Source organism: Sarcophilus harrisii, chromosome 2 (genome assembly GCF_902635505.1).
Source record: "Sarcophilus harrisii chromosome 2, mSarHar1.11, whole genome shotgun sequence".
NCBI classification, from domain to species: domain Eukaryota; kingdom Metazoa; phylum Chordata; class Mammalia; order Dasyuromorphia; family Dasyuridae; genus Sarcophilus; species Sarcophilus harrisii.
This window is the reverse complement of record NC_045427.1, coordinates 577,873,752-577,945,840: the sequence shown is the minus strand read 5'-3', so window position 1 is coordinate 577,945,840 and position 72,089 is coordinate 577,873,752.

Sequence of the window (72,089 nt, the reverse complement as noted above, 5' to 3'; positions counted from 1 at the left end):
GAAGCTCCTGCAATGGAAAAAAATGAAAGATCTTATCACAAATGCTAAATATATATATATATATATATATATATATATATATTTAGTTTAGAAATACTGCATACTTGCTGTTCATGTTATACCTCCAAAATAGAACATAAGCTTTCTAAGTAAGGAAAGTGTTTTACTTTTGTCTTAATATCTCTAGTGACTAGCCTCATACTTTGTACCTTTTAGGTGCTTATTAATGGGAAATAAATTAATCAGTTTCCTTTACCAATACAGACCCTTTTTCTATGTGAATTTGCAGGTTGTTTGTTCAAACTGAGGAAAATCCAGTGAAAATCTTAACTAAATTGCTTCAGTATTTGTCCTGACTTGTTTTATCTCTCTGGATTTTCTAGTTGGTCTACCATCCTTAACACATAGAGTGGGGAAAAAAGCAATTTTACGAAAGGGCCAAGAATGAATAAAAATAAAGTTAAATTTTCCCTTAAATGATGGAGGGGAGGTGCTTTAAATTCTAAGTCTCTTCCATTTCTCCTTATCCAGTTTGTGTCTTGGGACAGTTACCTATCTCTTGAGAGTGGTTACCTGAATGACTAGAAACTGATTCTCTTGAACATTTCAGTACCTTCTTTACCTCCTTTCAACAGAAAAGTGACACATTTGCATTTAATGGACTTAATTACCCCAAAGTTAAAATGAGTTCATTATCTAAAACAATGAAAAAAATTTCAAAAGTAATTGGGAGCAAACAAATAGTATGGTTATGGAATGTATATGAATAACAGACAGATTCCTAAACTTATCTAGATAAAATATCTCCTGGTACTTTATCATATTGTTGGAATTAGAGATTCTAACTATATAAACTACATTTAAAACTACAATAAAATTTAAAAAGAGAAAAAGGACATGCCTGATATCATAGAGCAATTGATTTGAGGGATGATGCAGTGTAAAGCATAGTGTAACTTTAAATATTAAAAAAGAATCCTGATTGTTTTGAAAGGCAAAAGACCTATGTTCAATCCTTTCCTCTTCAATTTAAGTCATGTAAGTCACTTAACCTAGAGGCAAGTTTAGTTTTACAATCTGTAAAATGAGGATCATGACCTAAATGGTAAAGTGCCTTGGACTGAAAGTCTTTAGACCATGTTCTGACATTGAATCTGACGCTAACTATGATTTGATACAAGTAAGAAATGTATAGTCCTCTGTTTCTGCATTAATGCAATTATCTAAACATTATGCAAATTACAATCTAATACAATGTGCTTAGATTAAAAGTTGGTTTTATTTTGTAACATATCAACTCTAATACAATGTGCTATTTGAACAAGACTGTCACTAAGGTAAGATCTTCTAGCTCCAACTTTCTAATAATCCATGAATATTTGTCCTGCTTCAAAGAGCTGTTATAGGTAACAAATGAAATAATCCAAATAAGAATTATATTATTATGTTATTGTTAAGGCTGAGATCTAATTGCTTTTAAAAATCACCTGTGTATATGTATGTATATATATATATATGTACGTATATGTATGTACATATGAAATTTAATTAGTCTTCCTAATTTCAAACAGTGATTTGCCATAATAATAAGTTAACAAGGATTTGTGTTTCAAATAACCAGTAAGATGAATGAGTAATCGCTTCCTATTAGCCACTTCAACTCTCCAGCCTTTCAAATAAAAAAGAAAAGAAATTGTGCTGAAAATGTAGAACATATTTAGATAAATTCAAAGGAGGAAAAAGCCAAATCTTGAAAAAGTAAAATCCTTATGAATTTTCATTAAAAAACCCCAGTCCTTGGAGTGACCACTTGGGACTTCCCCCAACAGCTTCCACAGACCTGAGGCTGAAGGATAAGCTAACTTGCAAGGATAATCATAAGCTAACTTACATCTAGAGACCATCCACTAAAATAGAGAAGGAGTCTGATGATTCTTAAATCCAGCCCAATTGGTTGTACACTGAAATATAATTGGGGGGGTGATATAGTTGGGGTCAGTCCTGCTCCTCTGGAGGTTACTCAAGACAAAGACTTAGGCTTGGGGAACACTGTAGTCCCCCCCATTAAATAACTAGAGCAGCTTTGCAACATAGTTTTAGAGGAGCCAAAAGGTGAGTAATGAAGGTATACACACAAAAAGAGCAAAACATCAAAATTTTCAAGAGAAAATGTTTCAGCATCAGAGATAAATTTTAAAAGAAGATACTAAAACCAGAAGGAAGAATATTAGAAACAATTCAATCCATGATAGAGAATCTCTCTAGAAAAATGAAAGTGAAAGAATATATAAATTATATACAAGATACAAAGAACTGATCTTAAGAACAAAACTGTAGGTGTTCCACAAGAACATAATTAAAAAAATTTAAATACCATAATTAAAAAAAAAAAACTCAGTACAACTACTTAGAATTTCTCAATTCAAAAGAACAAAACATTTGAGGGAATCCATAAATTGACTTAAAAATTTCATCCTTCAACTTCTAAGACAGATAGTAGTTAAATTTTACATTCTAACTGTCGAGCAATAAATTTTTCAAGTATCCAGGAGAAAGACCTTCAAATATGAATAAAAGAATATTTGAAAAATATAGAATTATTTCATAGCCATGAGAAATCAAAGAAGGGAAAAAGATAAATTATTCCAAAAAGCCATGGAGCCTATGTTGCAACTCAAATTCCTGCATATCTTGCAAATATGAGCCTACAATCAACAAAGATGGTGAACATTGCACAAAATAGTGGTGTGTTGCCCCTGAAAAGATGTCACTAACAAGTTAACCAAAAAAACTATTTGTTAACAGTTCCACTTTGGCCTTATGGAGCATTTCTGAAGGATGCAAGATAAATGCAGATGCCAAGGAATATAGAACTATGTGCAAATGGAACTGAGGCTCCACTTTGGTTTCTTCAATCATATCTTTTACTGTCTCTAGGTTCAGTCTTTCCATTCTTCCTATCACCAATACACTAAGTGATAAATCTTTCTCAGACTCAAATATGTGAGGACACCAGCCTGGAGAGCAGTAATATTTTATAGAGTAGTAACATTATTCCACCTAAATTTTTCCCAGTCCAAAACTGCAATGAAAGGATTCATAGAATGAAGAATATTTGCTATGTCTAGTTTATTGGCTTTTCTGGATTGAATCTCAAGCTCTTAAGCACATGTTGGTGGGGGATAATGACCTTTCCAACAAGATGTAATTATTTTTAGAACACTCTACTATTCAATTACCAAATACCTCCAAAATTGTTCCCAGTGATTGTTGTTGTTTGTGCTTCATTCTTGAAGAGGACCAAGACATCAGAGAGGTGATGCTATGACTTGCAAGTTAATTGGATTTAAGGGAGGGAGGGCTAGGCAGGTCACTGGTCTCACTTTCTCCTCCAGAGCCATCTGGATCCATTGGCAAGATATAGATCAGGATGACCGGAGATGGCCCTAAAATGTCAAAGTTAGAAGATACCTTGAAGACTATGTGTAAAACCTTTTGCAGAGAGAATGGAGAGGTATAAGTAGTGCTGGATTTGAGAACTGAGGACTTGAATTTAAAGCCCGTCTCCAGTACTTGCTTTCTGTGTTATCTCAGGTAAATTATTTAACCTTAGTGGGGTTCAATTTCCTCATTTGTTAAATGATACTGTTGGACCACATGATCTCTTAAGTTCTTTCAGCTCCAAACCTAAACCAATATGAGCCTAAAGTTACATAGACACACATTTATATATGTATGTATATGTGGAAATATATGCATAATTTTATATACCAACATACATATATGCATGTAATATATTTATGTTACTGCAGTCTGGTTTTCAGAGCCCTGACAATCTCGTTCCTGGTGGGACTGGCTCCCTTTTGTCTCCTAGTCTAGCTCCCAGACCATAGTCTTTGGATCTGGGATTGAAAGGGAGATCAAAGTCCATATAATCCAATCTACCTCCTTCTCATTTTACAGCTGAGGAAATTGAGGAAATTAAATTGCTCACCCAAGGTCACACAGGTGATATCCACATCAGAGGCAGATGCTAAGGTTTATAACTTGAATCCAGATTTTCTAGTTTCAGAACCAACATTTTCCCCCCCTCATATTAGATTATGTTTTCACCAACTGATAAAATTAGCTTGAAACTGTTAGGGCTTGCCAAGTCTCCTGAACTAGCAGGTTTGCTTATGTAAACTATTTCTTCTCAGCTCATTTTATTTTGCTTAACCTTTAGCTTTGCAATTACTGGACTGGGCACAAAGAAAAACCAGCTTGCCAGTGGCCCATGATACTTTGTAATTATCAGGAGATCTGTTTTTCTGAGATTTTCCTCCCGAGCACCAACAATACAGGCAGGAAGTTTATCTCTATTCAGGGAGTTTCCACCTTCATTTTCCCCCTTCCTTGTACTAAAGCATTTTCTCTCATTTGTTGTAAGAAGAATCAAACAAGTTAATGCCAACTAAGAATTAATGACTTCAAAAGCCACTCATGTAGCCAGTTTCTTGTTTTAATCAATCTTAATTCACAAACACTGCAGGATCCCCCAGAAGGGTAATAATGTACACACTCTCACACATCAATCTGCCAAAAAGAAATCGGTCAGATACATTTAGTGCCATGGTTGACATTATTCAGTCTCCTGAAGGATGACAGTGTGCTAAACAAGCTAAAGCTGAAAAAATCATTTGCAAAATCAGTGGGTGTTCCTAACTCAGCTCCCAGCTTGACTGGTGAGACCAAGCAGAAACTTGTAATGGAAGATTTTCACCACCATTAATGAGGCATCCATTAGTGGGCAAAATGGATGCAAAAATGACCATCCAAAAACTGCACCTTCACTGGAATATATCAGGAGAAAAATACCAAGCATCACTCCTCTAATGAGCTTTGTCTTTGTTCAAAGCTTTGCCCTGATTTGAAGCCTTCCCTCCCCTTTCTCCCTGACGTCTTTCTTGTTGCTGTGTTTGTCCTTCCTGACTAAACACTTGAGATCTCTTCTCCCTCCCTCCCTTTCCCTCTCTGTCTGTCTGTCTCTTTCTCCCTCTCTCTGTTTCTCTGTCTCTCTCTGTCTCTGTGTCTGTCTCTCTGTCTGTCTGTCTGTCTTCCTCTCTCCTTCTCTCTTTCTTTTCTTTCTCTCTCTCTCTCTCTCTCTCTCTCTCTCTCTCTCTCTCTCTCTCCTTGTACTACACTAATCTTTGTATATGTGACACCTTCACTGTCCCTTTCATTTAAAACCAAGTTCCTTGCAAGTAGAGACTGTCTTGTTTGTGTCTCAATCACATAGCATAATGTCTTGTTGTTGTTCCTAGCACAAGACATTCCATCTCCTAATCCTGGGCTTTTCGCTGATTGGTACAAATTCTTGGAAATTTCTCTCTCCTTATCGCTACCTTCTAGATGCTCTGGCTTCCTTCAAGTTCAAGTTAAAGTCAAAGTTTGCCTAAGTAACCTTTTCTATTCCCCTCCTTAATGTTAATGCTTTCCCTACATTATTCCAATTTTGCCATATATATGTATATACACAAATAGCTTGTGTGTATATATATATATATACATATACATATATACATGCATGTATATACACACATGCATACAGAGTTTGTATATAGTTGTTTGCATATTGCCTTCCCCATTAGACTATAAGCTCCTTGAAAGCAGAAACAGGCTTATGGTTTTTCTGTAAGCCCAGAGCTTAGCAGAGTGCCTGGCCCATAAAGGCTTGTTGCCTGAGTTGCATGTGTTAAGGTTTAATAAAAGTTTATTGGAAAGAATTGGAGAGAGAAAACTTAATAAAAGCATAAGGTTGGGACACACATATTCCCATAAGGTGATGGCCAGACACTTACTTAGAAGCTAGAAAATAGTGACATGATAGGTTAACAGTATACTACTGCAGACACAATCCTGGACTTAGAAGCTAATTAACTCAGTTAAAGCCATAAATTTGATGAAAGGTTGCTTTCTCCATAGAAATGTCTTCCTGGTCTAAGGACAATAGGTACTTAATGATCTTCTTACTAAGATTTTAAATATTTTAAGGTGATTAAACAAACTCATGCAAAAATAGGAACTAGGAACTCAGAGATGTTAAAATTCAAAAGAATTGATCAATAAATATTTATTAAACATTTAACACATGCTAGGCAGTGTACCAAGCATTAGAGATACAAAGACCAAAGTAAATTAGTTCCTGCCCTCAAGGAGCTTATGTAATGACAAGGGGAATAATATATAAACAGATAAAGATTATACATAAAAATAAATACTAAGTTATATGGGAACAAGGGAGTCATAAGGAGAATCAGGAAAGACTTCATGTAAATGGAGTTTAAACTGAGTTTTGAAGGTAACCAAGGATTCTGATAGGTAGAAATAAGAAAGAAATGGCTTCCATATATTGGCAATAGATAGTACAAAACCAGAAAATGAGAGGAAAAATCCAAGAGCTCATTGAGTGAATCTCCTTTACTTAACAGATTGGGAAAACTAAGGTTTATGGATGTTAAAGTACTCCCCTCTAGTCAGATAATAGTAAGAATACATTGTATTCATGGTTTTCCTCCAAATCTATTACTAGGCACAAAAAACTAGTCTGGCTAATTTCTGGATGATTGCATGATCTCAAAAAAGTTCAATTGGCTCTATTAAATTGGTTTTAAAGAGAAAACTTTAAAATATCTCATTAATAATTGGTGATATACAAGTGATCATCCTAAAATAAAACTTAAAAATCATAATTATTAAATGACATTTGAGCAGAGTAGCAGACCTGACAAAAACTTCATCGGCTACCTGAATGTTATATTCACTATCCTTGATTGTGGAGAACAAAGCCTTGGGTACATGAGAAACATACTGCTGCCTACAATGCTGGAAAATGAGCAGGAACCATAATCAAATTCAATTGTCATCTCTGTGCTATCACAAATCAACATATCCAGACTTCATCTTTCTTCTGATCTCTAGTTCATATCATTAGCTACCTGCTAGACACCTTTACCTGCATATCCAATAATCATCTGAAACTCCAGATGTCCAAAATAGAGCTCATCCCCTTTCCAATTTTCCCTTCTTCTTAACTTCCTTATTTCTTTCAAGAATACCACTATTCTTTCAATCATTCAGGTTCACTATCTGGATTTGAAGTCAGAAGATCTGACTAACTGTTCCTATGAAGGTCTGGTTAAAAAAAAAAAAATATATATATATATATACATATATATATATATTTATCTGCCTTCTTGAAAACCTAATCTAAGATATTTTAAATAGGAAAATAGAGATAAGAAAACTGCTTATATATTCAATATACCAGATATCATAGAAAACCTCTATAATAGCAGGATGGGCTCCTTTCTCTTCTTTTTCTACATTCTTGGTGACCTCATCAGCTCCCACAAATGTAATCATTAATTCTAGATCTATAGACCCAGCCCAGTCTTTCTCTCATATTCCAGTCCACATCATTAAACTTGTTGACTTTACTAGTAGACATTCAGAACTGGTTGTTCTCAAGGAAGTTAAATATCCAAAGTTAAAATATCCAAAACTCAACTCACTATCTTTATCAGTTAAACCCATTCTTTTCAAACTTCCCAATTTCTGTTTAGGGCATAACCATACCTTTATGTCTGGCAATCTTGCAATATTGAAATTCCCAATCAACTCATAATCTATTCATATATTATAATCTATATGAATAATCTATTGCTGGATAAAGACAGCCTTCATAGTATCTCTGGAATCTCTCATTTTCTCTCCATCATGAATACACAATCACTTTATCTGAGGCCGCATTTGAACTCAGCTCTCCCTGACTCCAGCCTAGTGATCCTATCCACTTTGTGAGCCACTTAGCTGCCAAGATGAGTGTGACCATCTAGCCCAGCCCATAGTAAAAAAGAAACCTCCTTTTAACAAATTTAGCTAATGGCTGGTCATCCAGCCTCTGCTTGAAGATATCCAGTGGGGAAGAACCCATTGCCTCACAAAGCAGCTCATTTCACACAGGAGAATCCTAACTATCTGGAGGATTTCCCTAACTTCAAGTCTAAGTAGCTCAATACTAGATAGGTAGAGCATTTACCTAGATCAGAAACAGATCAGTTCTTATGGATTTAAATGAGTTATCTTAGCAACTTAATTTTGTTATCTGAAATATCACTTTTACCATTCGGTTCTAGGTCTGAGACACTTTAATAAGTACAAGCAAATCTTTACCCTAATCATTCCTTAAGACACATTATAAATCATAATTCTAAAAGCTGTATTATTTTCATAGCAAATGATATGTATTATCTAAATTTTAAAGAGAGACAGAAAGGGGAGGAGAGATACAGACAGGCAGGAAGGAAGAAAGGGAGAAAGTAAGAAGAGAAACAGAGAGACAGAGAGATACAAACAGAGTGAGATTGTGTGTATGAGAGGATAAGACCTTTGAAGGTATGTTTTATGCCTTTGATTTATACTTTCTAATCTCTATCTTCCTTGAAATGAATGGCAGGGCCCCAATGTCAGGCGATTAAATTCTAAAGAATTGTCCCAGCAGTAGCTAGTAGAGGGCAGCTCTATTAATCTAAAAGGAAAATAAAGTCTTTATCTAACATTTTGGGAATTGAAAAGTGTTTGGGGTATAAGGCAGCCTGAGGAAAGAACACTGAATTTAGAGTCAGATGTCCTTGATTAGAATTCCAGGGCTGCCCCATCTGTGTGACTTTGGATAAGACAAGACTTTCTGTCTTGTAAAGTAAAAGGGCAGAGGTAGGGAAGGTGCAGAATAGAACAGAAGTTCTTACTGTTGGCTCCATGGATAGATTTCAGGGGTTCTATGGGACCTCTCTACCAAATTAACATTTCCTTCTATTATTTCAAAATGTTAGCCTGAGAAGGAGTCCATTTGCTTCAACAAAGGATTGCCAAAGGGTTCCATAACACAAAAAAGTTAGGAAATCCTGGACTAGATCATTTTAGGGATTTTTCTAGTTCTAAATCTATGATCCAAAGACATGCTGTCATAAAAATAAATCTCAGCTTCTTGAGGTTTTTAAATTATAATGTATTTTGCTAGTGTAATTCATGAGACAGAATATTTAGGCTTGAATTAGACAATACTGACTAAAGTACTTAAAAGCAACAATATTACTATTTACAAATTCTGTATTTTTTTGCTCCTGTTCCTTCAAAGTTTTGTATTGTGGACTGACTTACCCCTTTTCACCCCATTGTCCCATCTAATAATAGCTGCATTGCATCTAAACTCCATCATTTTTTCTTGTGCAGTATAATTGTGGAAATATGTATAGAAGAATTGTATATGTTTAACATATATTGGATTATTTGCCGTCTAAGGGAGGGAGGGGAGAAGGGAGGGAGAAAAATTTGCAATACAAGGTTTTACAAGGGTGAATGTTGAAAACTACCTATTCATAAGTTTTGAAAATAAAAAGGTTTATATAAAAAACTGTCCTTCATGTGAATTTAGTATTAAAAATCCTGTCTGTAACTTACTTATATTTCCCGAATTCAAGTAGACTGGACAATTTACTCTTTTGTGTTAACTTCACAACTTACTTATTGACCTACTTCAGTGTTGTCCCATCTCCCTAAACACCAGGAAAGAAGAAGGAATAGTAAATAAAACCTAAAGTCTCAGAAGTCAAGTACTTCCATAAGGTCAAATAAATGGAAAGGAAATCTTTTCATTCTGTAAACATTAGAAAAAAATTAATTCAAACATTTGAGTCACTTCCTTTTCCTTTTGATAATAATAATAATTTGATAATAATGATAATAAGAATTATCTAATTCTCATCTATTTCATTGGGTTTCAGTGGAAACCACCTTGCAATAAGTTCATATCCTGCTATCATTCCTTTAAATGCAATGTTGTACTGACTATTGCATAAGTAGGTCAGAGAAAGAATGGAATAGATTTTTTGTGAGAAAGGGGCCCAGCAATGTTAAAATGTTATAGCAGTGTAGGTTATTAATTAATTGCTAGATTTAACTGTTAGTGACTTCTTCTTATATCCCATCTCTTGACTTTATGCCCTTCAAGCATTTTGAGGAACCAATCACACCCACTCTAAGTTAGCTCTTCCTCAGGCTAAACTTCTCAAGTCCAGGTTCCTAGAAATTCATATCTGAATAAGAAAAGTGGTAATATGATTTGAAATTCAAATTGTAATAAGGTTTAAAATTCTCTAATTAAGGCACTATACCTATGTAGAATGGGAAATGGAATAGAGAAGACACTCGGGGTTCATTTTCAAGACTTTCAAAACTGCTAACCAGCTAGATGATGTGGCCTAATGAATCTATATTCAACCTTTTGGTCAAAAAGACTAGTTTTTGGATCAAGATTTAAGCCTTGCCTCTGACACACAAGATAAGTCACAACTTCTCATAGTCCACAGGTGACCCTCTCAGACTTTAAATTACATAAGAATTGTTGATCTCCTAGAGTAAATGGAGTTTATTACACACATGAAAGCACATATTTGTTCCCTGTCCCATCTCACAAACTATTATCATAGACAGATCAATTGTTTATCAGTCTGCACCAAACATTAAGTTTTACCCAGATTGTGCCACTGAGCTCTATTCATCTTGCATACGTATATATAATCATTAAACAATAATAATGATAATGATAATAACATTTATGAAGTACTTTAAGGTTTATAAAGTACTTTATCTCATTTTTGTTCTTACAACAATCCTTCGAGGTAGATACTATTATTATCCATTTAACAGCTGAGACTGAAACAAGTTAAATGATTACAGCCAGGGTTTTACAAGTAGTACATATAGAGGCAGGATTTGAACTCAGTTCTTTCATTCCAGGTATAGCTCTATCTACTAATATGGATGCCCTAATGGATAGCATCTTGGACTCAGAATCAGGAATCCTTAGGATAGGATCAGATCTCTGACACTTATAGCTGAGTGAATGTAGACAAGCATCAGCCTCAGTTTTTGCCTCTCTAAAATGGGAGCATTAGCAACCACAGAAGCTATTTCATGGGTTTTTGTAAAGTTCAAGTGAGATTATGTAGACAAAAATTATGTAGATTATAAATGCAAACTTTTCAATGTTGTAAATATTATTACCCTAGGATCAATAATTTTGTTGATGGTAGTGCTCTCTCCATGGATAGGGCTTCTCTCCCACCATCAACTCAGTTGATGGTTTTTGAGAGTTGCTCTGACCAAAATGAATGATAATGTGACCAACCTCATGTCCAGATCAGTCTCTTTAAACTTGGTCCTTGGACAATAGGAATTCAAACTATCACCATTCACCATCTCAGATTCTGAAGGGATCTCAGAGGCTCTCCAGTCTACTCCACACCTGCACAAGTTTCTCCTCTCGGATAGACTTGACAAACAATCATCAAACCTTTGTTTGGGGATCTCTCGAAGGGAGACCCATTTTTTTCTGAGGCAGCCCATCCCAAGGCAGCTTTAGGGCAATTCCAATTACAGAGAACTTTCCCTGATTCTAAGCCTAAATCTGTCTGGAGAGCTTCCACCCATAGTTATACACTCAAGAACAAAAAAAGCCAGAATCATAAAGCAGACTTTCCCTCAAATATCTGCCAATTGTCACTCATCATCTTCCCAAATTGACAGGATCTGTGTTTGTGTCTCATGATGTCAAAATCCTCTTTTAGGGTATTTGAGGGCTTTGGCAGGAAATCAGACATTGAACATTAGTGCATTTTTTTTCCAAATTGAATTTAAAGCCATCATTCTGAAATGAGTTTGTTCCCGAAACCTTTTCTGATCATTCCCTCCCTAAACTAGGCTGGGTTTTTTAAGGGAAAATGTAAATTCTGTTTTCTGTCATTGATGCTTTCAGTTTCATTGCAGCTCTCTTTTCTTTGTTATAATGTTGATATTTACTTACATTTTCATTTCAAATCATTACGTAGTTATTGTTTAGGGACTAGAAATCAAAATCTGTTCTTCTGCTTGCCCTTCAAACAGCTACTGTTTACTCATGTTGAAATGGTAGGAAGAAAAATGGCAAAACAATGTGATTTAATTTCCAAGCAATGAGTTTAGTGAGAAAGGATGAGTTTTTTTCATTAACCTCTTGCTTAATTACTGCAGCAAATGTGATTTAAAAAAAAACAAGTCCTAGTTATTTACTTATTTAAAACCTTTGAATCTCACCTATCATTTTGTACATGGAAGTACTCTTTTCTAATACACTATAAAAGACATTAAATTTGAAATCAGAGCACCCAGGCTTCATTCCCAGGCAAGCTGGCCCAGCCTGCCAGAGCTTACACTGGTCACATCTCTTCTCTGACTCCAGGCACTTCATTAGTAAAATGATGGAGTTAGTTTAGATGACCTCTAAACTTTTGATCCTTTACAGATGAAGGAACTAAGGATAGTTATAGTCCTAGTGGCTGAGGTGAGCACAAAATAGCACCATGGGCAATTGCAAAACAAGTGGGGAGGATTCAAGTATTTAGATGGTGCCCACTATGTGCTAGGCACTGTGCCTAGAGCTTTACAAATATCCTATCTCATTATTCCCACTCCATAGTTAAGGAAACTGAGGTAAACAGGGTTCAGTTACTTTCCCAGGATCACACAGCTATGAAGGTTTCAGATTGGATTTGAACTCATGTTTTCCTGACTTCAGACATAAAACCCTATCCACTGAAGAGAACCCAATGGGAGCAAAGCAGCAAATCATATGAGGTCTGTCACCCAGAACTGGAATGGTCTTCCTCTGTATTTCTGTCTTTTCAATACTGAGATCTCTTGAACATACAGTTGAAAGAAGGAAGGGAAAGGGAAAGAGAAAAAAAAAAAGAAAGGTAAAGTAAAATGGAGAAAGAAAAGAGGAGAAAATGAATGGGAAGGAAGGGAGGGAGGAAAAAGGATGGAAGGAGGAAGGAGAGAAGTAGGGAGGGAAGAGAGAGAGAAACTTTCTTAAGGTCACCCAAGGAGTTAGTACAAATGAAAGTAGAGCACAGAAATGCATGCTGCAAGCATAGGGCTTCTTTCCCTCCCTCATGTCTCACATTCTCTTAATAATCTAGATTTACTAAGTCATAGATCAAATCATTTCAGGCTCCTTTTGAATCTTTTTGTTGGGGATGGGGAAGAATGAAGATTGAAAGGATAATGAAATAATTTGCTTAAACAATCAGTCATTGTTTTCTTTGGATAGTATTATGATCATTCTGCTAGATTATATTCTGGAAAAGCAATAATTCAAGTTGATTTTATCGTCTTTAATAAAAACACTTAACTTCACTGGAGTTCTGGTGGAAATTGATTGCAGCATTAAGGCTATCTACTAATGTAGCGAATTGTGAATTCCCATATTGGGAAGGTTTCCTGGTGACAGACTGGTGTGTGAATCAAAGAAATATCCCTGCTCTTTTCTAGTATTGATTTCCAGCAGGTTGTTAGGGTCCTCCAGGACAGGCCGGAATGGATCAGTCTAGTCACAATTCTTTTTATTTTCAACAGCTGGGAAGAGAACTGTCTTTAATTTTAGAGTAGTTAGATTCAAATAATAATTTACTATCTCCTTAATATTAGACAACTTACTAGAATTCTCTGGCTGGGAAGACTGGCCTAGGAATTCCATGAGATTGCCTCAAGTTCTAGGTCCTGTATTATTGTTTTTTTCTGATGTAAGATTAAGGTTCAGAATTTGCATTCAACAGGTTCAGTCTTAAAGGGAGTGGATACAAGTTTATTACTGCTCAGAATCTTGATTTAAATAAGACACAAGGGAAAAGGAAACGCAAAGCATAAAAGAAACACACAATTACAAAAGCAGTGGCCACAATAAAGACACTATAACTAACAACATACATCATCACCACTCTAAAGAATCACTGACACCTGAATTCTATGGCTAGGAAGACTCATGGTCACAGCTATTGAGTCTCAATTGGGAACCATTGCTAGGCAAGCTGGTAGCAAGCTAGGCATTGCTACCCAAATCCTCAAAATCCCTTTCCAGTAAGGGGTTTTTATAGGCTGAGAACAAAGAAGTGACTATTCTAAATACTCTCATTTGATACATGACTCTTGAGATGGAGCAACCCCCTCAGGTACAGGATACTCCATCACAAGAAACCCATCAAGGAGAATATTTGTTTATTCCTTTAGGAGGATTATGTTTTTATTCCAGAAACTGGCCAGGTTTCTGGAGTAAACACAGGCTGCAATAAAGGATACTCATTAAATAAGGTAACCAAAGATTGACCAACCCTTCTCGTGTGCTTCCTAAGATTCTATCAGATAACTGCCATGTTCCAAGATTCTCAGCAAACAAATTTACACAAATTTACGCATGATCTCACTAGGATTCCTTACACCTGAAGACAAAGAGTACTTGACTTTTTTTAGAGTAAAAGTAATGATGCTGTGGCAGATAAACTACTTCAGGAGTATCAGATTCTATTCCAGGTGCCATATTTTAAGAATAAATTGATTAACTGGGAAGCATCCAAAATAGAGCAAAGCAGAATCAGGGAGGACCTCAAGATTATGCAATGCAAGAACTAACTGAAGGAATCCAGGAGAACAAAAGACTTTGGGCACACCTGCTACTTGCCTTTACCTTTAGAAAGATCTGTCACATAGAGGAAAGATTAGAAAAGCCTTTACATGGAAGCAATGGCCTAGCACAGTGCTTAGCACAATACCCAATATATGATAGGTGCTTGATAAGAATTACAGAATAGTAGATCTTCTAGCAAAGCTAATAAGATGATGAGCTGTGTAAAACAAGGCACAATGCCAAACTCTAAATTCTAGAGCTGTCCTCAGCCACGTTACAGTAATGTCTTCAAAAACTACAGAGAGGTGTAAAACTGCTCTGCCTGTAACCAAAAAACCCATGTCACCAGGGTATTCTAGTGCATGGGATTCCTCGCACTTCCCTGGAGGTCTGCTGTTGCCAGCAGTTCTGAAGCATCTTGGCCCCTCTGTATCTTTTCATCTTTCCTCCTCCCTATTTATTCTCAGCTCTCTGAACCCAAGCTCTCTCACTTCCAACTCCATCCAGGTCATTTTCTGATTTTTCATTTCTTCTTTTTCCTTTTTGATCATCTTATTCTGCTTGGATTTGGCACCAGTTTCTTGGATCTTGGCTTAAATTGTCATTGCTGAATAAGGAAAGGGACCATTCTTCAGGTTATTAAGGGTGCTGCAATGTGATAGTCTAATAAATGAGGCATTACAGCACATATTTTTCAGAGCAGCTTTCTTTCTCCATGGTTAGGTGCAATAGAAAATGTAATTTATCCTCAGAACACGTTGCTGAAGCAGATGGAAGATTTACAAATGATTATGAAACATCAATGACTGTTACACATGCACACACATGTTTATATTCCTTCAAAATCTATCTTTATGATAAAATATATATGAACACACATTTCTCTATGTGTATATATATTTATATATGCACACACACACGTGTGTGTGTGTGTGTGTGTGTGTGAGAGAGAGAGAGAGAGAGAGAGAGAGAGAGAGAGAGAGAGAGAAAGAGAGAAAAACATTAGCCTGACTTAGTTCACAAATCATTTGAAACTGTTCAAAAAAAAGGAGATGGGGGCAGCTAGGTGGTACAGTGGATAGAGCACCATTCCTGAAGTCAGGAGGATCTGAGTTCAAATCTGACCTCAGACACTTAACCCTTCTAGGTGTGTGACCCTGGGCAAGTCAGTTGACCCCAATTGCCTCAGGAAAACAAAAGTATATAAAAAAGGAAATGACATCTTTACCACCATATATATACACACATATATATACATATATGCATACATATATAATTATACATCTTATGTTTGTATACTATTATATAATATATTCTACATAATTTATATACATATATAATGAATATATGCATACAAACATATATACATATGGATAAAATGAATATACACATTTCTGTAGTCACTCTGATCCATGGCTAAAACATTTCAGGGCCAATGTTATGTAGTAATGAAAATCTTAGAAACAGAACAAAGATACTTATGCTTTCAAATTCTGGTTGCAACCAACACCAACTAACTGTGATGCTGGGCAAGCCACTTGACTATTCTGAATTCAGTTTGCTCATTTCTGAAATGTAGGTCATAATGCTCACACTATATTGTAATATGGTCCATAAATCAGAAATAAAAAGCCACAGATATATAAATGTAAATTGTTATTATTATTCTATTTCTGACAGTGGAAGAGGAATAGCTAAGAATTCTTTGCATCTGGGACAAATGGCTTGACATGAGCTATCAGCTGAGATGGGAAAAACAGAAAAAGCAGGGCCAAAAGGAGTTGACTGCAGTCCATCTTTTGATACCTTCCAATTTTACCAAAATATCCTTACTAAGCAGGTGCTAAGCTCTGTTTCTATGATGCTAAATGATGGAAAATGCCGGTAGAAGCCTCTAAAATTCTAAAAAGCCTCTAGTGCAAACCTCAATCAACCCACCCTAGTTATTGCCTGCAGAAAAAGGAGCCAAGGAATGATTTTTAGGAGAGTGTCCTTGTGCCCACAGATATAAACCACAACCTGTTAGAAGTTTAAGTAGACCTTGGACCTTGGAAATGAATGGGACCTTAAGGTCCCCCCTTCACATGCCAGATAATCATTCTTGTCTTTTCCTAATAACCAGCATCTATCAGGCATGAATATATATGCCTTTTAGAAGTTATGTCTATTTTCATCCTATACATTTAGTTGGGGTGACAAGTTCTAAAGCTTATTTTACCAATATGCAAAGTACTTCTTCCTCTGTATCTTTCAGTTTTCACAAGACACTCTCAGTATATTTCAGGATTTGGTGAAAAGTTACAAATTCACCTTTTCTACTTTCTTCTCAGTTTCAATAGAGTTTAATCATATCTCCAGCTTTTGTAGATCCAGACTGGAGAATTCAGTTGTAATACCATGGTGATAATTAAAATCAATTCAGATTATTGATACCAATAGAAACAATAATATCAACTCAGATTCTGTTTGCAAAATTTCTTTTAAAACCATTTAAAAGAAGTGAAAGGGACCTATATGTGCAAGAATATTTGTGGCAACTCTTTTTGTAGTGGCCAGAAACTGGAAACTGAGTGGATGCCCATCAGTTGGAGAATGGCTGAATAAATCGTGATATATGAATATTATGGAATATTATTATACTTTAAGAAATGACTAGCAGGATGATTTCAGAAAGGCCTGGAGAGACTTACATGAACTGATGCTGAGTGAAATGAGCAGGACTATGAGATCATTCTATACTTCAACAACAATACTATATAATGATCAATTTTGATGGACGTGGCCCTCTTCAACAATGAGATGAACCAAATCAATTCCAATAGAGCAGTAATGAATTGAACCAGCTACACCCAGTGAAAGACTCTGGGAAATGAATATGAACCACTACATAGAATTCCCAATCCCTCTACTTTTATCTGCTTGCATTTTTGATTTCTTTCACAGGTTAGTTGTACACTATTTCAAAGTTCAATTCTTTTTTGTATAGCAAAATAACTGCATGTACATTTATACATATATTGTATTTAACTTATATTTTAATATATTTAATATGTATTGGTCAACCTGCCATCTGGGGGAGGGGGTGGAGAGGAGGGGAAAATTGGAACAAAAGGTTTTGCTATTGTCAATGCTGAAAAATTACCCATGCATATATCTTGTAAATAAAAAGCTATAATTAAAAAATAAAAAAAAACATTTGAAGTGATTGTAGGTATAAGTATTATCACTATTTTACAAATGAGTGAATAAATTGGTCTAATCAATAAACATTTATTAAATACCTCAATGTGAACATAAAAAGAGGCAAAAGACAGTCTCTATACTTGAGAAGCTTATAGTCTAATGAAGAAATCATACAGCTAACAAATTCAAGAATTCAAATACCTCTTTTTTGATTCCAAATTAATCAGCAGCATTTAATTAGCTCACCAGGTCCCTTGCTACCCTCAAGGAATAGCAAGACAGAAAGAAAACTAGCCCTGCCTTCAGGAAGCTTCCTTCTTTCAGAGGAAGTAACAGATACATATACACAATATATTCAAAGCAAGGACAAATAAATTGGGGAATTCTCCTTATAATAACAATTAAAGGAATATCTGATATTTTAAAGCTATTTTGTTCCTTCTCTTAGGAAAGTAGTTAAAAGCTATGATTCTGTGAATTATAAGTTTAAAAAGTGAATATTTCACTCATGCATAATTAAATAACCCATGAAAAGCACTTTGCAAACTTTAAAAAAAAATTTACACAACAGTATTTTGTTTTTTTCCAATTACAGGTAAAGATAGTTTTCAATATTTGTTTTTGTAAGACTTTGAGTTCTATATTTTTCTTTCTCTTTCTTCCTTTCCCCCTCCCTAAGACAGCAAGCGATCTGATATAGGCTATACACATTCAATCATGTTAAATATGTTTCCATATTAGTCATTTTGTGAAAAAACAATCAGAATAAAAGGGGAAAACCATGAAAAAAAAACAAAAAATGAAAATAATATATCTCAATCCACCTTCAGATCCCACAGTTCTTTATCTGGATGTAGATGACATTTTCCATCATCAATCTTTTAGGATTGTCTTGTATCACTGCGTTTCTTAGACATATATGATCATTGCACAGTATTGCTGTTCAATCTTCAGGTTCTGCTCATTTCTCTCTGTTTCGGTTCATATAAGTCTTTCCTGGTTTTTCAGACATCTACCGGCTCAACCTTTCTTATACAACAATAATGTTACATTATATTCATGCTATAACTTGTTCAACCATTTCCCAATTTATATGCATCCCTTCAATTCTTTGTCATCACAGAGTACCTTTCAAACTTTAAAGCACAATATAAATGCTAGCTACTGCTTCTATAGCCTCTGCTGCTGGTTATTGCTTCACTGCTGCTGTTATTTCTGCTGGTTATTATTGCCATTGCTATTGTTACTTCTGTTTGTTGCTGCTGCTACTGCTGGCTGTTGTTGCTAATGCTGGAGAAAGTAAATTATAACCCTTAATCCAAGCTAAAGAAGCCATTTTTAAAACTTGTGAAAGACTAGGTTCTGCCCTAAAGATGGAGCACTTAGTTACCTTGCCAGGCTTCCCTGATTCACAATAGTCAGTCCTGCCATTTTTCCCATGGGACCTAAATGCAGCCTCCTACACTCAGAATTTTTCAGTTTTTCTCTGCGACCATTACCATTGCCTTCTGCATTGCTACTGCTTCATGGGATTGCCTCTGAGGTTCCATACTGCTTCGGGTACCAGCAAGGATGGTAGGGCAGCTAGCATCTTGGAAAAAGATCTCATAGTTGCCCCATGGAGAATAATGATATATAAGCTATGGGGTCTCTCAAAGCAGCAGTTAGCTAGCCATGAGAGTTTAAACAGAGAAAGAAAGTGAAAGGCTTTGGTGGAAGATTCTAAGACTCAAGTCAGAAACCTATACACTGTCAGGCTTGCTTAGCCATTCCTGATAATATTATAGTTATGATTTTTGCTAAGGTCCTGTCTACTTATTTGCAATTGGAGGGCAGGGAGTCATAGTAATAACTCCCTGACTAGTCTGACTTAATTCCTAAATCATGTGACTGGAATAAGGCACAGCCTTTTTTTCTAATAAGGCAGGCTTGATTTTAAAACTGTAAACTTGCTGTTTAAAAAGAAGGTGATATCTTTCCTAACCTTTAGAGCCTGGAATGCAGAAGGTACAATGTTGCCTCTGACATTCTGGCCAGCTGAGGAACTAGTATAAATTTTAATATTGCAATTCAAGCCAGTTAGGTCAGGCATTGGGTAAGTGCAGGGGAAACAAAGAATGGCAAAAATTCATCCCTGCTCTCAAAGAGCAAAGGGAGAGGCAACACAAACAGAATACCTATAAGCTAATTTAGAAATAAGAGGAAGGCACTAAGATTGAGGAGGACTGGAAAAGGCTTCTTTAAAAAGGAAAGGTTTTACAATTGATCAGAAAAATGCAAAATTAAGATAACTCTGAGATACCACTACACACCTGTCAGATTGGCTAAGATGACAGGAAAAGATAATGACAAATGTTGGAGGGGATGAAGGAAAACTGGGACACTAATGCATTGTTGGTGGAGTTGTGAATGGATCCAACCATGCTGTAGAATAATTTGGAACTATGCTCAAAAAGTTGTCAAACTGTGCATACCCTTTGATCCGGCAGTGCTACTATTGGGCACATATATGCCAAAGAGATATTAAAGAAGGGAAATGTGCAAAAATGTTTGTGGCAGCCCTTTTCATAGTGACTAGAAACTGGAAATTGAATGGATGCCCATCAATTGGAGAATGGCTGAGTAAATTGTGGTATATGAATGTTATGGAATATTATTGTTCTGTAAGAAATGACCAGCAGGATGAATACAGAGAGGCTTGGAGAGATTTACATGAATTGATGCTAAGTGAAATGAGCAGAACCAGGAGATCATTATACACTTCAACAACAATACTGTATGAGGATGTATTCTGATGGAAGTGGATATTTTCGACAATGAGAAGATCCAATTCAGTTCCAACTGATCAGTGATGAACAGAACCAGCTACACCCAGAGAAAGAACACTGGGAAATGAATGTGGACTGCTTGCATTTTTGTTTTTCTTCCCAGGTTATTTTTATCTTCTTTATAAATCCGATTTTTCATGTTCAACAAAAGAACTGTATAAATATGTACACATATATTGTATTTAAGATATACTTTAATATGCTTAACATGTAGGAGACTGCCTGCTATCTAGTGGAGGGGATGGAGGAAAGGAAGAGAAAAGATGGAACAGAAGTGATTGCAAGGGTCAATATTGAAAAAAATTACCCATACATATGTTCTGTCAATAAAAAGCTATAATTTTTAAAAAAAGGAAAGATTTTTATCTGAGATTTAAAGAAAGACTAGAATTCCAAAAGAAAGAGCAGGAAAAGAGTTCCAGACCCAGGGGACAGCCCATCAAAGTGCTCAGAGAAGAGAGAGGGAACATGATGTGAGAAAAATGGAAAGGATCCCACTCTAAGTAGAAAGCAGTTGAGAAGACTGAAAAGGTAGAAAGGGAGCAGACTATGAAAGGTTTTAAAAGCCAAACAAAAGATTTTCTATTTGGCCCTGAAGGAAGACTTAGTTGAACACCAAGGAGATGACTTTAGGAAGATCAATATGACAGCAGAGTGGAGGATAGATTGGAGCAGAGAGAGCTTGTAGGAAGGAAGACCTTCTAATAAGTGATTGCAAGAGTCCAGACATAAAGCAGTGCCCATACCAGAGTGAGGGGAGAGTCGGGGAGAAGGGAGCTTATAGAAGAGATGTTATTGAAGTAGAAGTTCCAGGACTTGCCAATAGTGCATATGGAAGATGAGACAGGGAGAAAGTGACAAGCATGACATCTAAATCTTGAGTCTGGGAGATATGGGAGGGTAATTGTGCTATCAGCAGTAATAGAGAAGTCAGAAAGAAGGGTGGGTTTGGGGAAAATGTCAAGCTAAATTTACGATGTCAATGAGACACCCAGTTCAAGAGGTCCAATAAGCAGTTGGAGATGTGAGAGCAGATTTCAGGAGAGAGTAAAGACTAAACAAATGGATCTGGGAATTATTAGCATGGAAATGACTTTTAGTTGGATGAATCCATGAATTATGAATCCAAGAAACTTAGGATAAATCACCAAGCAAAACACCATAAAGGAAAAAGGGAACAGGACTCTGAACAAGACCTTGGGGGATATTCACAATTATTGGGAACAACCTGGATGAGGATACAACAAAGAATACTGAAAAGGAGCAGTTAGAGAGAAAAAGAACCAGTAGAAAGCAAAGTCATGAAAACTTAGAAAAGGGCGTATCAAGGACAAGAAGAAGATGATGAACAATGAAATAGTCTGCAGAGAGGCCAAGAAGGAAGCATATTTGAGAAAAGGCCATTAGATTTGGCAATTAAGAGATAATTAGTACCTTTGGAAAGAGGAGTTTCAGGAATGATCTGATTAAGGGCAATATGTCCTCCAAAAGGTCTCTCTCTTACTCCTCCTTTTCTCCCAAATGTTGAGAGAAGCAAAAGGCAACATGATTCTCCTTCTTCTGTATTGTAGGATAGGGCTTCAAAGAATCAGCATCACTCCTCATCTTTTCTAATAAGCTTCACTTGGCCATCCGGAGCAAACAGAAGTCTTTTTCATGTTGTTGTTTCTCTCTGCTAGGAGCTAGGATCTCCATGTGTTCCACAATCATACAAGTCCAATGTCAAGGCCCAATGGGGACCAGAAAAGACAGACTAATTGCATTTTGTTTATAGGAATACTTATGCATTCTATATTTCCATGGTTCTTATTAAGAATTTTACTTACAATGTACAGAAGTCATTTTGGTAAATTTTTATGTTTACACAAAACTCAAAATTAAATGTTCATCAAATGCCTGTCTCTGAGGAAAATGGCTTTTTGTTCTCAGTGCACTTCAGCTTGCTGGTAGTATTGTTGTTCACTGCCAAAAGGACACCTCCACCTTCCCCAAAAGATCACTCACTGCCTTTTAACTTTCTTAGGAAGAAAAATAGCAGGCACTATCCTTCCTGAAGGCTCTACATCCTAGTATTTGCAACAGCAGATAGAACATCCTGACCATAGCCTCAGCAGATTGATGATGTTGACAATGATTACTGGAATTTATATAATGCTTTAAGATTCGCAAAGCATTTTACACATGTTAACTCATTTGATCCTTACAACAACCCTGTGAGTTAGGTGCTGTTATGATTGGCTGCTACAGATTAAGTGAGCTAAAAAGCTCCAGAGCTAGGAAGTGCCTGAGGCAGATCTTGAACTTGGGTCTTCCTCTAACAAGTGTGACCCTGGGCAAGTCACTTTAACTTTGCCTCAGTTTCCTCCTCTGTTAAAAAGAAATAGACAAGGAAATGGCAAACCACTCCAGTATGTTTGCCAAGAAAAACCCAAATGAGGTCATGAATAGTCATACATATCTGGAAAATAGTCAAACATCAATTTCCTGATGCCAAGTGAAGCATTCTCCATTCCACCACCTAGTCTCTTTTATGATAATCGCTAACATTTAAATAGATGCTTCACATTTGCAAAACATTTTGCTCCTATTATCTCATTTGTTCTATTTTGTTTTCATTTATACCAATAACATTTGGACTGTGGCTATAATATAGGTTCTTGGTACAAGCAGTGCTTCCTCCATCACATTCTCTCCTCACTCCTTATCCTCAATTATATTCAAAGAAACCTCATCTTGATTTCTAAACTCTGGATTGAGATTGCAATGTAATCAAATCAGAATGGGTATTACTCTATGAATATTCTAGAGACATTATGCACAACCAGGATCAGTGATAAGTAGGGGAGGGAGAAGTCTAAAAATGGGAAGAAGGGATAGATACGGAGTATTCATTGGGACATGTTTACATGTATTAGAAATTAGAAAAACTGTTTTTTAAAGTAACACAGGACCAGTGTTGAAATCTGTTCAAGCATGTTTATGAGTGGGTGGGAGAAATATGGGGAAGGGGAAGAGAGAAACAAAAGCTACACAGTTATCATTCCCATAATGTCTACAGAAATCCAATTTATTTCTGGAAATTTTGAAAATAAAATTGAGCACAACACTAAGAAGAAAAAGTACCTTTAAGAATATAAAAGGAAATAAACATACACAGTCCCTAAGAACCCCTGGGACAAACAGCTGCTTTGCTTCCTCCAGCCTTGGTATATCACCACAGTCTGTGCATAATAAAATGTTGCATTAGGGGCTTTCAGTGTTTGGCCAGTTTGAGCTCCAGAACTTTAGAAAAGAGGCAAGAGAAAGATGAGGAACAATATTAGCAAAGGGGACACAAAGTAGAAGAGCTTCATCTCATCAATGTTAAGCACCGATGTACAAGAGGCCAAGAGGGAGGCAGAGAAAGCAGATTTGGGCTGTGTCTACATTATGCCCAAACAGCTGGCAGGAAAATGAAACAACTAGAGGAAAAATGAAAAATGCAGTGATTGACTGATTTGCAAATGGCTTAGAGTTATCTAAATGGAAAGAAGACATCTTGGCTGAATTCCATTTTTTAAAAAAGTGGTAAGATTAGTTTGTCCTTGGAAATACCATTGACATTCTCATTGATTGAAACAGGCAGACATTGTACAATCCCAGCTTGAATTTACAATCTCCCTGTTTTTCTCGGTCTAGCCTCATGAAAAGGGCTAATCAAGTGGAAAAGGGAAATCGAGTGGAAGAAGGCTTTTAATGACAAGTGTGAACTAGAGAGGGTCAGCACAGCTCCAGAAGACCAAAGTTGATTTAGTGAGCAGTAGATTGTAAGAGGCTTGTGGCTCCAGGAAAGACATTTTGAAAATTGTCCAGGAGCAGCTTAGGATAGAATTAGGAATGTGGAGGGTTGGGAGCAGCACTATCACACAGTACATTCATATTGAACTTATGGTCCACTTGGATCCCCATGTCAGGGTGCTGATGCCATGACATGAAAATCATTTGGACTTAAGTAAGGGTGGGCTGTGCAAGGTCACCAAGATCTTATTTTCCTCTGGAGCCTTCAAATGTTTAATAAATATTTACAGGTTAACTGGTAAGTTAACATTTGTTGAACTTTTATTTGGATATGTGTTACTAATAATTTTTTAACTCAAGTATAAAAATTTTCATTTAGGCCTGTTAAATTTCATCAGATTAGATTTGATTCACTATTATAGCCTGTCAAGGACTACCAGGAATTTCAATTTTCCTAAATACCTCTTCCTAGTTCACATTGTCTACAGATTTGAAAATCATGACATCTATAAGTTCATCAAGATTATTGATAGGCTATTGATAAAAATATGGAATAAAATAAGACCACAGACAGATCCCTAGAATATTCCTCTATAGACCTCCCTAGATAACATTCACACTGAAAAATCCAGCAGTGTTAAGATGTTAGTTAGGATGGAAGCTGGGGGAAGAAAAAAAAAATCTCTTTTTAGCTTCCATACCAAAAATGTAAAAATGTCATAAAAGTCCATAATTAGTAAGTGTTAGGGTCTGAATTTTAACCCAAGTGTCTTCTTAGCTCAAGTCTAGTGTGAGTTCTATTTTGTTGTGCTTTTTCTTTCAATAGTAAATTTTAATAGTAAAATATATTATTAGGCAAAAAAAGTTATTTGTTTAAGAAAAAGTTGTATTAAAACAGTTTATAAATTCTTGGTCAAAACTATGGCTCTTTTTAATTTGCAGTTATCTGGATGTTATTATTCATAAATTATTCATCTTTTTTTATTCATCGTCTCTTCCTGAGATCAATTATTCTTCTTTGATACCAGTCTAGATCTCTCTATTAGGATAGTTTTCTCCTTGTGCCATTCTGCTTCAGCTTAATGTCTTCTTGATCAGACTCACAACACATGAGGCAAATTTGTTTTTACTAGCTCTTGTAAGGTGTACTCCATCCCTGGTCAAGAAGACCCATTCTCAGAAATCAATTCCTTGAGTGATGATTCAGTTGTTCCTTTTTCCTCATTGGGGGTGAGAAGAAAGAAATTGGATTTCCCAATCTCATCCAAGCTAGAAATGCTGGAGCAACTCATAGATTCAAAAGTTTTGATTTGCTCCTTTTCCAAATTGGAGCCAGGTCATGCCTCCTAGGCATCCTAACGGTCCCACATTCCTAGAAGCTCACATATCAGTACTTATTGCAGACATCTGATTTACTTCGATCCTACTGAATTTCAGACTTAAAACAACCCACCAGTCTGAGCCTACCAATAGTAGAAATTAAAGACATTTTGCATTTTACCTAGCCACCTACCATCAATTTTCAGTAGTACTTATCACTTGTTCCCCATATCACTAGAAGGCAATAGTAACCTCTTTACATCAAGATAACAAGCAGTAGTCTCAGTATCCCTCAGACAGTAACCAAGTATCACTATTCTACATCCTCAAATTGTTTTACATCTTATTTTCATTTCTTCTTTGGAGAAGTTTCTCTGGTTTTTTTCCCCACATAATGATTCTGCTACACATTTTAAAATCTTCTTGGCCCCCCATGCTTGATTAGAAAGTATCCATAATCCTTGGACTTCCTTTTAGTAACTCTTTAGTAACTTTCCTTTAGTAACCCTTTAATAACTTAGTAAATGATGTGGCAAAATTATAAGCACCCCCTGAGATTCTAAGATCAGAGTAGCTGTGAGTTCTTGATCAAAGCTTAATTTATTTAGAATTAGATTTTTTGTCTTTCTGGCCATAAAAATTACAATGATATGCTTAGCTGCCTTTAATTTCACCTAGTATGGGGATTTGTATACATTAGTAACATAATAAATGCTTGAATTTTTGGCAAATCCTTTCCATGTCCTAACCAAGAGAAAATGAGTTGAAACTAATACAAACAATAATTTAACTATTTAATTAGAACTACTCAACATGCTACTCATCACTATCTCTTCTTACTTCCCATTGCAGTAGGCACTCTGTACTCACTGTGTACACTGTGTAATTTATTTGACAGAGAAAAGCAAGGGAAAAGCCCACGAGATAAAAATACACAGAATGTAAAATTATTTAATTTTATTGAAACACCTTGTTTTACCTTGATTAACAACAACAGCAATAATAAAGCATTTACATAGTACTAAGGTATTTACAAATATTATCTCATTTTATCCTCACAACAACTGTGACAGATGGATACTATTCCCATTTTCCTGTTAAAGAGACTAAGGTAAATAGAATTTGAATAATTTGTCCAAGGTTGCACACATCTTAGGAAGAATCTGAATTCACATCATTATGACCCCAATCCATCACTCCATCCACTGTGCCACTTAGTTCCTTCCATAGATGTATTGTTAGACTTATTTGTGGAAATGGGAGAATAACAAAATTAATTAAAGATCCAGAAGACCTGGCTTCAAATCCTGCTTCTGACACATGGATGAAGATGGGTAAGACATCAACCCCTCAAAGCAAACCTCTAAATAACATAAATTACAGGTGAGATACTGAAAAAAATTAATGGAGGCATTTTCACAATATGATTTCTTAATGCCCATGAAGTCACAAATCTAGGCACCTTTATCTCCTTCACATACTCACAAAATAATCATATTAGAATTATTTTAAATTGGTCGTTTTTATATTATATTGATAACATCTCTGTCAACCAGATTATTTGACTGTGATACTTAACAAAGAAATTATTGTATCACAGATTAGAATATAGAAACAAGTTGATTTACTTGCCCCAAACCCTTCCTTGCCTTCATCTTATCTCTCACCTTGCCCAGTAGAAACATTATGCATGTTGGGTTTTTTAGTTTGCAGCTTAGTCTTTGATGAAAATCTAAATTTCTTTAGGAATTGCAACTTAGAAAAAAGTCCACTAAGATATGAATAGCAATGGAAATATATACAATATGCAAATAGGTACTGGGGACAAGCTACCTGCACTGACTTCCGTGTTTCTACCCATTACAGTCAGAAACATTATCTGTAACATTCCATCACTCTAATATCTGTTGCTAGAGGGATATTCTGATACAAATTGCCTGTCTGGAATAATTATTATCAAAGGGAAATGTGTTCTACTTTTGGCCATTGGATGTATTTTGTTTCATAAAATAATATATTTTGTTTCATAAAATAATACAATTTCTGAGATCTCCCCTTCCCCCTAATCTTACTTTTTAAGAATGAATTTTAATGAATGTACTTGAAAGTGACTTGTGTCAGCACAGTTTGATGCCCTTGTCTCTTTGGGAAGGAAAAGAGCAATAGCAGAAGCAGATTTTCAGTCTTAAAAAAAGAAGGCAGAGGACAATGATAAAGTACAGGGATGAGGTGATTCCTTTTCCAGCTGCTTTGTCAGATTTAATGTGTTTGATCAAAAATATTTTCCACTCAGTGAAAAGATGACTGTTTTTGCATCGAAGTTAATTGGTGAGCTACACATTTTCCAGTCCTTCTCGGGCAGGCAAATGCAATCAATGGTGATTATCCTGGAGACATTATGTTTAGGGATCAGTCTCCTGGGGCCCGTGTTGAAGTTGCCTCAAAAACAAATTATGTTTTTACATAGAAGCAAAGTTTAAAGACTTGCAAGGTCTGATAGGAATCCATGGGATTTTTCTGGGAACTAAAGAGAGCTGCTGTGGAGGAGGTGGCTGGCCCTGAGCCAATGAGTTCAGAAACAGGCTTGGCTTTTCATCATAAAAATTCCCCACAACGCCCACAAAGCTAAGCTGGGAAGAGTCCAGGCTACCGGTTCGACTCTGATCAATACATGTTGCTGTACTTTTTCTTCGAGGAGGCAACATGTAGCAAGTCTGTTACATGACACAGTGCATCTCACACAGTGTTGTTACATAACATAGCATCACATCCCATGGCTGTGCCTCCTTGAAACAGCCCATTAACTGTGTGTCTATTGTACAATGTAACTATAACCTGTAATCACATTATGTTGTATGTCACCACATGGTTATAGAGCAGGCTGTCCCACGGCAAACCATGACATCACATCACCTGCCCATCATCAGACATTGTATGACCAATCATGTCATTCATATGAGGTTTTGTGTCATCATGGGATATGGAATCTGTGCCTGTCATGTAACACAATGGCTTTGTCACATGACATGTGGTCACATAACACAGCATGTAGTGCAATATTCATTCACATGGGATGTAAAACATACCATCAACATCACACAGTACATGATGGTACACGATATGACTAAATGGCTGAATTGTAATAATGAGAAGTCCCCTTAGGACTGGAGTAGCTTCTTTGCTAGCCCTCTTGGAGAGCCATGACTATTTCCCTCTTTGAGACACTTCTGCCAGTAATTGTTGCTCTAGGAGGTGATTCTAGGATGCCAATTTCATGAGTGGAAGGAATTTTTGAATTTTGATAGAATCACATAATTTTATATCAGCCACATCAAATGGTTAATGAGATATTTTGGTTTAATTCTCCTTTATTTGGCTACACTTCTTTGCATTTTGGAGAGATGTAACAATTTTAAGCCTAGGCAGAACCTGAAAAAAAATCTTAATTTTAAAGAAATTGGTTTTGGCATTATTGTGTTGGTCATGTGTTTTAAATTAGCAATAGTTTTCCATAAGGAAAATTCTAGTGTTTTTAACACTTAACACTATTTTAAAACCCTTTAGTATTTTTATTAGGCTTAGAAATAATAAATAAGCCATGAGTGCAGAACTGAGTCAAATGCTTTGTGATAATCACAAAGCAGTATTTATGTTATGGTATTTCCCCTCCAGAGTTTTCAATAATTATGAAATAGGTAACAAGTTGGTTTTTATGACACATTTTCTTTTTCTTCTCATACAGGATCTTCTTTCCTTGTCAATGTATATAGTAATAAAGTAATATAATACTTTCTATCATATACAAATATATAATTGTTCTATATTTGGAGGAACCATTGTTGTTCTCATTTTTTGATAAGAAACATGAGCTTACTTCAGTTAGGAAGGATCAGACATTTGTCTGAGTGGAAGCAATAGAATACCTTGCCAGTAATTCCTACCTCACCGTGAAGTATTTGAACCAAATAACTGCAAATTATTTGTATTATTTAGTACTAAAGAAAGCCCAAATACCCACTCATCTTCATACCATTCATCCATCCATCTTCCAACAGTCATCAAACTTCTAAAATTTGCAAGATTGATCCAAGGTGCTTAAGCGAACACAAAAATTTAGAAAACAAAAGCTCTATTCCTAAAGCACTTAAGTTATAGAATGTTTCAAGGCTATGATTTAATTTTTCAATTTTACCTCCAATACAGGTGACCTGCTAGTAGAATCAAGTCCACATCCCTAAGTATAGGGCAAATGGAAAGGCACATATGTCACGATGATGGTTGCTTCTGGGCCCTATTTATTTCTTCCTTCATAATACTGATTACTTTATCCACACTTTCTTTTTTTTGTGCAAGTAAAGCAACTACTTTCAGACACCTGGTAATTGGTCTACAACTGATTCATTTTTTCACAAATGTAAGTGGGTGGCCTTAGGGGGCAACTTTGGAGTTTCATTAAGATAGCTCCATGAGAACCTAGAAGAACAAGTAAAGTGTCAGGAACACAATGGATTGCTTATTTCTTTTGTTTTGTTTTGGTTTTGTATCCACTGAACATGGTCCATGGTATATACTTAGTAAATGCTAAATTAATTAAATATAAGCCCAGATCTTCTGATTTTACCCTTCTAGTCTTATTCTATTCATCTAATCTGCCCTAATGTTTTGAATATTGTAGTAAGTTTCTCCAAGCAACGAATTAGATTTTAACAGGAGACATTGTATGAAAACAGTAAAGAAATTCAAAGGATGAGAATTTCAAGGACGACAGCATCAGAGATATCTTGGAATGAATAATGCCTTGTGGTGCCTTCAAAAGTCAAAAGCATAAGTATCTGCCTACTTTCCCTTATGTATAGAAATATAACTTCAAACAGATCATTTTCTCAATATCTAAAGCTAATCCACTTCACTTTTTCTACCATAATAGTAAATGTGTCATACCTAGTAAAGTCATTATTCTGGTAAAGCATAGAACAGGATTTTTTGGACCCCTAATCTAAAAAGAGCCTATATATTTTCCCCACAACAATGTTATCCCTCATCCATTAGAGACTTGAATGTCAATCAAAATTATTTATTTGATAATTCCTGGATAACATTCTTTCTCTTCCCTTTAGACATTTGCAAAGTCTGAAATGCTCTCCCTCCTCACCTCTATCTCTTATGAAATCCAGTTCCTCTCAAGGCTTGACTCAAGTGCCAATCAATCAATATTTATTAAGCATCTTATATATGCCAGCGAAGCATGAGAAGCTATCCCCTCCTCAAAGACAACATTCTTGATTCTCCAAGCTTTCAAATCTCTCCATCCTCTGAAATTACTTTGTCTAAATTTTATATTTAATTTGATTGTATATATGTTGCTTCTTTCCTTCACCAGCAGTAGTGTCAACACACTGAGGATAGAGACTGTTTTGCTTTCTGTTTATATTCCTGCTTGCCTAAAATGCTGATTGGCAAATGATAGGTGCTTAATAAATGTCCATTGAATTGACTTTGGTTAATATTATCTCTCTCACCACTGATGCTGAGTCAGTCAGGCAGAGACTTCACTTCCCACAGGGATGAGGCAGGCAGCTCTCTAATTCATAATACAGAAAGCAGCATGTACAAGAGAAAGAACATTGGTTTTAGTTCGATTCCAGCTTCTTATTACTTGTGACACCTGTGGCAAGTTAACTAGCCTCTCAGCCACTCATCTATAACCTGTACAAGTCACTTAACCCTATTTGCCTCAGTTTACTCAACTGTAAAACAAGGTGGAGAAGGAAATGACAAACCACTCCAGTGCCAAAAAGACCCCACCTTGGATCACAGAGTCAGACACAATGATTAAACAGCAACAACAAAATGAGGGGAGTTATATTATTGGCCCCTAACACTGTTTCCAGCCATTAATCTATGATACTATGATATAAGTTGGAGGTGAATTGTGGCTCAGAGGAAGGTGCTTCCACACTGGGAATTCCATATGTCAATTGAATCATAGGTACTGGGCTAAGACAAACCAGTAAAAAAAATATAACAACACTTTCCAATCCAGACTCCTAAAAGAAATCTCTATTTTCAAGAATATGTGACTCTTTTCTTTGAGTTGGTATTATATTGGCTTAATGGCTCTATCTTAATATTCCAGTAGCGATGTGTATGGCATTACTTTTCCAGGGTTGTTAAAATGAATCCTAACTTCACTAATAACATTAGAAAGTACAAGATGTCTTTTTGTAGTTACTGCAACCTCATTCTTTTTCATTTCACTTCATCATTTGAATGAATATTCAGGACATTTGGATCCTTTTCCATTTTTTGATTCCTCTCCATTTTAATCATCATGACTTCCATTTGCATGGTACTTTACCATTTACAAAGGACATTCACATTTATTATCTCATAAATTTCATAATATCCCTGTGCCAGGATAGTAAGAAAGAAAAAGTAGAATGGGGTTCAGAGGCAGAAATAAACATAGGTGGTCTTGGGGGGCTCTCAGAACTACAGAATGTTGGAGTGGATGAGGGATTTCAGGTCATCCAGGTCCAGCTTTATCATTTTACCAATGAAAAAACTAAAGGCCATTGTGAGGAAACAATTTGCCAAGGTCAGAGAATTACTTAGGTAGGTCTAGGGTTGGGAGCTTGGTGTCCTGTGCTCTTTATAAATGAACACACAGCACTTGATTGAAATTACTTTAAAATTGCCAGCATGGCTTCTAAGAGCTTTTGAGGCAAGGTTGGCTGATTTTATGGGGATTTCTCAAAGTAGTCAGGGTCAAAAAAAGGAAGCAAATGGAATGAATGCTCAGTGGGTATGCTTTGGACAACAAGAGATTAAGAAAAAAGCAAAGTAGAAGCCAGGTAGAAGCCAGAAGCCACGGCCAGTAAGCAATGACAAATAGATCTGGCCTGCATCCCTCCTATGTATGTTTGGAGGTTTCTCAGACTGCCCTTACTTTGGGAAGTCTCAGAGAAGTTGGATGTGAATCCTGAAAGAAATGAAAGAAAGAGACAGAGAGAGAGAGACAGAGAGAGAGAGAGAGAGAGAGAGAGAGAGAGAGAGAGAGAGAGAGAGAGAGAGAGAGAGAGAGAGAGAATGAGCATGTAAATACCGTTGCCTCCTGCTATATGCTATCCAGGTATCTGCATCAAAGGCACCAGATCAAAAAGGAAAGATACATTCCACAATACACCCTTTCTGTTCCTCAGCCATAAAGCCTACTTGTGATAGGAAGTGGATCCAAGCTATAAGAAGCCTTGGAACGCTTATTCTCTGGAGGCATATGGTATGCAGAATCACGGGGTCATAGATTAAAAGCTATCAGGGATCTCAGAAGGTATCTAGTCCAGTTTTCTTTTTTTTCATGAAGATATGTATTATGTCCATTTTGTCAAAGGAGAGACTTGGAGAGCTGAAGTGACTTGCCCACAACTAAGAAAAGATACAATCCAACTATGGCAGCTAATTGGCCCAGTGAATATTGCACTTAACCTGGAACAAGGAAGACCCAAGTTCAAATCCAGCCTCATACACTTTCTGGCAAGGTGATTGTGAGCAAGTCATTTAACTGCAGTCTATTGTTATTGCTGTTAATCCTTCACTTTCAAAGAGGACTAATGACATTAAGGGGTCATGTAGACTCTAATGTGAGTTGGATTTAAGGGAGCAAAGTTGCACAAAGTCATTGGTCTAGTGACAAATTCAGAACAACTAGTCATACCCCAGGAAGCATTGTCTTACCAAGATCTAAGTGCTGGCATTAACTCTTTGATATCATAATCCTCTTCCAGAATGAAAAGACAAAGAAGTGGTCCACAACACCTACTTCTGCCCTCTTCGTGATCATTAGAATAATTGTTCTCATGACCCATTCCAATGAAGGAAGTCTTCATGTACTTAGAGGAGACTTTACCTTAAGTCACTGATGGGTTTTACTCTAGTGCTTACCCTCAACCTGATTTTGCTCCTCTGCAGAGACAGCCACTGCCATTGCTATAGCCTCTCAGAGAAGCAGACCTCTCTGAGAGAAGTCCCTTTGCTTCTCTCAGACAAGTCCCTTCACCTCCTCTTTCAGAGAAAGAAGTCCCTTTGCCTCTCTCAGGCAAGTCCCTTCACCTCCTCTCCAAGAAATCCCTTTGCCTTTCTCAGAGAAGTTCCTTAGCATCCTCTCTGAGAAGTCACTTGCCTCTTCTCCGAGGTTCGCCTCCTCTCTCAGGGAAGTCCTTCCTTTCCTCTCTCAGAGAAGTCCTTCCCTTCTTCTCTCAAAGAAGTCCCTTTACTTCCTCTCTCAGAGAAGTCCCTTTCCTCTCTCAGAGAAGTCCCTTTACCTCCCCTCTCATCCAATTGATGAGAACAATTATTCTAATGATCACAAAGAGGGCAGAAGTAGGTGTTGTGGACCACTTTGCCTCTCTTAGAGAAGTCCCTTAGCCTCCTCTCTGAGAAGTCCCTCGCCTTGTTTTTGAGAAGTCCGTTCACCCCCTCTCTCAGAGAAGTCCTTTCGTCTCCTCTCTGAGAAATCTGTTTGACTCCTCTCTCAAAGAAGTCTATTTGATTCTCCTCTGTAAAAAGTAGATAATAGAATAGCACCTACCTCACAAGATAAAATAGGATAACATTGTAACACACTCTTTGCAAAATATAAAGAGCTATATAGAAATGCTAGCTACTATTATGATTATGAACCAAAGTCTTTTAATTCTAAGGAGAGAGAGGTGAGGAAGGAGGGAGGGAGAAAGGAAGGGAGAGAAAACTGCCTCTCTATTATATGGACTATGTCTTTATACTACTGCCAAAATCATGAAATCTGTCTTCCTGAGCCATTTTCACCTAACAAATCCCAATGAATCTTTGCTCGTGTTTTACATTATTCTGCATTCCCAAAGAAGGTTGGTAATTATCATGTTATCTTTTATTTTTGATCCCTGATAGAATGAGTAATAAAACTACAATGACACTCATGTCCTTTCTGGAACTGAATATTTTTCAGCTTAACTTATAAAGGACATAAAATGCAAAATAAAACAAATGCGTCTCAATCAGACTTCCTTTTCTAATCAGCCCACAAAAGACGTAGGTGAACTTTTAATGGAATATTTTCATTTAATTTTTCCTTTTAACAAGGGATTTTTCAAGTTGTACTTTTAGGAGGTATAATTTACTCAGTTCAGAAATTTAAGGTCTGGGTAGCTGTTATTCTTTGAAAATATCTGAAAGAAAATATACATTTTATATGAGAATGTTAATTATGTGGCTTTAGTCAAGTAACTTCCCTTTTTCTTGACCCTAATTTCTTTACCTAAATAATATGTAGTGGATGAAATTAGGGGATTTCTAAAGTCCATCCTAGAACTAAAAATTCTCTAAATATTTTTATTTTTCACTTTTGTGCTTAAATTTTTTTTTATTCTGTTTATTCCAATGGAATATAAACTCCTTGAAGACAAAGGACTTATTTTTTTTATTTTTGCTTTTCTGTCTCTAGTGTCTAGTAAGATATCTAACATATAGTAAGAACAAAGTGAGACTTAAATGAGGTCAGCTATAATTAAGTTAACTTAACCAGGTTCACATAGAAAGCTAAGGGTAAAGAATAGAAGTGTTGTTTTCCTTCCCATCTAGCCAACTCTCATTATATTATAATCATCACCTCCACCACCACCACCTCCTCAAAGCCCAAAACATTTTCCATTTCATGAAAAGGTAAGTGGGAAACAGCAAAATAATGTTAACCAGTATGCTGTAGGATAGGGTCTTCGTGTGTCCTAACATTGTAAAAGTGGGAGTAAAGGAACCCAAAACCCTGGATCAGATTAGCACCTTACCCATTGTGATATAATTACTTCTCAAAAGGAAAGAAACAGCCTGATTTTCAGACTAATCCTATTTGAAGCCATCATAAAGATTAGCTGGACATTGGAGTGAGTGGTGCTCCTTTATTTTCTGATAGCATGAAAAAGTAAGATGCAAAGATTAAAAAAAACAACACCCAAACCTAAATAACAATGCTCTAACTGAGAGAAATAATACATCATTGTGGATTGCATTGAATCATGAGTGCATGGGAAATGGAATGTAACTCTTTTGTCCACCTTAGCTTAGACAGTTCCTCAAAGAATAACCATTTGATGTTATATGTGTTTAAGGAGATGGGACTCCTGATTGTTCAGAAGACTCTGAACCTAATGCTACAGACATGTAATATGTAATTTTGGATTATTGGAGAGACGAGAGAAGAAATCCATAAAAGTGGGAACAGAACCTAAGAGAGGCCCCTGAAACTACAGATATGTGGAAAAGTGAGGACCCCCAAAACCTACATTCCCAGAGACTGCTAAGGGCAAATTTCTTGGATGAGATCATTCTTTCTTCAGTTGAGTTAAATTTTCAACTTGCTCCTGAGTTGTAGGATAGTATGTTTATTGTTTAAGTGTTTGATTAGTAAATATATTTTTGCATAATGTATCTGGTAGGAAAGGAACTAAGCTGGTCAAGACTAAACTGTTACTTTCCTAGCCTGAAGTAGGAGTACTTCTCAATCAGAGTGAACAGGGAGAGTTCATTTTATTTTGGACCCCAAAAGATCACTGAACCTCTAAATTACAAATGTGTTATGATAATAAAAGATAGACTGACTAATAAAGTATATAATAGGAGTAAGTGTATTTCTACTATCAATACCTACTTTGAAAATAGGAGATTGAAGGAGTAATCTCCCAATCATAGCTGTTCTACTTTCCTTGGAGGTATAGAATGGAACATTACACATCATAGCCATCTAAATAGATTCTTATGGCATGGTCTATCTCTTAGATGATTCAAAATAGGACTTCATTCATCCACTCTAATAACATATCATTGACAAAACCGGAAACAGTTCCTCCCAGTCATAGGGGAGGGTTTTAACACTGCTTTTCATCAATGAAGCAGTCAGCTCTTAGTTACACAACAATGCAATATGGATCAATGCAGTGGAATCTTATGGCATAACTTCATTTTTAAACCTAGATTAAAAGAAATGAGCAAAAATTGAGGAGTTAATAAATCTGAAGAGAGAAGAGTTGAAGACTCTGAAGATACTGAAAATTTTCATCTTATACAAACTCCAGAAATTCTATCTAATAATAAAATGGATGATAAATATAATACTTATGCCACAAATAACTACTTTTCAAAAGAAGTAGTTATATTTAGGCTAGATTTTTGTTGAAAAGTCTTTCTTAAGTTTGATATAAATCTAATTAGTAAAACAACACCACCAAACCAAAGTAATTCAAAAAAGCTGATGTTTGCTATAACCATCATAAACAAATGCATTCTCTCACAATAGCTGACAGAGAAAATAAAAGAAATTCAGGACCTGTACATCATAGAGTAAGCAGTAGCTACTGCCTCAGTAACAACCATAAGAGAAAAAAAAAGCTGATCTAGAAAGAATTACTCCTTTTTTATAATTTTATTTTTACATGCAGTAAATAACAGTCCCTCCAAAATTTTCATACAAATATGCATAGTCAAGCAAAGAAAACCCCGACATTGATCACAGGTAACTCAACTAACAATTTTTCAACAAAAAAGCTTTGAACAAAATGGCTGTCATAAAGATTGTTTTAAAAAGTGAAGGGGTTGCTGATAGCAAATCAGGATAAAATCATCATTGTCAAAAATTATAGAAAATATATCCTTATGGAGCTGTGATTTGTTGATAAATTCAGATCATACAAAGAAGAAGCTTATAATGTCTAACACTCATTGTAGATCACAAAACTTTATTGCCTAGAAAGACATGATAACTGTCCAGAATTATGCACCAGAAGGTCACTATCCTTCACAGATTACATCTCCATACAAGAAATACAGACCCCAAAATATTTTTAAGAATTCAACAAACAACCCATACTAGAATGAAAACAACATAACAAATAAAATTATTGTCTATGATCCCCCTGACATTGAATTGACCCACAAAAACTTAAAATAATATTTAAATAAATGACATGATTATTCATAATTTCTAGGCATAGAATGAAAATCTTCTAAAAATAAAGACATTTAATGAAAAACATCTAAATTATAGGGAATCGGTATGAGATACACAGCATCTCAGTAATCTATCCCACTGTTGGAGATAGCTCAAAGATACTTCTGATGAACCTTCAGAAGATAAGTTTACATCACAATACTTTTATTTAACCAAATTTCTAATCTCTACAATTTAATCTCCATTTATTTTACAATAAAGCAACACTGGTCATCTTCTTGTTCCTTACATAAAGCACTCCATCTACCAACTCTACACCTTTTCCTTCCTTATGCCTGGAATGTTCTTTCTCCTTCTCTCAATATCCTGACTTCTGGTTTCCTTCAAGACTAAGTTTAAATCCTATCATTTGAAACCTTCTCACTATTCTCACTATTCCCACTGTTATTCCTTCATTTCAGAGATAACTTCCAATTTTCTTTCTTTATATCATGTATGTACGTGATTTTTTTGTTTTATTCTCTATTAGGATGTAAGCTAAGAAAACCATATTGATTAGATCCACTGGAAATTCATGTTGCATAATCTGTACTGGGTTCTCATTATAGCTAAGCATTCCTTTAAAACTTCCCAAATCAATTCACTATCCCACTTACCACAGAGGTTTTTTTTTTCCAAATCTCTTCATCCCATCTCAAACTTCCCATGGGTCTCCTTCCCTCCACTCTCTCAGCTGAGAACCTTGACTCACTTGTATTTCACTGAAAAAAATGAAGCCATTCAGAGAGGTCTCTTCTACCATTGCCCTCATCTCCCATCACTCAGATGCTTTCTAACTCCATTTCTGCCTTCATCCATTTGAAATGAAGAGGTAGTGTTTCTCTTGGCCAATACAAACCTCTCTATATGCACAAATGATTCCATTCCATCCGACTTTCTCCACTAGATTGCACCTTTTATCTTCCCTGCTTGCTCATAATCTTTAATTGCTCCCTGTGTACTACTGCCTGCTTCCCTATTGCCTATAAACATGACTATGTCTCCCTCATCCTCAAAAAAAATAACTTTGATTCATTCACCCATTTCTACTAGCTAGTTTTCTATCCTTCTCTCCACCCCTCCCCATTTTAATGGTTAAAATACTTGAGAACAATTTCTCAATAAATAACTATACTTTTTTACTTTTCACTCTTTTCCCAACTCTTTTCAGTCTGGCTCTGATGTCATCAACCCGAACTATTCTTTCCAAAGTTACTAATAATATCTATTTGCCAAATGTAATGCCATTTTCTCAATCTTCATCCTTCTTGGCCATTCTGCAGCCTAAAATATTATTAATCATCTTAGCAGATAGATTTCAGAAAAACCTGGAAAGACTTACATGAACTGATGCTGAGTGAAGTGAGCAGAAACAGGAGAACATTATATACACTAATATCAACATTTTGCAATAATAAACTATGGTTGATTTCACTCCTCTCAGCAATAAAATGACTGACATGTTAAGTGCTTAAGATATGCTTACTGACTTGAACTATAAAAGGAAGTTACTTTACCTTCCTGTGTAATAGTGCAGAGAACATTAAAGAAAAATAGTAGAATAACAACTTCCTTGGGATCATTTCTATCTGAACTGCATTGAAAAAATGACAATGAGATAATAACAATAATAATAGCTCCCATTTCTCTCATACTTTATAGTGTACAAAGCATCTAGAGCCTTAGAGTTGAGTCAATAAAGATGACAAGGACTAGATGACAAAGTCATCTTTTCAAATTCCTGAACTATCAATCTGCTCCACAAAAATTCCAACAATGGTCTTTTACCTACCACTAAAAGACTTCCAAAAATAAGAAATTTGTTACATACAGAATCAATTTATTTCATTTTCAGATGAATCAAATTATTTCTGGGAAATTTTTTTCTTATATTATCCAAAAACTGCTCCTTCCAGAATCCTCTACCCAAGTCTACCCCTGTAGCTAAGTCAAATAAGTCTAGTCCCTTTCATATCTTCAAAACGCCATTGTTCATGTTCACCCACCCTCTTTAGTTTAAGGCAAACATCCCCCAATCCTTTAACTGATTTTTATGTGATACAATTTCAAATCACCCTCTTTTACAATTACACCAACCTGGAAATGAATTTCTTGAAACTGAATACTATATTTCAGGTATGTTCTAACCAGAGCCAAGTATAACAGGTCTATCAATTTACTCATTCTAAAAACATTATACTTGCATTTCTACAGGTGATTAATATGGATTGTATACACAACTTCCTTTCTGACATAAAATAAAAATAATAAAAAACATAAAATTTATTTTCACAAAATAATTTTGTTATTTATAATTATCTATTTCTATTTATAATTTGATTAATTTTAATTAATTTCCACCATAATATTTTGGTTTTGTTCAGTCATTTTCAGTCATATCCAACTCTCTATTACCCCATTCCAGGTTTTCCTGGAAAAGATTCTAGAGTAATTCACCATTTCCTTCTCCTGGAGGGAATTAAGGAAACTGAGGTAAACAGTTAACTGAGTTGGCCAGGATCATATAACTAGTGTCAGAACCCTGATTTAAACTTAGGAAGATATCTTCCTGACTCTAGGCTTATTACTGTCTTCTACTGTCCCATCTAGCTACCATTCTACCACTATCTACTTGCTACATAAGAGCAATTTATTCTAATAATGTATAGGAAAAGGGCAAAAAATAATAATTCTTATAGACAATTGGGAGAAAGAGAAACCTATTTTCTTTTTTTCATGGTATAGAAGCTAGAATGATTTGGAGTCAAGAAAACTCCCCAAATGTTTATCTATAATCAAGTAGTCTGGTTCTTTACTATCTTGTGAGATATAAAGGACAATTTTAAAATCTGGGGAATTATGTGGGAGAAAGCAGACTGATTGCCTCAGTCTACCTCCTGAGATGTATTGATAGTACAACTGTCAGGACAAATTTTAGCTCCTTCTGAGGGCCAAGCTTATTACTCAAATCCAACTCTAAGAAACCTTTGGGAAATATGAGAGAGTCGACAAAGTATATTTTTCAGAAAATACTGTCAACATAGCTCTAGAGTGACATAAGATCTTAGACATTACTACCTAATGAATGTGATAAAGTAGGATGAGCTCATCCATACTACTATACAATTCCTTCCTGTTGAATAGACTTTTGCACCTAAGGTTTCCAAAGTTCTAGTCTAACTCAAAAAATATTGCAGATCTGGGTCTCTAAGTGTTTCTACAAATCACAGGTCATACTAGATAGTAAATTCAACAAGTCTTCATAATTAAAAAAAAAGTTTATAGTCATTTAATTGGATACAAACCAAACTCTGGTCCTCTATTCAACTCATCAAAAATAGATATAAAAATAAGTTACTGGTATCTAGATTATTTCCCATAATAAAGCATACAGCAGGTCATGTCTCTACCCATGTTTCATGTGGCATTTTGCATACAGTTTCATAGCAGTGTGCTGCTTATGTCCATTTCCTTAACAATGGGTATGACATTAAAAGATCTCTTTGCTGGTTACATAACATTATACTAAGTCACCTTATTAGATAATTAGACTAATAATAGTATAATGATAATAATTAGACTAATACATACAGCTGAGAAGCAATGGATAGAGTGATGGACTTGGAGTAGGGAAAATCTGAATTCAAATCCTCCCTCGTATTAGCTATGTGGCTCAGGTTTCGTCATTTAATTTCCCAGGAAATCTGTTTCCTCATCTATGTGTAGCTCAGAATCTAATTCACATTTTATAGGAAACAGGAGAGAAAAATTAGGGGGGAAAGAATATATAATGTTATAATACTTACAAATGTGATAATATATAATGTCATTTAATTTTCATAACAAACATACGACAGGTACAATAATATACACATTTTGAAGATAAATAAATTTAAAGCTGTATAAGGTTAAATGACTTGATCAAGATCATATAACTGGTAAGTATTAGAGTAAAGATTTGAATTCAGGTCTCCTAACTCTTAAGTTCAACATGTATTATACTGTTATATACACTATACTATTTAGCCGCCAATGAGAAACTATAGTCGTGTCACATTTATATATAATTCTTCACAATTTATACAGAACTTTCTTGACAACACCAAGTGCTAGGTAGTATGAGCATTATTATTGTAAAATTACAGAAGATAAAAAAGGATTCAAAGGATCATATTATTTAGCCAAGGTTGAAAAGCTGCTACACAATAGATAGTGTTGGGACTGAAGTCAAGAAAACCTGAATTCAAATCTCACCTCAGACATTTACCAGCTAGTTACTTGGGTATGTTACTTCAGTTCAATTTGCCTCAGTTTCCTCATCTGTGAAATGGGGATAATAACTTCACAGAATTATTGTGAGGATCAAAAGAGACAATATTTGCAAAGTACTTAGCACAGTGCCTAGCACAAATTCAATAATATATATTAGCTATTATTGTTATGTTGCTTAATACAACTGTTTAATTTATAGATATTGATCTTTCAACTAAATCAAAACAGCTCTTTCCAAAGTTAACAATGATCTAATCAACAATGTACTTTTTTTTCTTAATCTTTATTCTCCTGATTCTCCTTTTACCTCTCTGACTACTCCTTCATAGTATCCTTTGCTGGATCTTCGTCTAGATCACTAACCATTAATTCATCAGAGGGCTCACTTTCCATCTCTCTGTATACTCTTTTTCTGATGATCTCATTAACTCCTGTGATTTTGATTATCATCTCTATGCATATGATTCTCAAATCCACTTATCCAGTCCTAACATATTCGGTTATCTCCAGTTTTACTTTTTCAACTTCCTATTGACAACTTGATTGGATGTCCAGTAAACATGTTGACATGTCTAAAGTAGAACTAGTCTTTCCCTTTAAAGCTTATTGCCTACCAAACTTCCCCATTACTTTAAAGAGCACAACAACTCTCTCACAACCTCAGACTCACAACTTAGGTTTCATCCTGAACTTCTCACTACTTCTCCCCTCAAATCCAGCATTAGATACTTCCTAGCTGTGTGGGGTTACAGGTCATCTACCTAATCTGTATTTCAGTTTTCTTACCTATAAAATAAAAAGGTTGCACTCAATGCTTCTAATATTCCATCAGCTTCTAAATACATAATTTTATATGATCCTTTCTTTATTCATCTGTAAAATGGAAATGGGGATTCTCACAATGCCAAATTTACTGGATAAGGTAAAAGAAACTGATCTATAAGCCTTGAAGCATTTGCCATGATTATGAGTTACAGGTAGTTACTCAAAGTTGTTCAAGAGTAGATTTTTAAGTATCTATGAAAACCTAACATTAATCATCCAAAAAGATGCTGAGCATAGGTAAGACTTCAAAGGGCACATGGAGCACCCCCTCAGAAGTTAGGAAAGAACACCCAATATGGGTTTACTTAGTGCATGGTGTTCTTGAAAACAAATCACAAAAAATGTATAGCAGAAAGGTTTGCTGAAGGGGTAGTTCTTACAGGAATAATACTGCTAGCCTCCTGGGCATATTGCCACTCTATGATCAAATGGTTTAAAGAGAAAATGTTATTATAAAGCTATTAATTTTTCATTTATTTCTCTCATTACAGTGGATAAGAGATGGAACATGGCAAAGCTACTGCTGTTCAGATAATGACCTCTTTCCAATTCCTTTAACTAGTGATAAGGAGTCACCAAGGCTGACGGTGGGGGTTGCTTCTCTTGCTCCCTTTGCTAAGCAGGAGAAAAGTAGCTTTGTGATTTAAGTGCTTTAAATCTTGGGGAGTCTCATTAGTATGAGCAACAAAGTAATACATTCAGGGTTGCTGCCCCTTAATACCATCCTGGGCAGATGCTAAAGGCCATCATCTCCTCCCATTACACCAAATAATGAAGACCATTAATCAGTTCCCATTGCTTTTGGGAGCACTGAGAAAGCATTTGTTGACCTTTGGACTGAAGCTGTAAGTTATTTTTAATGTCCTTTTTTATCTATCATCTACTTAATGAAGATGTGTTATGGTTGGAATCCATTACTGTAATAAGATCTTAATGCTTCCATTCTTTTACCCCCCATTTTCTGAGTCAATCCATTGCTACCCAGAATGGACAACTTAAATTTTGGCATTGGTTAAACCAAATATTAAAGAAATTATGAAGAGTCATAGTTCACAAGAAAACAATATTCACAATGATCACAATAATGTCAGGGAAACAATAATCAAAAGCATCATGATGGTGACGTATATTTCTTTCCTGTTAAGAAGGAATTGGTGGGCTATGGCTGTGGAATGATGTCTCAGACATTGATGATGAGTCAAAGTGGTTTGTTTTGACTCTGTATCTTTGTTACAAAAGGGCCTTCTAGGTGTAGGAGTAGGAAATAATATAAATAAGCATCAATATCATATTATTTTAAGAATAACATATTAGCAAAATAAAATGATTAAATTAAAGCCTACATTGTAATGGCAAAGCTTAGCCCCAAAGAAGAGATGAGAAAATGAACCTTCTCACCCTTCTCCCTATTTTTGCTTAGGTGGGAGAATTATAGGTACGAAACCCACATATATTGGTGAGTTTTGTTGAAATGCCTTTTTTTTCATCTGTGTTTTTATTTTTTGCTATAATGGGTTGCTCACACCAGAGAGGGAGGGAAAGGATACATGCAGAAATGAAGTTGATGTCAAAATGAAGGCTATAAATAACCTTTAAAAGAGTCACAGTTTAATCATTATGTGAGATAAGCATTCTGTATATCATGTCAGCTGTTCCCCAGAGAGGACAGGGTCAGCATCCACATAAAAGGAGATATTAGACTAGTGAACAAAACAACTCTGTTGACTTGTGAGCCTAGCCACCTCTCTCAGAGCACACTCCTCCAGAGCTAACTCATCTGGCATTTGATCACTGGTCAGACCAGGGCTATTTTCCTAGATTCCCTTGAGACAACCAATATTCATTCAGGCCTTCCTTCCACCAAAGCAAATCAAATGCTGATTAAAAAAAAACATTACCAGCTACAAGAACCAGTGGCTTCTATAAATGAATGTCAAACATCATGATTTTTTTAACTATCAATCATACTCAAATCAGGTAGAAGTTCACATAATTTGAGTTTTGCAGATGTAACTAAGGACTGAAAATCTTTCTTTCTCTATCTCAAATTTCATGAAATTCACAATTTTCCCTGGGAGGGAGCTTCCTTTATAGCTACCTTTCTAGGTTTGCTATTAAAGTCAAACCTGAATGTCTAAGGTTAATATAGATAATTAGTTGGACTTTTGTCCAAAATAAAACAAAACTATAATCCAAACTATAAAAAAATGAAAGGTTAACTTTGATCTTTTTCATCTTCGGATAAACAGAGAGCAGCTTTTCCCCCCTCACATTCTGAAACTAGAAAATGTGGCCATGAAACCTAAAATATTAGAACTGAAAGGGATCTTAGTGACTAACCCTCTCATTTTACAAAACAGAAAACTGATACTCAGAGAGGTGATTTATTCAAGCCTATATAGTACCACTATTCTTGAACCCTAGGCTTCGAATTTTCCTAATTCTTATTCCAGGTCTTTATCCCATTTCCTCTCAGGATTATAGGACCCAAGGGCTCACTGTGGGCAGTGAGAGAGAATGAAAATTAGAGATGGGTCTTCATAGGGATTTTTTGGATCTCTATTTTGTTCCAAAGGACCTGTCAGGATCCCTTGTCAGTCTGATTCTTGTTGTAGCTTCAATTTTAGAAGACAAATTATTTATAAGATATACTCAGATGCTTGTATGTGAGAGTAGAATTTAAATGACTTCCTATTTGGGTATCCTAATTTAATTTTTATAGTTCATTTTATTAACTGTTACAACCTTGGAGTCATCTTTAACTCTTTCCTCTCTTTTCCTCTCTTTATATCCAATCGTTTGACCAGTCTTGTTGATCCTCCAGCCAGTCTTTCACATTGATCCTCTTTTCTCTCCAGACATAGACTTTTATGTCCTTTCATCTGGATAATTGATATTACTTACTAATTGAGATCCCTATCTCCAATTGACACTGCATAGAGCTGTGAAAGTGACATATCTAAAACACATTGACACACAGTCATAGATATATTGGGTATAGATATATTCTCAAAAAATATATCTCAAACAATATAGAACCCTCAACCTAAAATTCAGAGTACTCTACTATCTGGTCCCCACCTATCTTGACTGCTTTATCATATTATTTCCCTTCTCTTTGTCTAGTCAAACTTGCCACCTCACTAATCCCAATAAATGATATCCTCTCTCCCCTCTGTTTCTACATAAATGCTTCCTTATCTGGAATACACTCATCTTCTTCACCTCTGCTTCAATAGAAGTGAAACAAACCTTCCATCTCAGGGACCACTTTGTACAAGGGGCCTTTCCTGATGTCCCACAGTGAGTAGCACTTTCTCACTCTCGAAACTATTTCCAATCACTTTATTTTCCTGTGTGTATGTGACATACTACCAGGGGTATGCTAGAGCTAGCTCCTACCAAGAGTCAATTGTTAAATTTTCAGAGTGATACCCCAGAACCCAGAAACACTTCAAATCAAAACCTAGTTCATTATTCAGATGATTATCTGCATTAAATAAAGTGATTGAGAAAATGCCAGTTCTACAGATTATTCAAAACTCATTGAGTCACTTTGGGAGAGCCAGCACACCCCTATATGCTATCAATAAAATTTAAGTTCTCTATAAACAGATTGCTTCACTTTTATTCTTGCCCTTCCAAAACCTAGCACAGTGTCTTTGTGTAGCAAGAACTTTAAAAAGATATTTGTTAAACTGAACTGAAAATGTTGTTTTCCATCAAGATTGAAAGAAAAAATAAATTATATCCAGGAAACAGGAGAAAATGGTATTTTTGTGAAAATGAAATTTTTCACCATGGGATGATACTACAAGATATCTATTAATAAATTTGCATAAATAAGCACCTACTGTATGCAAGATTGCTTGCTAAGGATCTATGAGGCAAATACAGAATTATAAGACAAAATCCTTGACCTCAAGTATCTCACAACATAATTGAGGAGATGAAGATGTGAAAAGATAAATAACAATACAAAGCACTGAATGATGTGCCAAATAAATTGCAAAGAAAGCAAATTATATACGAATTCAGAAAGGTAGGATTATTGTGAGTGGGAAGGATTCCCCATCATTATGGTCAGGGAAGGATTCATTGATGTATTATTTTAGTCAGACCCTGAAAGATAGTATATGTAGTTGTGAGAGATAGAGATAGACAGACAGAAACAGAGACAAAGAGATGGGGGTGTTCCAGAAAGAAGGACTGTTTCTCCTGAGCAAAATTGAGAAATGAACTCCCAAGTAATTTATACTGTCTAGAGTTATTTAAATGGGGTGTCTTTTATTTTCTCTTCTTACAGGGTCTTGTTTATGATATATAGAAATGCTGGTGATTTATGTGGATTTGCACCATATTCTACTACTTATTAAATTATTGTTTCAGGACATATGAAAAAAAGATACTATTTGTATCCAGTGAAAGAATGGTTAAATAGAAGTAGGTACAGAATAATTTTACAGATAAATAAAATATAGATATATAGATATATAGATACACACACATACACATATGTATAGATACATATCCCATCTCTAAGATGGGGGAAATAAAAAAAATAAATTTACACAATAACTTTATTATATATTTAAAAGGAATAGTGAGTTTTACATAACAGATTTTCAGTTTCATCTGGAGTCACCTTTTTATTATACTATAATTTGGAAATGTTTATGTTATTCCAGAAGATTTATCCCAATATGCAGGCCTTGGAAAGGCTTCTTGAACAGATGAAAACTAAGGATGACAGAGAAGTCAAGAGGTGTAGAAAAAGACGGACAGTGTCCCAGGTTTGGGGGAAAGCAAGTAAAAATATTCAAAGACAGGAACTGGGAGTGTCATGTGTGAGAAATAGCTAGAAGGCCACTACCACTGGTCCACAGAGTGTGTATACAATGAAAGATTAGAAATGTAATAAGGGTATCAAGGCATTTAAAGACAAAATAAGGGATTTTATGTTTGATTCTAGAAGTAATAGAAAGTCATAGGAGTTTACTGAACAGTGAGGCCATATGTTCAGACTCAGGCAGCTAGATGCTGCTATAGTGCATACAATGTAGTCTGGAGTCAGGAAGATTCATCTGCCTGAGTTCAAATACATCCTTAGATACTGATTACCTGTGCAACCCTGGGCAAGTCGCTTAACTGTATTTGCCTCAATTTCCTTATCTATAAAATGAGCTGGAGAAGGAAATGGCAAACCATACTAGGATCTTATCAAGAAAACCTAAAATAGAAATCTTGTAGGGGCAGAGCCAAGATGTCAGAGAGCAGATATGACTTTCTGTAACCTCCTCTGACATTCTCTCAAACCAACAGCAAATTGATGCTCTAAACTGGTTTTGGAGTCAAAAAACTCACAAATATTTGAAGTACAACACATTTCCAGAAGAAGATACTTTGGAAGAATTTCAGAACAGGTCTGTTTCAAACAGATAGAGGGAGAGACTGCCAAGCCCAAACCACAACACAAGGAGACCGGGGCAAGGAGCTAGGGCAGGGAGTAAGAGTGTTGCAGCTTCCATACACCTGGGAATCTTCTATGAGCCTCTTAGACTACTCTGGTTGTTAGAAGGTGGGTTGGCAGATTTGCTACAAAAGAGAAATTATAAACCACTACTGAGCCCCAGAAAAACATAGGACATAGTCAAAATTACTCAGCATCAAAAGCCAATTAGCAGAACTGCCCCAGGGCAACCCAAAGCAGCTGTTGCTCCTTTTTGTTAAGAGCAGACCAAAAGCCTTTAAAAAATGAGCAAAACAACAACAACAACAAAAAAAAAAAAAATCATCTCACCATAACCAGCTTTTATGGAGAGATAGAAGAACAGACCTCAAATCCTATAAGTTTCTAAAGGCAAATCAAGTCCAGATGAAAACCAGAGGGAATATGACCTGGTCCCCATTTCACAAGGCTTGTTTGGAAGATTTCATAAAGGATCTTAAAAGAGAGTTAGAAAAAAAATAGGAAAAGGAAATGAGATCTTTGCAATAAGGGTTGGGGAAAAGCATATTAACTTCATAAAAAATAGATTTGATGAAATGGAAAAAGCATATAATGCTTTACAAAATAGATATGAAAAAGATACCAATTCACTGAAAAACAAATTTTTGAAATGGAAAAAAATGCATTGAACAAAACAATTCAGTTGGCCAAATACAAAAAGAGCTAAAAAAAAAGGTTAGCTAGAGAAAATTATACACTAAAAATTAGAAATGAACAAATGGAAGTGAATGACTCAGTAAGACTTCAAGAATCAGTCAAACAAAAAAAAAAAAGAAAAGAAAAAAGAAAAAATAGAAGAAAATATGAAGTACCTCCTAGGAAAAACAACTGACCTGGAAAATAGATCTAGGAGAGACAATGTAAGAATTCTTGGACTTCTTGAGAGCCATGATGAAAAAAAAAAAAGAATCCAGACATTATCTTACAGGAAATCATAAAGGAAAACTGCTCTGATGTCTTAGAATCAGAAGGTAAAACAGCCACTGAAAGAATTCACTCACCACCTCTTCAAAGAGACCCCAAAATGAAAACTCCAAGGAATATCATGGCAAAATTTTGTAACTATCACACCAAGGAAAAAATATTGCAAACAGCCAGAAATAAAAAATTTAAATAGCAAGGAGCCATAATTAAGATTACCCAGGACCTAGAAGCTTCTACCTTAAAGTATTAAAGGGCCTGGAATCTGATATTCTGAAAGGCAAAGGAACTTGGATTACAGCCAAGGAATAAGCTATCCAACTAATGAGAATTATCTTTCAGGAAAGAAGATTGACATTCAATGATACAGGTGAATTTCACTTGTTTCAAATGAAAAAACCAAAACTCAAAAAAAAAAATTATTCTCCAAACACAGAATTCAAGAAAATCATAAAAAGGTTTAAAAGGAAAGAACTCTTGAGAGCTATTTTTCTGTTATGGGTATATTTAGATAGTGTGGGTATAATTTGATTTTATTATGATAATTTGAAAAACAAACTAAAGATGGAAAGGGGATCATATTAGAAAAAGAGGAAAAAGGAAGTAAAATAAGAGAAATTAAATCTCATGAAGAGGCACAAAAGACCTATTATAATTGAGGGAAAGAAGGGAAGGGAATGAGCATTGTGTGAATATTACTCTCATCAGATTTGGCTGAAAGAGAGAATATCAGACATATTTTTTTCCCACAGAGAAACTTGTCTCACCTTATAGAGAAGTGGGAGGGGAATGGGGAAAAGAAAAAGAAAGACTAATAGAGAAATGGAGAGGGTTCTAAAGGGGGAGGACTTTTTGAGGGAAGTAGTCATCAGAAGCAAAATACTGGGGTAGAGAGTAGGGGGAAAGGAAAGAGAAAATCTTAAGTTAGGGTAAATAAGATAGCAGGAAATACAGAATTAGTTATTTTAACTGTGAATGTAAATGGAATGAATTCTCCCATAAAATGGAAGCGGATAGCAAATTGGATTAAAAGTCAGAATCCTACAATATGTTGTTTACAAGAAACACATTTAAAGCAAAGTGGCACATACAGAATGAAGGTAAAGAGCTGGAGCAGAATTTATTATGTTTCAAATGAAGTTAAAAAAGCAGGAGTAACCAACCTGATCTCAGATCAAGTAAAAGCCAAGATAGATCTAATTTAAAAAATAAGGAAGAAAACTATATTTTATTAAAGGGTACCATAGATAATGAAGCAATATCAATACTAACATATATGCACCAAGTGGTATAGCATCCAAATTCCTAGAGAAGAAGTTAAGAGAGATGCAAGAAGAAATAGACAGCAAAACTATACTAGTGGGGGATTTCAATCTAGCTCTCTCATAACCAGATAAATTGAACCAAAAAATAAATAAGAAAGAAATTAAGAAAGTAAACAGAATCTTAGAAAAGTTAGGTATGATAGATCTTTGGTGAAAATTGAATGGAGACAAAAAGGACCACTGTTTTTTCAGTGGTTCATGGAATCTATTCAAAAATTGACCATGTATTAGGTCATAAAATCCTCAAAATCATATGCAGAAAGGCAGAAATAGTAAGTGCATTTTTTTCAGATCATGATGCATTAAAAATCACATGCAATATAAGACCAGGAGAAAATAGACCAAAAATTAATTGGAAGTTAAATTATCTAATCCTAAAGAATAAATGGGGTGAAACAATAAATCAGAGACACAATCAACAACTTCATCCAAGAGAATGCCAATAATGAGACAACATATCAAGATTTGTGGGATGCAGCCAAAGTAGTTATAAGGACAAATTTTACATCTCTAGATGATTATTTGCATAAAATAGAGAAAGAGAAGATCAATGAATTGGGATTACAACTAAAAAGCTAGAAAACAACAAATTAAAAACCCTCAAATACCAAATTTGAAATTCTGAAAATAAAAAGGGAGATTAATAAAATTGAAAATAAGAAAACTATTGAATTAATAGGAAACTAAAAGTTGGTTTTATGAAAAAAAACAACAAAATAGATAAACTTTTAATTAACTTGATTAGAAAAAGGAAAGAAGAACGTCTAGTTGTTAGTCTCAAAAATGAAAAGGGAGAACTTTCCACCAATGAAGAGGAAATAAGAGCAATAATTAGAAGTTATTTTGCCCAACTATATGCCAATAAATTTGATAGTCTAAATGAAATGGAGGAATATCTATTAAAATATGGATTGCCCAGGTTAACAGAAGGGGAAATAAATTATTTAAATTGTCCCATTTTAGAAAAAGAAATAGAACAAACTATTATTAACTCCCTAAGAAGAAATCTCCAGGGCCAAATGGATTTACATGTGAATTCTACCAAACATTTAAAGAACAATTAATTCCAATACTATATAAACTATTTGAAAAAAACAGGGAAAGAAGGAGTCCTACCAAATTCCTTTTATGACACAGATATGGTGCTGATAGCTAAAGTAGGTAGGGTGAAAATAGAGAAAGAAAATTATAGACCAATTTTCCTAATAAATATCGATTCCAAAATCTTAAATAAAATATTAGCAAACAGATTACAGAAAGCAATCCCCATGTTAATATGCCATGACTAAGTAGGGCTGATTCAATATAGGAAAACTATTAGCATAATTACCTATATCAATAACAAAATCATATGATCATTTTAATAGATGCAGAAAAACAGTTGATAAAACCCAACACCCATTACTATTAAAAACACTAGAGAGTATAGGAATACATGGACTTTTCCTCAAAATGATCAGTAGCATCTATTTAAAACCATCACCAAGCATCATATGTAATGGGGACAAACTAGAACCATTCCAAATAAAATCAGGAGTGAAACAAGACTGCCCCACTATCACCATTACTATTCAATATTGTATTATAAATGTTAGCTTTCGTAGTAAGAGAAGAAAAAGAGGTTAAAGGAATCAGAGTAGGGAATGAGGAAACCAAATTGTCATTCTTTGTGGATGATATGATGCTGTACTTAGAGAATCCTAGAGAATCAACAAAAAAACTACTAGAAACAATTCACAACTTTAGCAAAGTTGCAGGATACAAAATAAATCCATATAAATCATCAGCATTTTTATATATTACCAACAAAGTCTAGCAGCAAGAGATATAAAAAGAAATTCCATTCAAAATAACTGTTGATAGTATAAAATATTTGGGAATTTATTTGTCAAGGGAAAGTCAAGAACTATACAGACACAACTACACAATACTTTCCACACAAATAAAATCAGACCTAATCAATTGGAAAAATATCAAGTGCTCATGGGTAGGCCAAGTGACAATACTACCTAAAGAGAACTTCAAATGGCCTGACTGAAAATGAACAATAACAAAGTCAGACCTACTCTTAAGAAAAATCAGTTTGGCATCTGAGAAAAAGATAAATAGGAGATCAGTATACGATAAACCTGGAAAGGCCATTTAGGACCAGATTAGAATATCTTGAATACCAAATTAAGAAATATGACATTTCTTTATTAAAGCAGCTAGAAGTGATTAAAGGTTTTTGAACGGAATAATGATACATTTTGGATGAAATATTATCAGAATAATGTGACAGGGGTATGAAAAATGCATCAAGATGGACTGAAGCTGCAGGCAACCACAATTTTAAAAAATCTTGAAATATACCATAGACTCTGAAGAAGGGTATTGTCAATGGAAATAGAGATTAAGAAACAGATGCAAGAGATACAGGGAATGGGAGTGGGAGAAACAGTAATTCTTGATGATGACTGAATATAAAAGGATGAAGGGAAAAGAAGGGAACAAAATCAATTAAAATGACTGCAAGAATGATGAAATGATAGATATTAATAAAGTAGGTTTTCACAAGTTCAGGAATAGATAAACAAACTGTGGTCTATAGATGCAGTAAAATATACTTTTCCCATAATAAACAAGGGATACACAAATAAAGTTTGATGGAAATAATTGGGAAAAAATCAATTGTTCATAGTTAGACCAAGCTAATATAATAAAAATTGAAAATTCTAACCAAATTTGTCTACTTGTTCATTGCCATACCAATCAAACTTCCCAAAATTTCTTTTATAGAACTAGAAAAAATAATAACAAAGTTCATCTGGAAGAACAAAAGATCAATAATATTTAGGGAATTAATGAAAAATTCAAAGAATTTTAAGTCTAAAAATACAAGATCTAAAACTATATTATAAAGCAGCAATCATCAAAACCATTTGGTACTGGCTAAGAAATAGAGTGGTGGATCATTGGAATAGGTTAGATACATGTGACACAATAATCAATGATTATAGTAATCTAAATTTGATAAATTCTAGAACTCTAGCTTCTGGATTAGGACTCAATACTTCACAAACATTTCTGGGAAAACTAGAAAACAATGTCTCAAACTCAGCATAGACCTACACCTAACATATCAAACATGTTGCATTGTCTGACCTCTCTCCTACTTCCTCTGCCTCCAATTTATCTCATTTCCAGTCCGCAATACCTGTGTCAGCAAAGGCTGCTGTGCAACTCCTTCAGATGTTATGATTCACAGCTGTGAAGGCTTTCGGGAACTGACCTGTCCCTTGATAGAAGAGGACATAGGAAAACTGGTACACTAATGCATTGTTGGTAGAGTTGTGAAATGGTCCAACCATTCTCAGGAGTAATTTAAATAATGCCCAAAGGGCTATAAAACGGCATACCCTTTAACGCAGCAGTGCTACTACGGGGTCAACATCCTAAGGAAATCATAAAGGAGGGGAAAGGCCAAAGAAAAGTTTGTAATAGCTCTTTTTGGGTGGCAAAGAAGTGGCAAATGAGTAGATGTCCATAAATTGGGGAATGGTCGAATAAATTATGGTATGTAAAAGTAATGCAATGTTATTGTTTTATAAAATATTATGAACAAGCTAATTTTAGAATGGCTTGGACAGATTTATATGAACTGATACTGAGTAAAACAAGCAGAACCAAGAATACAATATACACAGTAGCAGCAAGATTGTGTTATGATCAATTGTGAAAGTCTTGATTCCTCTCAGTGGTTCTGTGATCCATGGCAATCCCAATAGACATTGGACAAAAAAGTGCCATTTGCATCCAGAAAGAGAACTATGGAGATTGAATGTAAATCAACACGTGTTATGTTCACTTTTTTGTTTTATTTTCCTCTCGTGATTTTGCACTTTTGTTCTGATTTTTCTCCCCCAACATGATTCATAAAGAAATGTGTATTTGAAAAATTAATATACACATATAACCAGAAAAAGTACAACAAATAATAATAAAAAAATAGCACATCATTTTAGGAATAGAGATGGGGAAACATGTTTACATAATATAGCAGCAAACACTGCCAAACTTGATTATTTTATTGGTCAATTTTACCTAAATGCCTTTTGTTATTATTAACAAAAGAAATTCCAGGGAGAAATGGGTGTTTATATCAGAAATTATTTTTTATTAAAAATTAATCTATTTTCAATTGAAACATGGAGAGAACAAACAAAGATTGGTACTCAGGAGAGATGTCAAAACTATAAAAATTTGAACATTATCTCTCTAAAGATTATAGACAAAGTCGTTGTTAGCAAATGAATTACAAAGGAAGAAATGTATGAAGGCTGAAAATTGAATCTTTTGGGAATATTCCCTTAGAGGAAATAGGAAGAATAGAAACTAATCAAATAGTCAAAGAAAATGCAGAGAAGTGCAAGAATCCAATTAATAGAACAACACAGAAGTCAAGAGGAGAGTCTCATAAAGAAAACTATTTTAGAGGGAAAGAGATTCCGGAAAGAAAAGAGGTGATAAGGCCTTAAATGATCATTGAAAAATGTAGTTATAGAATAGTTAATAGTTAAAAAAACACTTGTCAGTTATCTATCCAAATCCAACTGAAAGTTATACCATTTTAGAGTTCTGATTTAATGTCCTTCCTAATTCAAACCTTCAGTTCCAATTTACAATGTTTAATTACATTCTGAGTTCTCACAAGCTCTTAATATGACAGGTTACATTAATGGCAAAGTTCTTGTTGACTTCAAGAGGTAATAAAGACTCTTTTCCTGTGGTGCAAAAGACTATTAAATCTCTTGATCTATGTCTTGACTTGCTTATTATCAATAGTGAAGAAAATAAGATTAAAATCAATATAAAGTTTTTAAGATTTACAATGAGTCCAGAGAAAAATGCAGCAGGATATAAATTGGGAATGGTTCCTAATTAAACAACTGCATTCATTGATGTGTTCATCACACTTTTTTTAAAATATGGATTTTGCAGTTTATTATGAAACTCATCTCTTCAAAGAAAAAATAGAATGTCTAGAGGAAAGAGGCCAAACTGGGCCTTAAAGAAAAACACAATCTGTGCCAATTAGAGAGCTTTCCTGATGTTCTTCTTGTCATTTTACCAGGGAAACTGGTTTGACTGGATTAAATTAATAGGTTCTATGTTCATCTTCAGAATATTCCTCTAACAACCCAGTTTAATACCTTCATCAAGGTAGGAAGGTAATCCAATGCAACACAAGCCTTAACACTTTCTATCAAGCTGTAGTCTCCAAGTATGGTCCCAGTGATGGACTGGATGCCTGTCATCCAAGGACCAGCCTTGTTAAGTTTAGAAAGGCTTCTCATTCACCAGAATGCTGGCCCACCAGAAGATGTATTTCTTTTCTATTATTATTAATCAGCTTCAGCAACTAAGACTGTGAATCAAGGCATGGAGGAGTTGAACTCTGCATTAGCAGAGCTTTAAATAGAATGAGGTGGATTGAAATTTTGCCTCAGCATGGGAAACTTAGAGGTAGGTTAACAACATTCCAGGGGGCTCTTGTTCTCTTGCCTATCCCATCTCCATAGTCTTCCCCACAGCCCAATCCTAAGTGTGTGTGCCTTCCTTTCAGTCCTGGAAGATGCTCTCTATTATTTGCCCCAGATACACTTATAGGTCTAAATGCCAAAGTGAGAAGGCTCCCAGCAGTGAAATCATGGTTCCTTAAACACTGAAATACTACATGAATGCATGCCTAAAGATAAAGTGAGTTTTAAATTGATTGGGTCAGGCTTTCTAAGCCTACTGGAACTTAGCAAATCTCTTGGGATAACAGGAAAGAAAAGAAATGGGTGGGATGTTACTATAAATGCACTTTAGAACTAATATCTCATTTTGGTGACCTCCAAAAGCCTGGTTGTTGTTGTGGTTGGATTGTTAAAGACATGATTAACTCTTTATGACCCTATTTGGGGTTTTCTTGGCAAAAATACTAGAGTGGTTGTTCATTTCCTTTTCCAGCTCATTTTATAGATGAGAAAACTGAGGCAAGCAGGATTAAGAGACATGATCAGGCTATTTAAAACCATCAGTAAGCATCATATGTAATGGAGACAAACTGCAACCATTCCCAATAAGATCTGGAGTGAAACAAGGTTGCCCACTATCACCGTTACTATTTAATATTGTATTAGAAACGCTAGCTTTGGCAATAAGAGCTGAGAAAGAGATTAAAGGAATAACAGGCAAAGAAGAAACCAAATTATCACTCTTTGCCGACGATATGATGGTATACTTGGAGAACCCCAGAGATTCTACTTAAAAGTTATTAGAAATAATCCACAACTTTAGCAAAGTTGCTGGTTATAAAATAAACCCACATAAGTCATCAGCATTCTTATATATCACTAACAAAATCCAACAGTCAGAGTTACAAAAAGAAATTCCATTTAAAGTAATTTCTGATAATATAAAATATTTAGGAATCTATCTGCCAAGGGAAAATCAGAAACTTTATGAGCAAAATTACAGACCACTTTTCACACAAATTAAGTCTGATCTAACCAATTGGAAAAATATTAAATGCTCTTGGATAGGGCGAGCAAATATAATAAAGATGACAATATTACCTAAACTAATCTATTTATTTAGCGCTATACCAATCAGACTCCCAAAAAACTATTTTAATGACCTAGAAAAAATAACAACAAAGTTCATATGGAAAAACAAAAGGTCAAGAATTTCAAGGGAATTAATGAAAAAAAAATCAAATGATGGTGGCTTAGCTGTACCAGATCTAAAATTATATTATAGAGCAGCAGTTACCAAAACCATTTGGTATTGGCTAAGGAACAGATTAGTTGATCAGTGGAATAGGTTAGGTTCAAGGCACAAAACAGTCAACAACTATACCAACCTAGTCTTTGACAAACCCAAAGATCCCAGCTTTTGGGATAAGAACTTACTGTTTGATAAAAATTGCTGGGAAATTTAACACTGTACACCAAAATAAGGTCAAAATGGGTTCATGACCTAGACATAAAGAGACATGATCAGGGTCACACAATTAGTATGTGTCTGAGGCCAGATATGAATTCAAGAAAACTCATTTTCCTGACTCCAGGTCTGGGTGTGTATCCACTGCATGATCTTATTATTCCCTTCCTTCCTTCCTTCTTGGATTCCTTCCTTCTTTCCCTCCCTCTTTCTTCCTTCTTGGCTTCTTTCCTTCCTCCCTTCCTTTCATCCTCCCTCCCTCCTTCTGTCTTTCTCTTTCTTCCTTCCTTTCTTCCTCTTTCCTTACCTCTTTCCTTTCTTTCCTCCCTCTGTCCACATAGAGAATTACCTAGAGATGCCCTTAAAAAACATTTTTCCCACACATATATTGTATCTAGGATATACTGTAACCTATTTAACATGTATAGGATTGCCATCTGGGGGAGGGGGTGGAGGGAGGGAGGGGAAAAATCGGAACAGAAGTGAGTGCAAGGGATAATGTTGTAAAAAATTACCCTGGCATGGGTTCTCCAATAAAAAGTTATTTAAAAAAACATTTTTTTCTCTTTTGCACTTCTGAAGCCTCTCTAGATATCTTGAGGTTTACTGGGTAGGTATGTTTCTTGAGGACCAGGCGTTAAACCAAACTAATCTGATTCTAATTAGCCACCAATAGGCCACCTAACGGCCAAGCCCCTTTTGGTTATTGTTTGGGTCCTCGTGGACTCAGAATGACTGTAAATAGCAATTCTTTCTTATTTGGCCATAAACCCTGAGGATCTTGCCCTCCCAGATTCATTTATTTATTTATTTAGATTTTGGGGGATGGGACTCAGTGAAAAAGAAGATTCTTTGACTTAGTTGCTACCCAGCCTTAATCCCTAAATGAGGGCAGCCTCAGTCAAACTGAGACCTTAACTTAAAAAGCCCAAAGTCTCCCATTGCATCCAGACCATCTCCAGTCATCCTGATCTATTTCTGGCCCAGGATGCTCTGGAGGGGAAAGTAAGGCAGGTGATCTTTCCTAGCCTTACCTCAATTCCAATTCACTTGCATGTCATGGAATCCCCTTCATGAGATCAGGGCCCTCTTCCAGAATAAAGGGAAGCAACAACATCTGTAAAATGAAGGAACAAAACTACAAGATAAGTATAATCCATCTCCCTACAAAGAGTGATCACAGGTCGAGGCCCTGGCCATATTGTTAGAAGTAGCATGAAAGAGTGTTCAAAGCCTTATGCTCAAATCCTATCTCTGATACATATTAGATGTCTGATCAAACACAAGTCATTTAATCTCAAAATATCTGAGGCAATTCTTTTGGACTGTCTCTAAGTAGTGCAGTGGATAGAGCAGTAGGCCATGAATGAAGAAGACCTAATTTTAAATCCAGACTCAGGTACAAGCTAAATGACCTAAGAGACAAAACAATTTTTTTCAAGGAACATAAAAGACAACAAGTATTTTTCTCTCCCATTCCCAAAATGTGCAATCAAATAAGAGCTAGTAAATATTTATGAAGATCATGAGTAGGCAATTAATATTAGAGCTCCACTTGTTTCGACTATTAGAATGCTATTTTGATGGAAGTGATAATACTTTAAAATGCCATGAACACTCTGACTACAAAAAGGTGCCTTTATGAAAGCATAGAACAATGAGATTTTTTTTTTAATAAAAAAAATTAGAAGCATTGCAAAATGTAATTTTGAAGCTCCAAGAGATTTTAGTTACTGCACTAAAAGGCTAGAATCAAAGAATTTTAGACAAATTGAACTAAGTAATGACAAAGAGGTAATTATGATTTTTACTGTAGAAATGCAAGGAAAATAAGAGAAAAACAAGAAATCATGGAAAGTACAATTTATAGTGAGTGTTTACCAAGTTTTTTCCTCTGTGCATTAAAACTGACATTTTTATTTCAGAGTTAATGATTTTCTGCCACTAAAAATAATTCAGATTTCTATTGCTCTTTAAAGATTATATTAACTTCTGTGAAATCCTGAGTAGAAGTATTATAATTTCTACTTCAAAGATGAAAACATTGGCATAGTGGAATATAAATGTTATCCTTCAGTATATTCCTCTTTTTTGAATCAAATATTTCTATGATGATATTCTTACTGTGCTTTTATAGCATAAATTCCTCTTGCTAGAAATAGGAAGAGGAAAGAAAATGAGGGAGATAAGAGAGTCTCAAAATCTAAACACTGATTAATCCATCACCAAAAGATATGAGTTGGCTTTATTGCATGAGTATGTCAGGCCTCAAGACTGTGTTCAGCACAAGAAATTTTTTTCTTGGAGTGATTAACTCTGGGAATTAATAGAATACAGTGAGGGAAAAAAAAAGGAAAAAAAGTTTATTATATATTTTAAAAGAATAGCAAGTTGCACAGAAAAGGTTTGCAGTTTTATGTGCAATCATATTTATTTTCTTCCATGATGCCATGGAAATATTTATTTCATGAATTTTAAAATAAGACATATAATTTTGAAAGAATTTCTGATTATAGTAATATCCAATTTACATGACTTCTTTGAATAATGCCTTATTCTACTTGTTAATTTTGTAGCTTTTTGGTTTTTTGTTTGTTTAACTCATTTGACTTAAAAGTCTTTCTCAGATATATTGCACTGTTTTCCTAAACAGAGCACATGTAACATTATTTATAACCTTTTGTTGAAAATGCTAAAGTTACTGTACCATAATTCAAACTGTATTATAAAGTGGTAATTATGAAACAATCTGATACTGGCTAAGAAATACAGTGGTAGATCATGGGAATAGATTAGGCACACATTATGACATATCAAATGATCATAGTAATCTAGTATAAAATAAAACCAAAGATCTAAGCATTTTGGAACTAAAATTATTATTATTATTATTTTGCTAAGATAATTGGGGCTAAGTGACTTGCCCAGGATCACACAGCTAGTAAGTGTTAAGTGTCTGAGATCAGATTTGAACTTAGGTCCTCCTGACTTCAGGGCTGGTGTTCTATCCACTGTACCACCTAGCTGCCCCCTAAAAATAATTATTTAACAAACACTGCAGGGGAAACTGGAAAATTGTATGGCAGAAACTAAATATAGACCAACATTTCACACCATATGCCAAGACAAGGTCATAATGAGTATATGATCTACACAAAAAGGGTGATACCATAAGCAATTAGGAGAGTATGGAATAGTTTATTTGTCAAATTTATGAATAAGGGAAGAATCTAGGACAAAAGAAAAATAGAGAACATTACAAAATGCAAAATGGGTAATTTTGATTATACAAAATTTTAAAGTTTTTGCACAAATAAAACAAATGAAACCAAATTTTAAGGGAAATCAGAAAACTGGAGGGAAATTCTGCAATAAGCATCTCTGATAAGAATCTCATTTTTCAATATATAGAGAGAACTAAGTCAAATTTTAAAAATACAAGTCATTCCCTAATTGATAGTCAGTCAGTTTTTAGACAAAGAAATGAAAGCTATCCATAATCATATTTTTAAAAATATCACCATTGATTAGAGATGTACAAATTAAAATAATCCTAAAGTAGCATCTTACACCTATCAGATTGGCTAATAAGACAGAAAAGGAAAGTGATACTATTGGTTAGAGAAAAGCAAATTAAGACAACTCTGAGATACCACTATATACATCTCTCAGATTGGGTCAGATAACAGGAAAAGATAATGATGAATGTTGGAGGGGATGTGGGAAAACTGGAACACTGATACATTGTTGGTGGAGTTGTGAACAAATCCATTCATTCTGGAGAGCACTTTGAAATTATGCTCAAAAAGTTTTCACACCGTTCCTGTTCATACCCTCTGATCCAGCAGTGTAACTCCTGGGCTTACCTCCCAAAGGAGTGAAAGGATTCACATGTGCAAAAATGTTTGTAGCAGCCCTTTTTGTAGTGGCAAGGAACTGGAAACTGAGTGGATGCCCATCAGTTGGAGAATGGCTGAATAAATTATGGTAGATGAATGTTATTGATATTATTGTTCTGTAAGAAATGACAAACAGGATGATTTCAGAGAAGTCTAGAAAGAATTACATGAACTGATGCTAAGTGAAATGAGCAGAACCAGGAGATCATTATACAAGGCAACAATAAGACTATACGATGATCAATTCTAATGGACGTGGTCCTCTTCAACAATTAATTGATTCAAATCAGTTACAATTGTTCAGTAATGAAAAGAACCATCTACACCCAGAGAGAAGATCATGGGAACTGAGTGTGGAGCACAACATAGCATTTTTACTCTTTCTGGTATTATTTGCTTGCATTTTTGTTTTCCTTCTCAGATTTTTTTTTCTTTCTAGATCCAATTTTTCTTGTGCAGCAAGATAACTATAAATATATGTACATATTTTGGATTTAACATGTAATTTAACATATTCAACATGTATTGGACTACTTATCATCTAGGAGAGGGGGTGGGGGGAAGAAGGGGAAAATTTGGAACACAAAGTTTTGCAAAGGTCAATGTTGATAAAATTTTCCATTCATATGTTTCATAAATAAAAAGATATAATAATAAAAATAAATTTAAAAAAAGAAAAGAAAGTGATAAATGTTGGAGGGGATGTGGGTAACAGAACATTAATGCATTATTGGTGGAGCTGTGAACTGATATAACCATTCTGGAGAAACAATTTGGAATTATGTGCAAAAGGCTATAAAATTGTTCATACCCTTTGATCCATAAATACCACTGCTAGGTCTATATCTTAAACATATCCAAAACAGGGGGGGAAGGATATATTTGTGCAAAAGTATTTATAGCAGTTCTTTTTGTGATAGCTAAGAACTGGAAATTGAAAGGATACCTATCAACTGGGGAATGGGTTTAAAAAAAAGCTGTAGTATATAATTGTGATTAAATGTTATTATATTATAAGAAATAACAAGCAGAATGACTTCAGAAAAACCTGGAAAGATTTACATGAACTGATGCAGAGTGAAGTAAATAGAACCAGGAAAACACTGTACACAGTAAGAGCATTTTTGTATAATGAAGAATTGTGAATGACTTAGTTATTCTCTGCAATACAATAATCTATGATAATCCCAAAGGACTAATGTTCAATCATACTATCCACCTCCAGAGAAAGAACTGATATTATCTGATACAGACTTAAGCTTGTTATATTTCACTTTTTTTCTTTCATTCTTTTTGCTTTTAAGTCTTCTTGTATAAAATGACTAGTAGGGAAAAGTTTTGCATGGTTGGACAAAGAATCTAAATTTGATTGCTTACTGTCTCAAGGAGGGGAAGAAAGAAGGGATGGATGGAATCTGGAATTCAAAACTCTAAAAAAAGATGCTAAAATTGTCTTAACATGTAATTGGGGGAAAATAAAATATCACAAATTGTTAAGAGGAAACAAAAAAGAGAGAGCGAGAGAAACAGAGGAGACAAAGAGAGGGAGACAGGGAAAGAAGGAAGGAAGGAAGGAAGGAAGGAAGGAAGGAAGGAAGGAAGGAAGGAAGGAAGGAAGGAAGGAAGGAAGGAAGGAAGGAAGGAAGAGAAGGAGAAAAAAGAAAACAGGATTCTGAAAAAATGGCAGAGTAGATCAGAAATTTTTAAGTTTTCAGATTTCCCCCACAAACAGAACAAAACTGTTTTGCAGGGCAAAACATAGACCTCTGAAAAACAAGTAGAAGTGTAAACATCTTCAAGCTAGCTCCACAGAACAGCAAATGAGGACCTCTGAGACTAGTTGGGTTTGGAGTAGCCTCAATCACAACCCAGGAACTTTCATCTCCTGGGCTGCATGAGGGGTCTAAGATCTGAGTCTGGGAAAATTGAGGGAGCTGATTGTACATGTCAGCCCCAACTCTATTGCTGAGACTTGGCTCTGTTTAGTGCAGAAGAAGTGGAGCAGGGATACTGTTGTCTATGGGCACTTGAAGCAGAGTGGAATTCTTGATTTAGAGTGACAGATCATAGGGAAGAGCTGAAGTGAAGCTAGTGGTACTATCTTTCCCCCCCAAGGATTATAGCTGTTTACACTACAGTTTTCATTAGAAAAAAATGAATAGGCAAAGAAGAAAAAAACTTAATCATAGAAACTTACTATAGGAATAGGAAAGATAAGGATTCATCTTCAAAGGAGGATATATAAGGGGAAAAAAGACTCTCCCAAAGAGTAATGTTAAATGGCTACCTGCCCAGAACAATTCAAGAAAAAACAAGATTTTGAAAATAAATTAACCAATTAGAAAAAAAAATATTGACTTTTAAATGAGAATTGTACAATATTTATCAGCAGCTGCAATAAAAGACAGCAGGTCACAGAATCATATATATCAACAATCTTAAGAACTGGGCCTGTGGCCTGAAATTTTCATATCCAGAAAATCTAACCAAAATATTGAACAAAAAGAAATGAATATTCAACAAATTTGCAGATTTTCAGGACTTTGCCTCAATCAAACTCAAATTTATTAGAAAATTTAATGTATAAGAGCCAACATCAAAGATTAATTTCAAGGGACTCAACAAGGACAAATTGTTTGTTTGTTTTTTTTAACATAAAAATGTAAACCTTGCATTAAAGATTGAAAGGAGTAATTGGGTAGCTCAAAAGAAAGATTAGGGCAGAGCTGTATATGATTTGACTCCAAAAAAGCATAACTGTTTAGTAAAAGGTAAAAATAGTAATTATGCTATGCAAATGAGGTACAAAGAAAAAAAACAGAGACATTAGAGAGAGGAGGAGAGCTGGTAATTCTGAAAACCCACATAGGGAATGAGTTAAATAGGGAATACTACATATGTATATAAAACCTTACAAAATCTATAAAGAAATGAGAAGGGGAGGAAATAGAATAAGGTGGGATATAGATGGGTATTTAGACTTATGACAGTGGGACAAGGTGTGTAGATTAATGGGAAAGGGATATAGAGGGAGGAAAAGGGTATTAAAGGATAAGGTGGGGTACAGAAGGATATCTAGATTAATGGGAAGGGAATAAAGAGGGAAGAAAAGGTAGGAGAGAAAATAAGAGATAGATTTATGGGTGGAGAGATTTAAGTATTAGCAAGGCAAGGAGTAGAATTAAAGTAGAAGAGTTAGCTGGCATAGGAAATAAGAGATATATACAAGCATTACAACAAGGATCAGGAGTAGAATTTATTAGGGAAAAAAATAAGCTAGTAATCATTGATCTCAGACAAAGTTAAATATAAAGATTCAATCAAGAGAGAAATCTGTATTATATGTCAACCATATAAATATTATTTTAGATACATATTTACATACATTTAAAAGCATCTATATGTGAGTATGTGTGTGTTATATATGTCTGCATGTAGGTGTATGTATGTGTGTTTATAGATATTTGTATGTGTGGGTAGATGGGGATATGCATGTATATGTATATATAAATATATATATATAAATAAATAAGGCATACTTAACTGTAGCCTGATTGGGGGGTAGGGGTGGGAGTGGATGAAGGAGTAAAAAAGAATAAAGTAAAAATTATATAGCAAAGAACAAAAGAATGACCTATAAAGAAGCAAAGAAAAAAAGATAGTCATGAATGTAATCTTTTCTGTTATTATATGTGCTTTTTAAAAAATGAGACTTTATTGTTACATATTTCAAATCCTCCGTAATGTTCTGCTAGGCACATGACAATGCTTAGTTTTGTTTGCTTTAATTTTCCTTTTTTTCTTTTTCTATTTTGTTTTTTCTTATTTTGTATTTAGTTTGAAATAACGATTAAAACAGAAACAGAAACACAGCCAGAGACAGGGAGAGAGAGAAATGTCAGTCTACTGAATAATGATTTGAATAATGAATATATTGAATAATGAAGTTTCAAAGTTCCAATACCAGAAATTTGAATGCCTTTTGAAATATTCCCAGTAAGTAGTGATTAAGTCTCTGCTAGGAGACTTTGGTAATGAGAAATTTAACACCTTGCAAAGCATTCTCATTCTACTTCTGGGCAGCATTTATTATTAGAAAGTTTTCCCTGTATTGAACCAAAATCTTCCTTTCTATAACATCTCTAATTTGCTCCTCTTTCTGCTTTTGGGAGTCAAGAAGACCAGATTTAACCTTTATTCCATGGTGATTCTACATAACAACTCTTCAGAATACTGGAAGACAACAGATAGGTCCACCCTAGTTTTCTCCTTTTCAGGATAAACAATCTCTCTATCTTTTAAACCAGTATTCATAGGACCTCATTAAGCCTGGTAAATCACCCCTAAGTCATCTTCCATTTGTCAGTGTTTCATATATATATATATATATATATATCTCACCCACAATAACATCAACATATAAAATGAATAGTCCAGAATATAACTAAATGTTTCTCTCAACAATGCCTAAGATTCTATTACCAATTGTTGCTTGCTACTTGTCATTACCAACTCAAATTGACCTTTCAATTCACTAGTAATACCAATCTCTTTTACATAAACTATTTTTCCTCTTCCCTACTCTGTAAATGTATAGTTGATTTTTAAAAATTAAATTTTAAAAACCCAGAACATTGCCTTTAACCTTATTAAGTTCCATTCTATTAGGTTTAGTTCATCCTTACAAGCTAGCAAAGATCTTTCTGAATACTAATTATGTTATCCATCATATTAGCTATTCCTCTCAACATTGTATGGGCACAAATTTGATAAGTATGCCATCTATGACATCATTCAAATCGTTTGGATTAATGTTGAAAAGAATAAGGTCAAAGACATTTGGCTAAATCCAGACACTCCACAAGAGATATCCCTTCCAATTTGACATCAATCCCTTTGTTTGGGCAGATCTAATACAATATAATGCCAAGTTCATGTTTGATTTGGCACAAAAATTCGGTTCTCTTAAGTCAGTGAACAGTTAATAAAAGATTTGCTTTGCTCTGACAAGAAGAATATGCAAAAAGAATATAATGGTAGTTTCTGTGGAAGAAACCTTATATGGAAATGTGTCTGGTCAGCAAGGTCATTTATAGGACTTTCCTGGTCTTTAGAAATCTCCTAAGTTAGAGAGGCTCTTGATTCCATTTGAGTTAGACTTTTTCTGGATTCTCTGAATTGAGCAGCAAGGGAGGAAGAAGCCAATCAGATCTCAGGAATAGGCTTGTTGTCTTTTAGGGGAAAAAAGCAGTCTCTATTGCTGAGAAATGGGGAGCCCTGGTCCTACAACTCCACTAATCACCATTGTTGGCATTTGTCACTCAATCAATTTTGAATTTACTATTCTATGATCTCTTGTAGTCCACTTCTTTCCATTTTGTCCAAAAACACAACACAGACCATGTTATAACTATCTTATTTCCCTTATATAATGTTTAGTTGCCTTCTCATAAAAGAAAATTGGATAATGAATCTGATGGGTGACTACCACTTCTCTTTCTAAACAATCACAAGCAATGTCTTTAATGGTAAGATGTAGAATTTTGTCAGGAATGATAGTTAACCTCGCTGTCTGAGTTTTGAGAATCTCCCTTTTCTTCTTTTTTAAAAAATTGGGATATTATTTTGCCATTTCTAATCCAATGATATCTAAATTTTCTCCACAATTCCTCTGAATTTAACCATCACATCCACAAGTTCTCTTAGTATTTTTAATGTGGTTCAACCAATACCAATGATTTGAGAAAATAAAATCAAAATAACATTGGGGTATTAAATTCCTAAGCAACCTAAAATGTGACTATATACTTTCCTTGTGCCTCCTCCTGCCTTCAGCATCATTTTATTAAACCTTTTCCTCTTTATCCTTCATATTTACATAAATTGGGAGATGGAGCCAAGAGGGCAGAGTAAAAGCAGGATAATTTACACAAATCTCAGATCATAGTAGTTTTGGCTTGTCTGAAATAATTACAGGAATATATCTTTTATAGTTTTCCTTAGTTACTGGTCCTGCTTCATGCCTTTTAAAACTCTTATGAAAGGTAGCTCCAAATCAAAACAATTTTCACATTCAACTTCATGCCCAACAAATTAGAAGAGATTTCAAAAGGGGGACATAGTCAAAGATGAATGGACTGTGGAAAAATAAATATACTGGTGCCTATAAACTGGTAACACTTCAAAGTGGCCCATATATTCTGAAAAGTACTTTGGAATTATGTAAGGGAAATAAGTGCATTGTCCATATCTTTTAACCCAGAGATCCCACTGCTAGATATTTATCTCCCAGAAAATAAAATATAGAAATATAGGTTCCATTTATATTAAAATGTTTATATTAAGACTTTTTATAGTAGCAGATAACTCATAACAAAATAGATTCAGATTGATCAGGAAATGGCAAAATAATGATACATAAATGCTATGCAATATTATTAAGCTGTAAGAAACATCAAATATGAAAAATACAGAGAAATAGTAATACAGAGACTTAGTAAATGTTTAATTTTGATGGGGGTTGTTTTTTTGTTTTACTTTTTGTAATTTTTGTTGTGGGGCTTTTTGGGTTTGGGAAAAGAGACAAATATAAAAATGAAGTTGATATAAAAATAAAAGCCACAATAATTTTTTAAAACTCAACTACGAGTTCCTTGTGTAGCCATATCACCCTTTAAGCACATAGCCTTGTTTTTTCTCAACTGAATCATTTGTTCTTGTGACATCAGAATTTTTTTCTATGAGCTTCTTGAACTGACTTTTCCTTTTATCAGAATACTGATAAAATACTGTTCCTTTCTCCAAAACCTTTGAAAAATGTCTTCTGAAAGCCAAGAGAAAACTCTTGAGACTCTATCTTTTCATTTCCCACAAATTAATATGATGTGATCCCTTCCTTACAAGGTTTTGTTTTGGGTTTTTTTGGTTCCACTTCACGAATTAATTGCTAGTTACTCATTAGATCTCGTCCAGAATAGCTGTACCTCTGGTAACTTCTTTCTGAAATATGAGGCAATCAGCAGAGAAAGTAAGGGATTTCATTTCAATAAGCATTTATTAATCATCGACTGTGTACCAGACACTGTGCTAAACACTGATGATAAAAACAAAAGCAAAAAAAAAAAAAAAAAAAAAAACACAACACTTTCAAGAGTTCACAGTGTAATGTGATGATAAAATGCAAACAACTAAGTATAGGCAAGACAATCAGGACACATTAGAAATCCTCTCAAGGCGAAGGCATTAATATCAAGGGGGATTGGAAAAGGCTTCTTGCTGAATGTTGAAATTTTTCTGAGACTTAGCCTGAAGAAAATAATGATTAGAGAGAGAATTCCAAGCATGGGAGACAGCAATAAAAATGCATGGAGTATTGTGTGCCAGAAACAACAAGGAAGTAAGGTATAAGAAGAGTGGAAAGGAGTGGGATAGGAAGAGCTTTAAGAGTTAGAGACTTTAAATTAGATGCTGTGATTTAAACAGAGGTCGATCTCAAGCATATATCTAGCTAATTGAAGTTGTTCATCACAACTGCATATTGTTTCCACGCCAGCTTTGTAACATTCATTATCCCTTCTGATTTTCTTGAATATTTACTAATATAAGCTAATACTTTATCCTGCAACATAATACTGAGATATAACAAACAATGAACTTAGAGACAGAACACCTGAGTTCTAATGCAGACTTTGATAATTAACTGTTCTATCCCCAGTTTACTCGTCTTTAAAAGATGGATAACAATACCTGGAGTTTCTGCTTCATTGAGTTGTTGTTCATGGCAAGTGATACATGTAAATCATTTAAAACCTTAAAATGATACATAAATATCAGATATATTTGCTATTATTATATGAATTTCCAAGCAGGGTTCTATGTATCATTGTGTCTCTCATAGTGTTCATAGTTTAAAGAACTGATTTATTCTTTCTCACTAAACTGTATTTATGGTGTTTTGAACTTGAAAGAGTGAAACCAATAAAAAGCAAAAACTTGTAGAGGGTCACAGTCAGTGGGGGAGCTCTGGGTAAGGTATAAGACCCTTCAGCCCAGAAGGAACCTGTTGACAATGTCTGGTTTGGTCCCGACCTCCTTTTGGTTCTCTCATGTTTCTTGAGAAGTCAAGGAGGATGTGACCGACCATCTGTGTTCCACTTGAAGCAAGGGATACTTACAGTAAAGAGAGGCTTTTACATATCAATAGCAGGGTGCTTATAGTTAGCACTTGCTCAGTGTGATATGATGATATAATGGTTCTCTAATTGGCTCATATTTAGTGTGCTGTAATGATGTAATCATACTGAGGTATTTAACGGCTGAGAGAACTGGGGAAAAAAAGACACTCCATGTTTGACCATCTTGGTGGCTTTCCTGTCTGTTCACTCCTCCACTAAGACCAAGGCTGGTTCCAGGATCCTCCAGAGAGCTAGTCCAGACACTACAAAATCTCTTCAGGTCGCAGATTTCACATCTATAAAAATGAGGATAAGAATGCATTCATTAGATATTTTGTGATGATACTCCAGAGGATCCAATGAGATAATAAGTAAAATACCTCTCCAGATTTTAGAGAGCTTTGAAAATAGTAGTTGTTATTAGAGTTGTAATTTTTAAAGCTTTTTATTTTCAAAACATATGCCCAGATAATTTTTGAACATTGACCCTTGTATAGCCTTGTGTTTCAGACTTTGCCCTCTTCCCTCCCACCCTCTCCTGTACATGGAAAGCAATTCAATATATGTTATACATGTTAAAATATATGTTAAATCCAATATGTGTAAACATATTTATACAATTTTCTTGTTACGAAAGAAAAATCAGATCAAAAAGAAAATAAAATGAGTAAGAAAACAAAATACAAGTGAACATCAAAAAGAATGAGAATTTTATGTTGTGGTTCACATAAAGTTCTTACAGTTCTCTCTCTGAGTGTAGACAGCTCTCTTCATCACAAAATCAATGGAAATGATCTCATTGTTGGAAAGGGTCACGTTCATCAGAATTGATTGTTCTATAATATTGATGTTGCCATGTACAATGATCTGGTTCTGCTCATTTCATTCAGCATCAGTTCATGTAAGTCTCTCCAGGCCTCTAAATCATTCTGCTAATCATTTCTTATAGAACAATAATATTACCCATTCATATATCATAATTTATTAAGCCATTCTCCCATTGATGGGCATCCACTCAGTTTCCATTTCCTTGCCATTACAAAAAGAGCTGCCACAAACATTTTTGCACATGTGGATCACTTTTCCTCCTTTAAGATCTGTTTCGAATATAAGCCCAGTAGTAATATTGCTGGATCAAAGGGTATTCACAATTTGATAACTTTTTGAGCATACTTCCAAACTGTTCTCCAGAATGGTTGGATCCATTCACAATTCCACCAACAATGTATCAGTGTCCCAGTTTTCCCGCATCCCCTCCAATATTCAGCATCATCTTTTCCTGTCAACTTAGCCAATCTAAGAGGTATGTAGTGGTATCTCAGAGTTGTCTTAATTTGTATTTCTCTGATAAATAGTGATTTAGAGCATCTTTTCATATGATTAGAAATGGTTTTAACTTCTTCATCTGAAAATTTTCTGTTCATATCCTTTGATCATTTATCAATTTGAGAATGGCTTGAATTCTTATAAATTTGAGTTAATTCTCTATATATTTTAGAAATGAGTCTTTTATTAGAACCCTTAAGTGTAAAAATGTTTTCCCAATTTATTGCTTCCCTTCTAATCTTGTCTGCATTAATTTTGTTTGTACAAAAATTTTTAACTTAATATAATCAAAATTTTCTATTTAGTATTCAATTATGAGTTCCAGTTCTTCTTTGGACACAAATTCCTTTCTTCTCCACAGATCTGAGAGATAAACTATCCTATGTTCTTTTAATTTGCTTATAATATCATGTAGTTGCAATTTTAATCGTCAAATTTGTTTATAAAATGGAAATAGTAATATTTTCATTAGCATTCTCATGGAGGTGATGCTATTTTGTGTTTCTCTTTTGAGAAAAATTTCAATCAAAGAAAGCCTGAAGGCCAATTTAATGTGAGCAGCTTATTATAGCCAGGTCACTAGAAAGAGCAACCAATCGATTATTCAGTGCCCACTGTGTGCTGAGCATTGAGCTAAACATTGGGGATACAAAAGAGGCAAAAGACAGAACCTGACCTTAAGGAGATTATAATCTAATGGGGGAGAAGGAAAGGAAAATAATTTAAACAAGAATCAAAAAAAATTTCATGGAGAAGGTGACATTTAATCAGAATTTTGAAGGATGGGAAAGATCTTGACAAGTAGAAATGAAATAATGATAAAGCTCTCTATAAGTGTTTAAGTGCTAAATAAATATTAAGTATTTACAAAGACAAATGGGGTATAAGGTTTTTACTTCTGCACTGAATTATTGTGCTTTTTGAGTAACATGCCCATTCTAAAATAATTTACTATCTCTTCTATCACTGTAACAGTGCTAAGTATAATCCCTTTTGCTTGTTTTGAGTTTGCTATTTGGCAATACAACATTTCATTTTTTTCATTGAATAAAAATCTAATTTCTCTCCTTTCTACTACACCATTGGAAAAAAAGAAAAAGAAACAAAAAATCTTTGTAACAAATAAGTATATTCAAGCAAAAGTAAATTCCCATACTAGCCTTGATGAGAAAAATAGAAGTCACATTCTGTACCCCAAATCCAATACCT